The sequence below is a fragment of the Aegilops tauschii genome, chromosome 7, assembly GCF_002575655.3.
Source record: "Aegilops tauschii subsp. strangulata cultivar AL8/78 chromosome 7, Aet v6.0, whole genome shotgun sequence".
Classification (NCBI taxonomy): Eukaryota; Viridiplantae; Streptophyta; class Magnoliopsida; order Poales; family Poaceae; genus Aegilops; species Aegilops tauschii.
In genome coordinates, this window is record NC_053041.3 from 17,491,039 (window position 1) to 17,563,127 (window position 72,089).

The window sequence follows — 72,089 nt, forward strand, 5'->3', positions numbered from 1 at the left end:
GCTTGCGCACATTCATGTTGTCTCCAATTAGTTGCGTGTGCGCATTCATCACTTTGCTCCATTCTTTGATATTTAGCCTTCCATCATTTGAAGAAATCGAGTATGTAGTATGGTAAGCCTTCGAAGGAGTTGGTCGTAAGCTAACCATATGCATATAACCTTCGGTAAACAGCATGTAAGGCACAACCTCCTTCGGGAGCCTCTGTTAAAAAACGTAATAGTAACATATTGATACGTCTCCATCATATCTACTTTTCCAAACACTTTTGCCCTTGTTTTGGACTCTAACCTGCATGATTTGAATGAAACTAACCCGGACTGACGTTGTTTTCAGCAGAATTGCCATGGTGTTATTTTTTGTGCAGAAATAAAAGTTCTCGGAATGACCTGAAACTTCACGGAGAATATTTTTGGAATTAATAAAAAATACTGGCGAAAGAATCAAGGCCAGGGGGCCCACACCCTGTCCACGAGGGTGGGGGGCGCGCCTACCCCCCGGGCGCGCCCCCTGCCTCGTGGGCCCCCTGTTGCTCCACCGACCTCAACTCCAACTCTATATATTCACGTTCGGGGAGAAAAAAATCAGAGAGAAGGATTCATCGCGTTTTACGATACGGAGCCGCCGCCAAGCCCTAATCTCTCTCGGGAGGGCTGATCTGGAGTCCGTTCGGGGCTCCGGAGAGGGGAATCCGTCGCCATCGTCATCATCAACCTTCCTCCATCACCAATTTCATGATGCTCACCGCCGTGCATGAGTAATTCCATCGTAGGCTTGCTGGACGGTGATGGGTTGGATGAGATTTACCATGTAATCAAGTTAGTTTTGTTAGGGTTTGATCCTTAGTATCCACTACGTTCTGAGATTGATGTTGCTGTGACTTTGCTATGCTTAATGCTTGTCACTAGGGCCCGAGTGCCATGATTTCAGATCTGAACCTATTATGTTTTCATGAATATATGTGAGTTCTTGATCCTATCTTGCAAGTCAATAGTCACCTACTATGTGTTATGATCCGGCAACCCCGAAGTGACAATAATCGGGACCACTCCCGGTGATGACCGTAGTTTGAGGAGTTCATGTATTCATTAAGTGTTAATGCTTTGGTCCGGTACTCTATTAAAAGGAGACCTTAATATCCCTTAGTTTCCAATAGGACCCCGCTGCCACGAGAGGGTAGGACAAAATATGTCATGCAAGTTTTTTTCCATAAGCACATATGACTATATTCGGAATACATGCCTATATTACATTGATGAATTGGAGCTAGTTCTGTGTCACCCTATGTTATAACTATTGCATGAGAATTCGCATCCGACATAATTCTCCATCACCGATCCAATGCCTACGAGCTTTTCATATATTGTTCTTTGCTTAGTTACTTTTCCGTTGCCACTGTTACAATTACTACAAAACTACTACTGTTACTTTTGCTACCGTTACCGTTACTTTCATACTACTTTGCTACTAAATACTTTGCTGCAGATATTAAGTTATCCAGGTGTGGTTGAATTGACAACTCAACTGCTAATACTTGAGAATATTCTTTGGCTCCCCTTGTGTCGAATCAATAAATTTGGGTTGAATACTCTACCCTCGAAAACTGTTGCGATCCCCTATACTTGTGGGTTATCACATATATAGTTAGCAATGTAGTTTATATACTTAAGAAGAATGTATGCAATAAAGTTACCATCATTAACAAAATCTTACCAAGTTTTTGGCAATGAAGTTACCATCATGCAATTTATGGACTAGTGGCACATATCCAGTAAAATTGGGAGGATATAGTGGTTGGTTTTAAAGGCCTCAACATCATCTATGAATGAGACAAGATAACATTTCTCCTCACAATTAAGCTTGGAGTCATAGCTGTAGTATGTCCTGTCTACAACCTTTCAAGTATTTTTGGAAGATAAGAAATAAGCTAACAATTATAAATAAGATGTTTAGTACCGATGAACACCAAATATTTTTAAATTAACAATATAGATTACTTAACTTAACAAATTAGTTTGACAAACTCACATTTAGGCAAAACTGGAGGCATATCCACATCCACCAAGATGTCAATATTATCATCATCATCTTTGGGACGAATATCAAATGTTATTTGCATACCCTCTTCAAATCCATATGCCTTGCAGAGAGCTTCCCAATTAGAGCAACCGAAGTGGGAGTGATCAACCGCATTGTATAGCTTAACCCGAAACGCATAACCATGTTTAGTTCTTAAGTGAGCCCTCCTCGTCTCCATATTCTCAAAGTCTTTGAAACCGAGCTTCTGCAATACATATGGTCTTGCATGGCACGGGATGTACTAATCGAATTAAAAAAAATCAAGAAATTACACATTGAACAAAAGAAGAACAAGTGATGATATTAATTACGATGAAAATGCTTGTCATTGCATACCGTACAAACATCAAAGGTCTCGTCCAGCTTCACGGTGAAAACCTATCATTTTGCAGGTGAGGAAACCTGTTGCACAAACCCCGGTCATCGTAGCAGTAATGGCACTCCGGGATCCTATCGTCATCAACCATCTGTTGTGTTCATAATTCAAAGATTAAACTTCTGAATGTACATCACGGGTTGACTTTCGGTCTGTCGAATCTTCCTTGAAAACTCTCATATCATGTGGTGTATATGGTGGGCACTCCCTCTCTGATATATATGACCGTCGGTGATGGTCGTTCTTCTCTTCCTTCCCGTGCATTACCAAAAGGTCTATCACGAGAAAGAAGAGGAAGGACGACCCCCACGACAACAGTCGGCATTCTTCTTCTCTCATATATGGTGGACACTCCCTCACTATTTTTTGACTGTCATGTATGGAGTCCCAAGAGACTTAAAGTCAACCCAAAATGTCGTGTAATGCTCTTTCCGGCAAATCCAAGGCACTCGATATTTCCTACATTCTAGCACAAGCCATGCTAAAATTCACAGAAAAATCCAGCATGACCTTTGCTAAAAATGACATATATCAACACTCCGGCAAAATATAGGCCACTCAGAAGTGTTCCCTGCAAACATAGGCCACTTGGGCAAGCACATATCCTATTTGGCTACATCAACATCATCATCGACATCAATGACATGGGGATTTGGCTGCTCTCACCTCAAGGTCGAAGGGGGTCAGTGACGAGGACGACGACGGGGCGCTCCTTGATTTCCGCAAAAACAAAATATAAACCCTATAAGCTATCAACTAAACATTATTATGCTGATTCAAAAGACCTACATTTACTAAAAATTCAATATATCTTATAACCCGGATATTTCATTTGGTTAAGAATCATAACTAATGTTTCTTACTAAAAATTTCTATACCTAAATTTTCATACTAAAAATTTACGTTACTAAATTTCTCATATGGCATTCCGATACATTTATATATTGAAAATTTTGTATACCTAAACAATTTCTATTCAAAAGACATAAAATTTCTGTTACTAAATTTGTATACCTACATTAGTTAAGAGAAGGGATGGAGGGAGGGAGGGAGAGGAGGGGGGAGGAAGGAGGGAGGGAGGGACGAGGGGGAGGAATAAGTGCCTCACTGGTGGTGGTACGCCGGCGACGGGCGATGGCGGCGGGTGACGGTGGCGGCCGGGTGGTGCAGCGACGGCGGGGGGTGGTGGTGCGCGGGCGGCGGCGGCGCGCAATGGTGACGGTCGGGCGGCGACCAGAGAGTGTCTTGGAGTGAGAGTGAGAGTGTGGTGAGGGAGAGTGGAAACGGGCGAGATGGGGTATAGGATAAGGTGGTTTTAGCAGTAGCGCGGGAAGCCGAACAAGCGCTACAACTAAAATTTTAGTTGTAGCGCGTTTATGCAAACCGCGCTCCTACTAAAGCTAGACCCGGCGTGGCCGTGTGGCCCACTTAGCAGTAGCGCCTGACCAGTGAGAGCGCGCTACTGCTAAGTCTTACCTGTAGCATGCTCGCTTTACCCGCGCTGCTGCTAGTTAGCAAGAGCGCGTCGTTCTAACATGCGGTACTGATAATGCTCTGTGTATAAGGTTTTCCCTAGTAGTGGCATTGTTCTTCCTCTCATATTCCTCCATAGTTTTTGTTGATTTGGTGGGATTTGGGAGTGAAGGACTTGACCACTTCGTGTGTTCTTGCCATTGCATTAGTTGCATCGGTTTGAGTCCTCCACAGTGATACATGGAAGTGAAAGTTGAGAAGCTTATTACTCTTGGGTGTTTGGGCACCCTAGAGCTTGTTCCTCTTGCGTGCTTTGGTGCCCTAGACGGTTGGTCTGTTCGGAGCTCAATCATTGTGGTGTAAAGCTCCGGGCTTGCGTCGGGGTCTCCAATTAGGTTGTGGAGATTGCCTCAAGGAATTTGTACGGGTTCGGTAACCGCCCTCAAGGGTTGCCATTTGTACAGGTTCGGTGACTACCCTCAAGGGTCCCTTAGTGGAATCACGACATCTTGCATTGTGTGAGGGCGTGAGGAGATTACGGTGGCCCTAGTGGTTTCTTGGCTAGCATTGTGCCTCCACACTGCTCCAAACAGAGATTAGCATCCGCAAGGGTGTGAACTTCGGGATACATCGTCGTCTCCGCGTGCCTCGGTTATCTCTTACCTGAGCTCTTTTCTTACGCACTTTACATTGTGATAGCCTTAGTGATTCATGTTATATATCTTGCTATCATTTAGTTGTTTATCTTGCTTAGCATAAGTTATTGGTGCACATAGGTGAACCTAATTATTTTAGGTTTTGTGCTTGACAAATTAAACGCTAGTTTTATTCCGCATTTGTTCAATCCCAAACCGTAATTATTTTAAAGTGCCTATTCACCCCCCCCCCCTCTAGGCGACATCCACGATCTTTTAAGTGAGGAAAAACCTAGAGCCAAAGTGATTGAGCATCACTAAAGAGTTTGATCTATGTGATCTGACGTCTGTTACCATTGAAGACTGTCATTCTTCCAGATGGTTAGGCGTCATGTTCTAAGCATTTAAGAGTAATTGTGGCGTGCCGGTGAACAAGTCTATGAAGGTTTTGGAAGTCTACCTTGAAGACTTAGCACAAGTGATTCGGCGAGGTCTGTTGTGACCTTAGCTCAAGAGGAATACGGTGAACACTTATTGTCTTCAGAGTTCAATCTCAGCCGCCTCAACCAGATGTACAGTTGATACAACAACTGTAACTAGTCTACCAAATCATCGTGCCATAACCGTGGCAACCTGGTTTTAAATTCCTCAACCCCTTTACTTTTTGTTATTCCGCTGCTGAAGAACCTAAAATCTACTTTCTAAAGAATTTGAACTGAAGACTTTCATTATGATACTTTTCATTTCTTCAGTTCATCTTGAGTATGCCTGATTGCTTGTATGGTTGCACGTCCTTCACTTGCATCTATCTTGTATGCATGCTTTATGTTTCTGTGATGAACTAGTCTTGCTCTTGTCTCAATTTCTTCACCGTGATCTTCGCCAAAGTCTTCAGAGTTTGACGAATTCTCAAAATCTCCCATTCACCCCCCTCTAGGAGTAAACCTGTGATTTCAGCAACCACTACCAGAATTGCCGAGTTTGATGATTGTTTTTCGCCAAGCTCTCGTCAAAGATCCTCTTAAACCATGTGTAGGAAAAACACACTCTAAAAACCATAGTAGCCTTGCCTACGACGAGTGTAGACGAGAAAACACTTAGCAAACAGAATACTCTTGGCAAACGAGGTGTCGTGTGTCCTTGCTCACCGCAGTTGTCGGCGTGACCTCGTTTGCCGACTTTCTTTTTGAACACTTGATGTTGATATTCCATGTAGTATTTATGCTTGGTGTTTAAGAGCAAGAGCCTGAAGTAGAAATTATTTCCCTTAGCTAAGAAATTATATTACCAGTCCAGTAAGAACACACTAGTAGAAAACAGGGCTTAGGTCACAGGGCAGTTTTCACATTAGCCCCGGTTCAGTCACGAACCGGGACTAATGTGAGCATTGGTCCCGGTTCGTGAGCCCAGGGGGCCGGCCGGGGCCTCGTGGGCATTGGTCCCGGTTCGTATGGACCCTTTGGTCCCGGTTGGTGGTACAAACCGGGACCAATAGGCCACGCTCCTGGCCCACCATCCTTTAGTCCCGGTTCATACCACAAACCGGGACTAAAGGGCTGGTCCTAGTTGCGGCCAGTGTTTAGTCCCACCTCGCCAACCGAAGGGCGCTCACACCAGTTTATAAGCCCGTCCCTCTATGCCTTGTTGAGCTTCTATTAAAGTGAAAATAGATGCCCTTATACAGGAAATTTATAGTAAGGAAATTAATAGAACTAGTTTGTTTTTTTAGTTAAAGCAATTATTCCCGCATCGACGTCGACGATGCCTATCCCGCATCCTCGTCGTCGACTCGGCGGAGGAGGCCGGCTTGATCAGAGGGGCCATGTCCGGGACTGGGCTCCGCCGGGCTGGTTTTGGGAGGTGCTACCTTCCGGTGGGCGTAGGTTGGTGAGGAACCAGCCCGTCGTTGACCCGATCCTTGTTTGGTGGCGCTCGCGTGGGTCAGTGACGGTGCCGAGGCTTCCGGACACCGCGGAGGTGGTACGTCACCGTGTCAGCGAGGAGGACCAGCACGTCCGTCACTACATGGTTGCGTTGGAGGGCAGGTTCGACAATACCTGGCAGGTTCTTCAGGGATCTCACTGAAGCTATGATCCTGTGATGGTTCCGTCCCTTTGGGTGTCCACCGCCCGCGCCGATACCCGTCGGGCGCTACTGTTCTAGCTGTACTAGCGATGCTATATGTATGATAGTATTCGAGGTGTATTAGTGATAATATTCGGCGATGTACGGACGCATGGAGATGATATAGTTTTGCTTATAATTGAATGCATCCTAATTTGAATACTACTTTATTTTGTGATTTGATTTTGCTTATTGAATGCTCAAAGTGGAAAACTACTCCGATCGTACTTTGAATGCTGAAATTGGAGAGCACTATGATTAGTTGATAGCTTATAGGGTTTTTGTTTTCGCAGAAATCTAGGAGCCCCCCCGGCCCCTCCATCATCCCCGTCGTCGTCCCCGTCACCGCCCCTCCGACATCGAGGTGAGACCAGCCAAATCCTCTTTTAGAAAGATAATTAAACGATATTTCGGGTTGACTGTAAGTCTGTCGAGTCTCCACCATATATGAGAGGACGAAGAATCCCGACTGTTGTCGTGGGGGTAGCTTCTCCTTCGTTCCCGTGTGCTAGACAATTTGGTGTAATGCACTCGAGAACGAAAGGAGGAGCTACCATCACCGACGGTCGCAAATGTCAGAGAGGAATCAGTGAGGGAGAGTTCCACCATATATATATGAGAGGACGAAGAATCCCGACTGTTGTCGTGGGGGTCGCTTCTCCTTTGTTCCCGTGTGCTAGCTAGACATTTTGGTGTAATGCACACGGGGACAAAGGGAGGAGCGACCATCACCAACGGTCGAATGTATACACCACGTGAGCTGAGAGTTTTCAAGAAAAGACTCGACAAACCGATAGTCAACCCGTGATGAATAATAATGATCTAACTTAGGTTTTTTAGTACATATATTTAATTGTAGATGTTTAATATTTGAATTATATATGAACATAGGAAATGTCGTACTCGGACGACGAAAGTCTCCCGGGGGAGTGCGACTGGTGCCACGACGACCGAGGTCAGTGCGACAGGCCTCACCTGGACGAAGATCGGCGCTTCAGTATTAAGCTGGAGGAGACGTTCGATGTTGAAACGGTACGCAACGACGACAAGTGTTAATTTTTCGTAATTAAGCACGACTTCAACTATTTCAACGTGTACTTTTCATCTTTTACAATTCGGCTAGCTTATCCCATGCCATGCAAGACGCTACGTCTTGGAGAGGATGGGTTTTGAAGACCATGAAAGTATGGAAACAAAGAAAATTCACCTAAGGACCCATCATGATATAGATTTTGAAGTAAAGCTGTATAATTCTGAGAGCGTAACCCATTTTGGTTGCAAAAATTGGGAAGCATTTTGCAAGATGTATGGTTTTGATGAGGGTATGCTTGTCACCATGGATCTTGGTGATCCTGACATCGAGCAAGACAATATGGACATTTGGGTCCTTGTTGATACGCCTCCAATTCTACCGCTATGTGAGTTTCTCAAACATAGTTATTAGCTAATTTATATTGTTCATTTCAAAATAGTTGACAGCTTATTTTCATTGACAGCTTATTTTGATTGTTCAAACAATGTGCGGAACATGGTAGACAGAACCTACTACACTGATGGCTCTGAGTTAACTTATAAGGAGAAAACTCATCTGGTCGGATTTTGTACTGATATTGAGAATTACAATATCTACAATCAAACTCCTCATCATTATGGTCCTCCATACGTGCCACTAGTGCACGTGTTGAACTACGGTAACTACTATGGAGATACCCTGGTAAGATTTCTTACTATTACGACATCCGTGCATATTTTGCATAGTTCTAAAACTAGTGCATTATCATTGCTAACTATGAAGTTATTACTATGTTTTTCAACAGATAATCCCAGAGGATTGTGTGCCTCATTTGATGTATCAGAATGGTAGGCTTGATGTTTTGAATATACAACCAGGTCATCCTACAAATCTCAACTGTCCATACCGGATTTCTAAAAGAAGTGGAGACATGCAAATCAAAGAATGGAAAAAATGTATGGACAATCGCAAGGAGCTTCTTGGAAGCAAAAGAAAGCGAGGCGCAAGAATTGGAGACAGGATGATCTCCATTCTCCATAATGGAGAGTCAGGGTCTATATTGTTTTATGCTATTTTACCTTAAAGAGGGTATTTCGGTCCTACCTAATACTGATGATCATGTGCTAAGAACAATTAAGTAGGGTTGGTTCGATGACTGTGAGGATGATGATCGTATGACTTGTTATTAATAACGAGTAGAAGTTGTATGATGATGATTAGTAGGACTTGTTATTATATATGATGATGCATGATGCGTGCATGAAGAGTTATTATATATCAGCGGGTGAAATGAACATGGATTGGATTGAAGTGAAGGCAACATGCATGTGGTGCGTGTCGAAAGTAGTACAATCCAAACTTGATCAAGTCCGGATTAGTATTACTTTCGACATGCACCACATGTTGCCTTCACTTCAATCTAAGCCATGTTTAGGCATAGCAGTACGTAGCGTTGGTAAACCAAGCACGGAGATATAAGAGAGGACACTTCTCTCTAATAGCTACCTAATAACAACCTAAATTAACCCCCCCAAACCCCCAACCCCCCCCCTTTCAAAAAAAACAAAAACCTCAACTCCTGCCAGGTGCTGACGCGTGGATGCCTATTGGTCCCGGTTGGTGGCACCAACCGGGACCAAAGGCCCTCCTGCCTGGGCTCCCCGCACCGGCCACGTGGACGGCCTTTAGTCCCGGTTCGTGTAAGAACCGGGACTAAAGGGCTAGGGCATTAGTAACGACCCTTCAGTCCCGGTTTCAGAACCGGGACTAAAGGCCCTTATGAACCGGGGTAAAAGCCCCTTTTCCTACTAGTGACACTTGAGATGCATTTAACGATCACTACATGCATACAATTAGAAAAATTCTATTTGGTCCCCAAATTAGATAGTGAGATTGTCAGTCTCCCTAGACTTGCTAATAACAAGGATAAGCCTATCACATGGTAGGAATTGATAATTGCATGTAAATAAAGAAATGATTCAGAATGTAAAGACCAAAGAAAGAGTTCGAACAAGTAAATATAAATCCGATCATAAAGTGACAATTGATTACAGCAAAACAAAGACACAACACTATGGGGCTGGCGAGCTATGCACCTGTGGTCCATTTATCTTTGGGGAGGAGTATGTTGGCTTCTCTGGCTTCGGATCTGTGGCTTCGTGAGGTGGGCATGGTGGTCCCTTTGTGGCAGGTGCCACCATCCAGGTGTTCTTTGTCTTTTTTTTTCGATAAAACGGAAACTTTATTCATTGGAAATAATTAGTACATCGTTTGTGAGGATCATAACAATTTCATTAAGAGGCTGCTAAAACCAATCCGAAGTCAAAGAAAATCTAGCTAATCTAGCGAGTTCATGGGCTACTTTATTTACCCACCTCCAGGTTGTCCGAGTTAATAGTTGCGCGATTACATCCCACCCTCTACGCCAGTGTTAAGATAACCCACGTGGGAGGCACCTGTGAGTGGGAGTTGGCATGCAGGCAGCTCCTTGGGGAATTCGTCTTCATCACTAACCTTTTTCCTTGTAGAAGACTGTGGGTGGTAGGACAATCGTTCCCAAGCGAAAGCTTTGCACGACGTTGTCAGTGCCAGTGACGCTGACGCTCTTGAGTGCCGTCCCCTTCTTGGAGGCATCACCTTGGGTTGTCTCCTTCACCCTGGGCTTTGGGTAAAAACACTTGCTCCGACATGTTGGACCAGGCGGCGGAGGCACTATGGTGTCGTTCCTTCCTTGAAGGCTCTGTTGTGTGAGCTAGTTCCCTTCTTGCCCAAGGTTAGGGTGTGTTTGTGGGCAGTAGCTAATTCTCTTCGCATTGATGGTCTCGTGGCTGTGACGGTGCTCTTTAGGCGAGCTACCTCGGCGAGAAGTTGTGTTCGGAGTCCTTCTCCTTGGGTTCGACAGGCTCTAGGTGAGGTTCTGCATCATTCGACGATGCGGCGCCCTTTGATCCAGCGCGAGGGGCAGGGGTCTCGGCGATGGAGCTGGTTCGGGTGGTGGTGCTTGGCCTCCATGTGTTGGCGATGACATGGCTTCCTCTGTCTACTAGTCTCTCTCTCAAGTTGGCTCCGTTCTTCTCTCCATTTTCCTAATCGTCGATGATGGCTCTGAGGACTCCATGCAGTGCTCAAATCTTTCTTTTGTTGTTTGCTTGTTGTTTTCTCGGGCTTTGTTGTTATCCTTGGCACCTTGTATCTTGCCGTTTTCTTGTTTATCTTTAAAGTTGGCGAAAGCTTTTTTTGATGTACATAGCCTAGATGCTAAAAGAAAAAGTAGAAATAAGAGAAGATGGGAAGATCTTTAAATCAAGGTAATTGTGTTAATCATCCCCTCCGTATGGCTCTAACTTAAGCTAGTTGATCCTGGACAATTCCAACACTAACATTTAGATACGAATGTGTATGAATTTTTGGATTTTTACTAGCAGGTGCCGTGGCACCCGGGAGCCAAATGTATAGATCTGCATGGTACTCATATACTATTGGATACACTATAATACTTCCAAATTTTGAAACTGTTGGAGAAAAGTTCACAATGTATTCAAAAAGAGGTCCCACGAGACTAAATATATTTTGCCGCACAGTACCATGCATTGTCATTTGACTCATTTGGATATCCACTAGTACCATCGAGGAACACAAAGCCCCCGGCCTTCTTATGCAAGCTAGCTAGTACATAGGTAGAAACAGAGGAGTGGTAGTTTGAGGAATGCAGGCTTCTGGAGTTGTATATAACGATTACACCTTTATTGAATAAACAGATCTGGATTTTCAATCTGAAGTAGACACGCATAAAAAGTTAAATGGCCGATCAGAACGAATAAATAGCCAAAAGAACAACGCAAAAGAATTACTACAAGGATGCCGGCGCGGTGGTGCAATGAGTCGAGTGACAACTTTTCATTGGTTGGCTGCCTGGTTGATATCAGGGATGTCCTCCTGGTCTGGCCCCTCTTCGCCATGGATGGCGTTCCCACGAAAGCCGGCGTGGGAGACCAATGCCCACAGGTGTGTGATGAGCTCACTGTCGCCGGCAAGATGCCTCCCGTGGGTGGCTGCCCTCGTGTTCGCGGCCAAGTGGAGGAGGAACCCCGTCCAGAAGTTGGCCAGGTCGCTCCACAGGCCTTCTGCGTGGCCTTCATACACCTTTATCAGGTGCTTCCCTAGCATTGCACCCATCCTTGTTATGGAACACCCAATGTGGAGGCCTCCATCGTCTTCTTTTTCTCTCACTTGCTCTGGTGTTACTGGTTCCACGTCAGGGCCCCAGCCCCAGCTCTGATGGTGATCAGTGTTCTCGCAGGGCTTGTGGACTGTCTCCATAAGGCCATTGTACACAAATATGAAAGGTAGCTTGCCACGCCCCCACTGGCGATTGAATTTGGATGTAACGTGGTCAATTTCTTGGATTACCTCACCAAGGACCATTCCGGCAACAATGGGATTATCCGGCACCAGATCCTTGCTGACCAGATACGTACAATAGTTGGATAAGGTGGCTGCAGTTGCATACTGCTCAGACCACACAGATTCATAGTTTTTCCTTTTATTGCGAATTCCATTTGGACCGTCGACGAAAGGCCGCGGTCGCTGCACAGCCCTGAGCTTCTTGACCGTGTTGAAGAAGTTGATCTCACAGAGGCTGGTGGCGATATGCCAGACCAGTATGATGTGGGTGTCTACCTTGAGGTTTCTTGGCCACTCCACCACCTTCTCATTTGATCTGAAGGCGTTTGAGAAGTAGTTATCCAGCGCTAGCCCTTCCTTCTCCAACTTCTTGAGCGTATCCAATATCGCAATCTTGGTGTAATCTTTCAGGGCGGTTGTTCCAACAGTTTCCCCTCGACAGAGTACCATCCTCCATGTGAGCGGAGGCAGCACACCTGCTGGCTTTAGCACACGGAATGTAACCAGAAGGTTCTGCTGACTGACCGTCTGAATCCATTTGGCTTTGCTGCCGAAAAACAACATGAACCTCATTGCCATCTCCACCATCGGACGCCGCAAGCACTGATGCTGGACGTACTTGCACAACATCAGAACCTTTGCCCACCGTGACAGCACATAGAGAAAAATCTCCAAGAGCTCCTTGAGAACGATGATGCCGACCATGAGGCGTGTGATGAACACGCCGTGTGTGATCCTGTTCCGGTCTGCTGGATCCATCCTCTCGGGTATGTATCGGGCAGGATACGCAATGTATCCCGTCGCCGCCGCCAAGGACAGCGAGAGCAGCAGGCTCCGGAGTGGAACCATGGCTCCGCCGGCAAACACCGCGGCGTGCTTGCTATAGAAGAGGTCTTGGAGGAAGGACAGCTCGACCCCTGTGATGCGGAACGCCCTCTCGCAGTCCTTAAGGATGTAGTCGATGACGAGCTTGCGGATCTTGTTTTTCCCCTGCGGCCTAGTGAGTTCATGCACCGGGAGATCATAGAACCGACGGCGCAGCAGCTTGTACATCGCGAACGAGAGGCACAGGTCCTTGCGCTGGTTGCCAGGGTCTGCTGTGCTTGCGCCTCCCAACAATCTGCTCTTGCTGGTGTCACGCCATAGCTTCTCCACGGTGACCAGGTGATCCTTGTGGACACCATCTGGATCCAACTGAATCTTGTAGCTCCTGTTGGACTCGATTATTATTCTCTCCCTTCTGAAGCAAGAAGATAGTCTTCTTCTTCCCTCCCGCCGGCCCTCTTGTACTTCCTTGAGCACCCGGTGCTCCCCATGCACCAGGTACTTGCACCCTGCCATTTCTGACACCTCCTGCTCATCATCAGAACCACCAGCTGCAGCAGCAAGAGCAGGGAGATGGTCCTCATAGCTCATGTAGTCGCTCACCAGCCTCATGCTCTCTTGGTTTTCAGTCTCCCCTTTACTTGAGGTGACGAAGAGCACGATGATTCGAACTGCATTAAGCGCCCAGATCAACCAGAGGGGGATCCTGAGGAGCTCAAAGGTCTGCACCCGGAGGAGATTGGCTGACCAGAAGGAGGACATGAGGTCCAGCAAGGGGACCTGCTTGGACCTGGTGTAGGGGCGCCCGATCTTGACGCTGTACTGCAGGGTGACCAGCAGAACCGCCCACACCTGGAAGTAGTCGTTCACCCTCGCGCCCGATAGCTGCATCAGTCCCATGGTGTACATCACCAAGTTCTGGTTCAGTATCTCCATGGTGACGACAGTAAACATCCTGCTAGGCTTCCCAAACCATGGCCCCGAGAAGTCGAGGAGGAACCTCCACACCAATAGCACTGTCGTCACCAGCACCCACAGCTCCACACTCGCAATGTGAGTAGCGATGTCCAGCATAAAGAGCTTCTCCAAGGTGAGCAGGATTGTTGCAGCAGCCTTAGCCTTGGCGGAGCTCATCCTCCTCCCCCTCCTCTTTCTCTCTGTGTGTGTGTGTGTGTGTGTGTGTGTGTGAACGCCCTTACAGTGAGGAATGGAACTCTCCAATCATGGTGGATAGGGAGCTCAGTGAACGCATCTGATGAAGCGCTCAAACAGTGGCCCTCACTCAACGCATATGTTTGTGTTTGAGCCCGTGATGCGTGCTTTGCTTTACTCCGAGATGCCTCCGCTCCCTTGACTGTCAAACGGGGCCTGAGAGGTGGGGTCCGGTCAAAAGTGCGCATTCTGAGGGCGGGCCATGGGTCCTCCGCCTCGCGCTTTTCTTCTTTTTCTTTTCATTCCTTTTATGTGTCAGTTTGTGGTCGCTGGCTATGAACCTCTCTTTTGCCACCGCTGTTAGAGCATCTCCAGCCTCAAGGGGCTCCAAAAAATCAGGCGAACCGGTGTTAAAAATTGGCTTGGGGCGAGTGGGTTCTCAGCCGCCGCCACCCAGGGCCGCCCCCAGTCGCCGTTTTTAAATATTTTTGAAAATAAATTCAGCTAAAATTCGGCAAACATTACAAAGATTCAGCAAACAGGACATAAATTAAAATTCAGCTAAAATTCTACTTTTTTTTACATAGAAAATTAAAATTACTAAATAAAAAACTCGCTGAGCGCGGCGTAGTCACCGTCCGCCACCGTCGCCTCCGTCGTCCTTCTCCTTCTTCACGCTGCTGCTGGACCCCCTACCCGGGGTCGCCCAAACGGACAGGTTTGGCTGGTGGCGGCGCGTCGTCGTCGCTGTCTTCATACACGATGACGCCCCCTTCCTCGCGCCCGCGGGCAGGGCGCGGCGCTGGCGCTCCATCTCCAGCCGCGCCCAGTCTTCCCGCGCCCACTTCATGGCCGCCTCGTCGTCGAGCTCCGGCTTCGTCTTCACGGCGGCGAGACCCGGCTCCGTCTTCACGGCGGCGAGCCCCGGCTCCGTCTTCGGCTTGACGAAGCGGGGAGGAGCCGAGGAGGAGGCACGCCCGCCCTCGTTGATGACGATGCCAGCGTTGTGGGTGCGCCGGCCGAGCGGCATTTCCATGGGCTCGGTCTTGACGCTGAAGAGCGCCGGTGAGCCAGAGGAGTGGGAGGAGGAGGAAGAGGAGCCGGTACGTCAGCGGAGGCTCGTTGCCGTCCTTGAGGTGCTCGAGGATGACGTGTTGCGTGCGGCCGGGGGCGCCCCACCATAGGCGGCGGCCGTCGCTAGTTTTGGTCCCCTGCACCACCGGCGCGTTGTTAGTGGAGGCCACCCGCTCCGCCTGCCGGCGTTCAAAATATGCCGCCCACGCCGCATGGTTGCCGGCGTCGTACTCCGGGAGGGCCCGGTGCTCCTCCGTCAGAGACGCCCGCGCATGCTCGATCTCGGCGCGGAAGTAGTCGGGGCGCGTGACGTCGGGCAGCGGGGGACGGGGACGCCCCTGGCGTTGAGCCTCCACCGCCCCTTCGCGCGCATGTCGGGAGGCGTCGGGTAGTTGGCTTCGTGCAGGACATGGGCTTCCCACTCGTGCAGAGAGCAGCGGCCGAAGCCATTCGCCGCCGCCCCATCGCCGTGGAACCTTTCGCCCATCGTCTGCGGTGGCTGTGAATGGGGAGGGAGAGGAAAGAGAGGGCTCGTCGGCGGTGGCTGTGCATGGGGAGAGAGGGGCTGCGGACGGGTGTGTCCACCGGCGAGGGAGGCGCCGCTTTATATAGCGGCCGGGGGGTGGCGCCGTGTGTACGCGTGGCGGGGAGAGGGCGCGTCGCCGCACAGCGCCGCCCGTGAGGAATCAATGGAAGGCTGACCGGCGGCAGCCTTGGCATTGATTCCCGGCTGGAAACCAAGGCGATGTGTGGACGGCGAGGCGCGGGTCACTGACTCGGCGGGCCCGCCGTTCTTTCACGCCAAAACGATCACCCCGGCGCCCCGCAACGCGCCGGGTTCGGCCTGGGTCCGCCGACGCCAGTTTCGACCCTAACCGCCGAAAACTGTGCTCCTGGGGCGCGACTGGGCCGTTTTTTGGGCACCGGCGCAGAAAAGGGATCTGGGGACCTGTTGGGGACGCGGCGGGAGATGCTCTTATCTCTCAGGCATTGAGATTTTTAGTACTAAAATGACCCTTGGAGAAGCTTAATTCGGTCACTGACTCCTAAGAAACTTATTGCGGAATCAGGCACCCATTTGCGCCTAACCTTTAAGCGTCTAACTTAACCGCCTTAAAACATCTACAACCGGAGTCCTCAGACACTCTCAATACATTTGGGCGAACGGCTGAATCACCGCATGGTCACTTTTTCGCCAAGCATCCACCTGACCTCAAATCAGCCCGGCCTATACGTCCGGTTTAACTGGCAATCCCCGTACCAAACCCATATCTGTGCTGGTGCCCGAACGCGTCGGCCATGTCGAATCCAATAGGCCGGACCCATCCCAAACTCACTCCGAATTGATCAAGTCCACCAAACTGGCCGCCCTCCTCTAGCGTTCATCCTCCATTTCCCGCACCCGAGCCATCCCCCTCCTCCACCCTTGCTCCCTTTCTATGCCACCACACGCGCCCGCCGTCCAGGGCCGACCGCCATGCTCTGTCCGAAGGCTTCCTGTTGCGAGAAGAGACGCGAATATGAAGACCCACCGACCGTCGTCCGCCGCACAGAACTTTACCTGTCGGCTTCCTCCCGTGGGCTACAGGTGGTTAGAAGGGAGGAGAGGCGGCGACGGCGACTAGGGTTTCGGCGAGCCGCCCCCTTGAAGCAGAGCAAGCATGCCTTTGTGAAAGTTCTGCTCACCTACAGTCTCCATTGAATTTCCTATTTTACTATGCTTTCATGTACTCTCATTCAGCAACTTTATCAATCTATGATGGCTACTATACCATCCCAAATTCCCAGTGTACGTTCACTAAGACTTTTCAGACAAATCATTTGTCCAATCTCAAAGCTTACACACATTATCGTACGTGTTGGATGACGGAGGAGGTCGATCTGGTGGTCTAGTCGGGGATGGGCATGAATTCGCCAACCAAAGCTTGATTCAGCCTTGGCCAGAACTGCCAACGGCGGCGACCACGGGCGTGGTTAATTACCTTGTTGGAGGCCTTGTGGGGCGATTCACATTCCCTATGTGCCCCGTGGGAAACCCTAGATTCGGGCTTTCCAGATCGGTTGACGGCGAGGTTTCTGCGTCGTCAGCCTATGGGGCATCATCTTTGGGGTTGTACATCAGCTGGAAGGAGGCTTGGTGGCTCGGCCCAGGTCTTCGTATGCTTCTTGTGTGGTGACCAAGGTGGAGCGGTGTGCCATCTACAGTATCAACGACAACGAGTCTTGGCGGCAAGGTGTAGCGGGATCACGGCGCTGGATACTGTTTATTGGGCGCGCCCAGGAGGCTGGCGCTGTCCGGCTTCATGGCGGGGTCGAGTGGCAGAAGGGTCCTGCTTCGTGCATTGATTGCTCCTAAAGATGGGACTGTGAAAGAAGGCGACGATGAATTCTACAGTGTGAGCATGTGATGCACGCCGAGGGTTTGCAAGACTGGTTGATGCTCCCAGCTAGCCGGCAGGGCAGCTTTGTGAGGCCACCGGATTTCTTGGTGTGCGTGGCTTGAAGTCCGGGCACATCACTAATTTTGTAGGTAGGGCGACAATTTTCACAAGGAAGACGACTTTAGGTTGATCTATGTATTTATATTGTATGGCCTTGTTGAATAATAATTGGATAAAGATGGTTGTGTGCTTCGCTCGATGCAGAGACCGGGGTAATCCTCTTTTTTGGAAAAACAAATTGATGATGTACCGACGTGCAACGGTGGATGCCTTGTCAGACACGCATGCTCAGATCTTCTTCAGTCCACAAGGCCACAAAGTATATATTGCCTATCGAGGTCGAGGATATGCTCTGGCTAGTGGTCCTGATGATCTTAATGATGAAGCCTCGTGTGCAGAAGCAGATGCTGCCGTGTCCAGAGCCGTTACTCCATGGGTACCCAGTTATCATAGATCTCACCTTTCGGGTGTCGTCTCTCCAATTGAAGAAGCGAGGCTGGTCTGGATCGCCCTTGAGCAGCTACTGCGCCCAGGTACCGACAATGCAAGCTGCTTACTCTTTCATACATAGTTATAAACAAACAAGTTCTTGAGCATCAACTTTGCGTTACAACACCATTTGCAAACTTCAGTTTATTTCCTCAAATATAAGAGATAGAATCATCAGCTTCTACCTAAAAAAAGCGCAGGTACGGTTCCGATGTACAGGATGCACAAATTGGCTTAGCTGAAATATTGTGCATATATGTCTTTATAGAATTATTATTAAGCTTGCAATAGAAGCACACAAGACATAGTAAACCTCTGCTGAACTAGGAATTTTTTTCCGTTTTATCACATTGCAAGGAAACAACCAGAGGAATTATATTAAAATCCACAATTCCTCGGCTATTATAATCAATTATATGAAATCAGCAGCAACATAGAAACAGCATGCCTCCAATTTTGTTCTTAATTTAGAGTTCACAAAAAGTTCAGGTGGAGGGTTAAGACTTAAGCGCCTCATTGATCTGTTCAAGTTTTTGTGAACTGTGACTATTAGCTAGTTGTGATGATTTTCTTGAGAAAGGGGTGTTTTCTTTAATTAATTTGATTTAGAAACAACCATGGACATGCAGGCGCCGTTAGCCAAGAGAATGGTGAGCTACGATGATGTCCGTGATCATGTGGCATCTCTGTTCATCATGCTGAACAAGAAAACTGTTATCTTGTTTCGCATCGAGTTCCTGGTGGTCCTCGCCACACTGCTCTTCTTCGCCATGTTCCTCATGGATTTCTTTCGCCGCATGATCCACAACTCGTTCATGAGGGCCGTCTTCAGCGTCTTCGATGCCGTCTCCGACTCCATTGTCCTGTACCTCCTGGGGGCCATGCAAACGGCGCCTTTCAAGAATCAGCTCTTCCCGGTGTGGGCTCTTATGCTTGTCAATTTCCGTTACAGTGCAGATTACATCTCCGGGTATGGTGTTCCTGACCGCAGGGGGCGAAGGTTCACTGAGTGGAGGAACGTGTTCAAGCTCTTGGGATCGGCGTTCCTGAATTGGACGCGTGGATCCAGATTCACGGGTCCACTATGGTCCGTCTGGTGTCTGCAGATAGTGAGGAGTGCCTACAGATTCTTCTCACATAAACTGGCAGTCGGCTCCTTCTGGCATGGCGGGAGTTCGCAGCTTGTTGCAGAACACATGCGTGCCAGATATGATGATAGCACGAGCAACTCGCGAGTAGTGCCTGACCCAGTGACGATGGAAGGCTACAACTACTTGGTGTATGGAGAAGAAAGTCATGGTTTCCAACTAAAGAAGCCTATGTATGCATTTTCTGCCGACACTAGTGCCCGTCTGCCCGGATGGTTCAGCCTAGCTAGATGTCGTTGCTGTGCTGCAAGAGAAGATACTTACAGCAGCACCAGGTCGTCAACACTGGTCACGCTGGACAAGGTCTGGCTATATTTTGGCGATACACCTACCCAGAATACCGACCTAAAGGATCTCCCTCTGGCCTTCGCCTTGTCCAGGCTGCTGCGGTGCCGGCTTGAGGATGTGACACTGCATCCATGTATCTTTAAAGTAAACCGAGAGCTGGTCAAGAGCATAATTGGTGGGAAGGTGGGTGCCAGCAATGCCCTCAGGATCATGGAGCTGCAGCTTGCCTTCGTCCACGACTATTTCAACACCCGCCACCCCATGGTGTTCTGGTCTGGGCTGCTATCTCTCTTCGTCACCCTGGTTCTGTCCATGCTGACCATTGCTGCTGTCTGCTGGCTCGCTATGGATATCCGTAGGGTCTATAAGCCCCCAAACGGCGAGCTTGCTAATATGGTGAAGGGTTTTAATATCGACATGATCATCACATGGGCATTCATTTTATTGATGATTGCCAAGGAGGTTTGGGAGATGGTGACATACTTACTCTCGGACTGGACACGCTTAATCCTGGCATGTGAGTATGTGCAGATGAGGTGGCAGGGGAACAAGTTTACATGTCTGTATCAGATGCTATTTTCGATTTCCAGACGTAAAATTACTGATAAGAGGTGGCATGGTTTCATTGACCAGTATTTCTTCATGCAGTCGTATGATGACAGACCAAGACTTTGGAATTTTGTTCACAACCTAACTACAGGAATAATTCCAAAGAAAGATGATGGGGCAAAGCTCAACTGTGCCATCAAAGTTCCAGAGTTTGTCAAGAAGGCAGTTCTAGAGAAGCTCAGCACAATGGTAGAGGAAGAACAAGGTTGTAGTCTGCCTAGGGACATCAAGACATTGTCCAACAGTAACCTTAGGAAGCAGTTGCAGAACTACAAGGCTTACAGTGCACCACCGACGAGCACTCAGATCCTCCTTCCAACAAGCTCTCACATCATTCTCATGTGGCACATTGCCACCAGCCTCTGCGAGATGGAGCTTGTGACAAAACACGGCGTCAACTTGAGCAACCCTGGGTTTCCGTGTTCCCTCTTGTCTTGGTTGACTTCTTGCTGCTCATCCAAACCGTATCTTATGGATTTGGGTGAGAAGGAAGATGACATCTTGTCATGGTTAACAAACTGCTGCTCATCCAAGTCAAGTGAGAATTTGCCCGATGAGCTTCGGGAATCATACACCGTTGCGAATAGCTTATCGCGGTACTGTGCATATCTGGTGGTTGCAAAGCCAGACCTGATCCCTGACAGCTTTCTTGTTCCCAAGATAGTCTTCCAAAAAACTGTCCAGAGTGCTCGTGATGGCATTCTGAAAAACTGTGATTCATTAGAGAGCAGGTACAAAAAGCTGAAAAACAAAGCAGAGAAACCTATCAAAGACTCTGAAAAAGAAGATGTATTGAAACAAGGTGCGGTGCTGGGCAAGGAACTGCTCAATCTTCCAACCGACGAAGCTCGCTGGAAGATCCTGGCAGAGGTATGGACTGAGTTACTTATACACATTGCGCCCACATGGAATGCACAGGCACACAGGAAGTGTCTTTCTGGAGGGGAGTTCATAACTCACATCTGGGCATTGCTTTGGCACTATGGCATCCAGAATAGTAGCCTGTGGCCAAATGAAGTTGCTCCTGCAGCTCCTCAGAATAATGGTGTCGGAAGTGAAAACAATATGGACGAGACAGGGCAAGCTTGTGCAGGCATAAGCAACAACCAGATTGAAATTAATGTTCATGGACGGGATGAGATCAAGGGTGCACAAGAGCATGAGACACGAAACTCAAGGAGAGGACCAAGAAGAATGGAGGAAACAGAGAGTAGAGAAATCGAGGAGGGGAATCAGGATGCGATAGTGGAGGACACAAAATTTCAGAGAGGAATGGCTGGCTGGCCAAACACAAAACAAGAGTGAAGCGAAGAAGGTTGAAGACATAGTTCCAGAGCAGCACAACATGACCTGAAGGGCGTATATGAATTATGCGACCATAAGTTCTGCAACAAGATCGCAAGCCTGCACAGAGGATCTGTTGATCTTCTATCTGGGGACCTGATTTGTTCATATGGATGTTATTGTTTATTTCTTTTATTTTCACTATTTTTGATTTGTTTGTGATATCCTTTATTGGACTCTCACCTCATATTTACTATTTGGGGACTTGATTTGTTTATATGATATGGAGTCTGCAGTGTAGTCGTTTTACTTTATTATCCCTCCAGCTAAGGGTTAAAGTGGTTAGGATGATTTCCGCCCGTAACCGTTTTCTATTTGGGTACGGTTAGAGAATTTTGAGATCCAGATCCGAGTTTGATTGATAGGATATGGTATTACTAATGTACAACGCAATAGGATAATCTGTTTTTTCTAGTCGGATAATCCGGCATTTTAATTATGGATATCTGATTAATGGGTGAAATTTGAAGTACTAAGTAGCAATCCATGAATGCTATTTTTGCTTATGAGATGAAACATATGCTTGTTATAGATTTATTTGGCTTAGTTTAATACCTTCTAATGCTTTACGTGTTCTTAAAATATATAAGCATAATATTTGCTCATTGTGTATGTCTAATTTTAGTTTAAAGCATTTGTATATTTCTCATTCCTCGTCCAGTTTCCAATGTTAGTCTGTTCTAAGGATTTGTGGTCGGAGGTGGAGTGCTTGCAGTGGGCGACACCTCCCTTTGGGCGCTTAATTAGCTGTCGTTTGTTTCAGTTTATTGCACGTGTCTCACTCTGTTCTTCGGTTCAGGTGGTGCTCTGTCAAATCTGAGTTATTCTATTGATATTGCCATCTTGACTTGGAATGCACGGGGGTTAAATGACCAAACAAGAGGAGGGTCGTTGCTAGCTTTCTGTGTGACTCTGACAAGGGTTGCAACATAATTTGCTTACAAGAAACCAAGCTTGCTGCCATCACTAAGCAGATTGTGGTCGAGATCTTGGGTCCTAAGTTTGGGGACAACTACATTCAGGCCTACCGCAACCCCTACGGCGGCATCCATATGGCCAGATGTAGCGGTGGATGAAATGGAAATAACAACTAACATCTGTTCCTGAATTAACAAAACATTTCCCTGAAACCTGATGCCGAAATTAGCCGGTGCCATCGGCGGCCGCGCTCTTCGATGCCAGATCCGCGGCTTCCTCCGGCCACGGACGCATGGCCAGCACCGGTGGTCCTGACCAGAATCGTCGGCGAGGAGGCGGAGGCGGCGGCGCTCGGGCGCCCGAGCCGAGGAACTGGGCTGAAGTCCGCGCTTTGGAGACGTTAATGAGGTTGGGCCCAAGCAAAGAAGCCCAGCCACAAGGAGTAGGCCGGTACGGTAGGCCCAAGTTAAGTAAGGCGAAGAAAACCAAGTAAGGCGAAGGAAGAAGCCAGCACAGACCAGACTAACCACCCCTCAAAAAAAAAAATATAGAGACCAGACCAGATTAGTCCGCGAGCTCGGAGGCGAAGGCGGCGCGAGGGACGCCGGGGGCGTCGCCGCCGGCGTTTGACAGCCGGCGCATGACTGTCGGCGCCAATCTCCACCCCCGATCTTTCTGCAAGGCCTGTGCTCTCCCCCCTCCACTCTCGCCCAAACCCTAGATAGCTCCAATATATATTTTTTCACCTGCAAAAAAAAAAAACAGCGGTCCGTGCATTTTTCTCGTTTTTTGGCAGGGTTAGAATTCACGCAAGTGCAAGATATCTAGATGGATGTCATGCCAGGGTCTCTGTTTTCCTTAGCAGAAAATAGATTGTTTCGTGTACAATGTGCCCCGCGAAACAAATGGAGCATGCATAAATATTTCCGTGCACTGAGCGTTCTCGTATCTATGGGACATCCACCGTACCCAAGCGACTGCCTGTTTTCTGCTAATTTTTGGCTCTGTGCTGCATAAGAATGGTGACGGTGCAGCCCATCATGGTTCCTTGGTGCTTTGTGTGCGTTCTTGTTTTTTGCTTCCTAGTTGTATTCCCAACTTTTGCCCATTTGCCCCCAAAGAAATTTGAGGCTTCCCCCCTGAATCCTGTAACAATAATCACCAAAAAAAAAACCAAACAGGGTTATGCATTTGACAAGTTCATCTCTTGTGAATCTCTACTTAGTTGCACGTTTCACTACAATGGTAACGAACCACCAAAACTGTCGCATGTCGGTGCTATTTGGAATGGAAAATCAGAATTTCTTGCACATCAATTTTACTTTGGTCAGGAATCTAAACTATACCCCTAATAGCATCAGGTTCGCTTGGATTCTTATGTTGCCGCGTTGCTGAATGACACTTTGATGAGAACCCTCTGGACAGTATGACACTTTGATGAGAACACCGCAGAGGGAAAGTGTCATTTCACTTCCTTTTATCTGGTGTATCTTTCGCGGAAAATCTTTTCTTCTCTTCTTTATAGTATGAATGAAACATAGGCAGAGCTCCTACCAAAATTGCTTTTGGCTCCGGAGCTCTAGTGATCCCGGCACGACAAAATCCATCTTGTGTATCGGATGGTTCCTACAGTTTATTTTTGGAGGATTCAAAATACATTTTGGAGAGACGGGGGTGAGCCAAAGTTCAAAATGTTTTGAGAGAAAAATCCAATCGTAATTTTTTAGAAAATAAAATTCAGGTATAATTTTTTAGAATCAAAATCCAAGCCTAAAATCCTATGAGGGAAAAAAAATCCAAGTCTTCTTCCTAATCTTAAAAATCCCGACCTAATTTTTTAGTACACCCTCTGTTCCCTAATACAGGACATTTTGCCAGTTTAAATTGAACTGCCAAAACGTCCTACATTACTGAATAGATAGAAGATTATGCTGTGAATACATAAAAAATAGATAAAAGTTCACCAGATAAAAGAAAGTGAAATAAATCTGGACTGTATAGATCCTAGGTAAAACTGAAAACTACATCCACGTCATTCGAAGTCGTAGTCTCAATCTTCGTTCTTTCTTGTTTGCATGTCAGCATTCGATGATGGTTCTAGGGAAGAAAGTAGAAAAACCAGAAGCTTTCAACCCAGAAGAAAATAAAAATCACTTGTCACCCTTTAATTTTTGGGACACAGCCCATTTTCGTGTGGACCGCAACACCCCATGAGGCCACGACCCTCTTTGGCGAGGGAGAGAGGGGTTCCCATCTCAAGAAAAGAATGTCTAAAAAAAAATCTCAAGAAAAAAAAAACCACTCAAAAAAATATCTCAAGAAAAAAAAAACACTCAAAAAAATATCTCAAGAGAAAATGTCTCTCTCCCTCCCCCCTCTTACCCTGGTTCTCATGTATACTTTGGCCATCTCCATCTTGCAAATCGTTGCTATTTCGGTAGTCTTGATTGATAGATTCGAAACACGTTGTTGCTACGGTAATCTTGATTGATAGATTAGATTCCCACTTGCTTTTTTGTTGTAAGAGATTTGGATGCACTACCAAGTCATAGAACCCTAGACTGTGAAATTAAACTGAGCCCACGATCTGCAAATGGGAAAGGGGATTCAGGTTACCCACCTCAAAGAACCCTAGCATTTCTATGTAGTACTGTATCTGTTTGTTGGGCATTTCACATTTGTTACTAACAGAGGCTCCTGTTTCCTTTGGGGCTTTTGGTTTCATCTGCTTTATTTACGTCTGATTGGAGTAATTACTGATGTTTTCAAAGCAGGAGACTGGTTTACACTGTCCCTAGGGATCCAACCCCTTGCTGTATACTGTGTCACTACTGTCTTCTATGTTTTTATCCTAGCGCATATTTGTTATCTGTGCACATGACAAGAATCTCAGGAAACACACATTCCCTAGCCATTGTATGTTGGCACTTTGTGTTGCTTCTTTGTTCGGAACTTTTTTAAATATCCAGACATCCAGTTCATACTTCTAATATTTTTTCCTTTGATTCATAATTTGTTTCAGAGAAGCTGCGATCACCTGTAACACCGAGGCCTGCTGTGTTTGCTTCTACCGTCTCAGCTATGTCCGGGCTTCAAGGTTGGGCAGACCTCCCAGATGGCCTGCTTCACTCCATTGTTTGTCGGTTGGGATCCTTCCCTGATCTTCTTGCTTTCGCTGCCACCTGCCCCTCTTGGCGTGTTTCCTTATTCTCCTATCCCTCCAAATCGACATTGTTGCCACCTCTCCTCCTCCAACCTGATATCCCTGTTTGCTCTTCTCGTCCTTGCCCATTGAGCAACAGCCTCGTACCCAAACACTCATGCTATGTTACTGATCTTGCCAACAAAGACACCTATATGTGCTATCAGGTTCCCCAATTTGCTTGTTTTGTTGACAGAAAATCCCCACCGGGTTTACTGGATAATTTTTCTTTGGGAAGTGTTTCCTATGGCCATCTCATATTGGCCAACCAACAACAATCATGTCTTCTTGTTGATGTCTTCACAGGTGTTAGTGTCTCAGCTCCGCAGCTACCGGTTGGTGGATATATTCTCCTATACTATGCTGCCCTCACGGCTCCTCTTTCGTCACGCAACTCACATCTACCGGTTGTGACCATAGCAGCTTCTGTGGCAGTGAGCATGTATGAGTTTGTAAGGTATCCCGACTTTATGTAGCTTTGATGTGGTCTATCAAGTTTTGAACCTTTGCTTTGTAGGTCATGTTGGAGTGTAAGGATGTCGTGGTCGATTTCTACCCTTTTCGTATGGCTTGCATGAAATTGTTGTTTATGTTCAAGCTAACTCTACTAGCTTATTCTGAAAAATTGCTGTTCCAGCAGAGAACAGAACAGTCACTCCTTTGCAGTTAGATTAGGAGATGTTTACGGTGGCAAGAGCCTGAAGTTTTTGCAGTTAGTTCCATCCTTGGGTGTTTAACTACTTATTGACAGATATTCAGATCTTAGTAAGAGATGTGTCTCTGTTATCAGTTTTATGTGCTGTTTAACTGCTTACTGAATCTTCTTCTTCTGTTGCTGAAACTGACAATTTTCATGTGTAGTTTTGCCTTAGGCTGCATGGTGTGGCCTTGTGAATTTATCATGTGTGAGCAAGGGATTCTTCTTCAGGTGCATGGTTTTGTTTCAGGTTGCATGCCCTGAAATGACTAAATGAATACATGAACTGAAAAATGCACCTGGGTTGGTTTGTTGTATGGTTGCTGGCCTAGAAACATGAAGAAGACATGTGTTGCATGAACCGTATTCTTATGTTGATTAGCATGCGTGCACTTTCTCTTGAGTTGAGTAGTACTTGCACTCCCATTTGTACTCCCCACCTTGCCTAGCTTGGAAACCACCCACATCGCATATTGTAGTGAGCTCAGGCAGATCTTCCTGGAGGGCGGCACATACGAAAGAGAACTTGCTACCAACATAGAATTCCGAAGCATCATCAGGAAGATTCAAGATGTCGGCGCTGATACTGGAGAGCATCAAGCTCAGGGGCTGCTGGAGTCTTGAGACAGTTACTGGCCAGCAAAGCTAGTCGTGCACACGATAAGCCACCAGTAGTTGTCGACTGCTAGAAAGATTGGTGGGACATGCTTCAGTGGGATGGGCTGGAGGAAAGATGCCGCCTCTTAGCCCGAGGCATTCTCATTACTACAAGAAGACAATTCCGAGAGGATCGCTTCTAAGGTATACACATGCCTCTAATGCTGAATATTTGTCAGTTGCATAATGTATGATCTCACTTTATATCTATATAAGGGTTAGTGTCAAAAGTTGTCTTATTTTATGATACAGATGAGTATATATTGAGCTACTTATTTTGCTTGTTTGATTTTTTCTCTTTCGATGGCTATGTAATCTAGAGGATGCAAGGTTACTAGTGTGTTGCTACCAACCCGAAGTGTTGTGAATCTTTCAGTATTATGTTTGCAATACTATTATAAGTTGGTGTGTTTGTGCATTAATGATTGTGTGGTTTTCTTATCATAGCTCAATGCCACTCTTGACTTGTGCTCTTTCAGTATATAAGTTTAGAATATTTACAATATATTTTCTTAAAGATCATATATAATTAGGCCTTCTACTTACACATTATTTACTGCTTTACAGGCTAGAGGAGTACTGACCAAATTGTACCATCTTTTATTGATCATCTCCAGGTGACTCTAAAATGCATGGATATTACATCGATCTGTGGATGCTACCCGCTAGCTTGGGCATTGTGGAGATGTTCAATTATTTACTTATAGTGGCATAGATGTCTCCAATAAATTGGTAGTGCTGCTTGTGCGAGTGCCCATGCACCGGATTACAGCTCGACTAATTGTCGTGATTGTGCGTTTGCCTGAGCTGATTGTGTATGTTTGACTTGGCTTGAGATTGCTATTTTTTTAAAAAAATAATGTGGTCTGAGTGTATTGTATACACGAGAAGAACCTACTAGTGTTGTCTGGTGTGAGAACAAGGACCTGTTATGTTTATGTACGGATATCTTTGAACAATTTAATGTACTGTTTTCTGTGATTCTCATGATGTTTTGTTAAGAATTATATCTGGGGAAGTGTTTCTTGTGCTCACTCTTGTAAACAGAATGGTGTGATACTGCCGAAAAGTGCAAGCAGAAACCGAGCTCCATAGAGCTCTTTATTTTTCTTTCATCGGAAATACTTCTTCACTTTTCAAAAAAATCTGAAAAAAAGTATAAACATAGACATATGTTTGTAGTATACATGTGAGAAATTTCATAAACATGTATGTTAATATGTGATGTATACAAAAAAGACAAAAACATGGAGTAAAATAGGCATTTTTCCTTTTGTTTTTTAGACTGATATTTGTCTTTTTTGTGTAGCATGCAAATTGTCAAATTAGTTGATGAAATTTTATACATATTTGAAGAATATGCATATGTATTTATAGAAAAGATTTGATATTTTCTTGAAACTTTTAAATATATTTCATTTTTTTTTACAAAACGGGCTTCATGGAGGCCGGCCTCTGCAATGCCATGCTCGTGATATTGCTTACAAGTATCATTTCGTTTGTTCTAAAGATACTCCCTTCATCCAGAAACATAGGGCCTAATGCATCTTTTGAGATTTACTTTGACCATCATTTAGAGCAATAATATATGATGTCTATGTTAAAAAAAGTATATTGCTAAGTTCCTAATTGAAAGGAGTTTCTAATGTTACAACGTTTACATCATACATCTCCTACATTATTGATTTTATTGATGATCAGTGTAAATCTCAAAAGTGATGGTATTCATCACCCAGGGTGCAGAATAAGTTATTCTTCACCCGAGGTAATCTTACGATCACTTCATAATTAAATTACATTTGGAATTCAAATAGTTACATTCTTATTGATTCACTACGTAAAATTTGGTATAAGAAAATAAAAATATAGGACACTAGACAAGAAAATTTGAAGTTTATGTATATTTTACACTATGTTTTTACGTTTGTAATTTTACATAACATAAAATATTTTTTACGGCGATTATATATTTTGTTACGGCCTCTTTTTACGTCAGAAGTAAGAAAAAACTTACTGAATGTAAAATTACAGTGCAGTCGTGGTAAAATAGAGGGGGTGAAGAATAACTATTCCTCACCCAGGGTGACGAATAGTCAATCCCTATAATATATCTAAATTAACATGGTAGGAAACCAAAATATTTGACTTATTCTTTTTAATAAAAATAAGTCTGATCATATATTATTTAAATGGATTTAGAAACACATTCATAGCCTAAATAACATCATTATCATTTTTTGTTTGAACTCTGAAATCTTTACTGTGAGCAATATCATTTTTGTTTCTTCCTTTTTTTTGCTTCCATGTTTTTAATAAATGAAAATTTTATAATATGTGATGAAAATTTTAAAATACATGATTAATATTTTTTAGAATATGTGATGAGTTTATTTCCAAATGTATTATTATTCGCTATCGTGGTCACTCTAATAGCCTCACTCCGCGGATGATTTATGAACAATTACGGTGAACAATAAAATCCATGAAAAAACATTTATGGTGATCGCAACAAGGACGGTGCAGAATAACTTATGAACAATCACGATGATCCCGAAAAGCACAGTGCATAATCATTTATGAAAAAAAATCGAATATGCCATGGGTATTTTTAGTCGAAAACTTGAATAAGCAAGAACATGTTTACAGTACATGATGGCTATTTTTCAAATACATGAAAATTATTGGTAAATATGGAGATTTTTTACTTCCTTAATATTTTTTTTTCGAAACCAACATGTTGCTTGCATTTTCCTGAATTTATTTTAGGTCTTCCGCGATGTGCATTAGTGGGAGGAGACAAGTTGCAACAAGTGGCGCAAATGCAGTGTCCCACTTGTCAACTCCTGAAAATGTGGGAGTGAACTTTGTTAGGAAGAGTGAAGATGAAACTTGGGACCCAATATAAACTAAGATCGGCCTGGCCCAAAAAGTTGTACAGCCCAGTTACCTTTCTATATTGGCGACTCAGTCCTGAGTTCTAGTGCGATTACTTTTTTTCCCAAAAAACTTCTGATATATTCATCTTCAATCATGTCAGTATAACGAACACCAGAAATAATAATACCAGATCCGTAGACCAAGTAGAGGTGACTACAAGCACTGAAGTGAGTCGTAGGTGCGCCACCGTCATTGCCCCTCCCTTGCCGGAGCCGGGCAAAACTTGTTGTATTAGATAGTCTGGGAGTCATCGTGTTAAGGCCTCATAGGACCAGCGCAGCAGAACAATAACCATCGACGATGAAGAGTACAGTAGATGAACAACAGCTAGATCCGAGCAAATCCATCAAAGATAAATATCCGGGGACACACCTCCACACGCCCACCAATGATGCTAGAAGCATCACCGGGACGGGGGCTAGGCAGGGAGAACATTACTTTATCTTCATGGAGCTGCCGCCGTTTCACCTTCCTAAACAGGACACAAACCCTAACATAACTCAAGGGAATATCTAAAAATGAAGCCCTCCCACCGACAAGAATCAGGATCCATCGCGCCTCCATGGCCCTAATGCCACCGGAGGCGAGGTGGAGCGCCGGCGGCGCCGGCGGAATTTCTATATGAAGGAGGCGACTGTGTAGCTACAATGGAAAGCTTTTCAATCCTAGTACGATTACTTGTCGTAGTCAAGTTTCTATTCCGTGTATTTTACGCGAGTTCTCGCCGGCAAGGCTGCTTTGTACAACATCGAAAAAGATTGAGACTTAACAGGAAAGACTCGACAGAGAGCCGAGTTGAGACGCTCTTCGCGAGCAGAGGCCATCAAAAAGTCTTTCATCGCCAAAATTTCACGTGAGTTGTCGATGCTAAGCTAGCGCCCAAGCAATTAGTAGTACATACCAATCAATCAAGCTGCCAGCTTGTGTGCTTCAACACCGTACGTGCACAGCTTCTGCTGGATTTGTTCTAGCACGATAGAACCGACATGGTGAGCCAAGGCGGCAGCAGCAGCGCCCGAGGAGATCGCCGTTACTGCGGCTGCCTCAACACCCCCCCCCCCCCCCCCCCCCCCTTTCCCAGGTAGTGCTGTATGTGCATGTTCTCACGCAAAAACCCTAGACCTAGGAATCCAATGGCGTCGTTGATCCGAGTGGTTCCAGATAGAAAATCTCAACTCCTCAGGTGACTGCTCCAGAATTATTATTATTTTTTGATCAAAAGAGAGGCCTCCCTCTCTGATGTCATTAAGAGAAATCAAAGTTCACAGAAACGACTGCTCCTGATTCACACCCCATGAGAAAAACCATGACAAGTGCTACACACACTTCAATTCAATGTGATGCGATGAAAAACACATATATTTTGGGTTCTTTTATTTTGATCTGATGAGATTACCATCTTTTTCTAGCAATAATTAATATGCTCAGCACGGAAGAGTAGTTCAACACTCTAGCATGCTGAGGCGCGCATCTCTTTGGATGCAATTTTAGACACATACTGTCACCATCAGATTACCAACCGTCACCAGCACCACCACCAGCAATCCATAAAATTCTATACTTATCAACTTCTTTTTGATTCATTGTAATTTGTAATACTAGTACTTTTGCACCCTACGTTTTGGTATGTTTTAGTGTGTTTCAGCAAGTATCTCTGGAACCATATTTGCACTAGGCCATTCTTTTCATCAGTTTATGTCAGCCACTCTATTGAAAATTTGAATATCCATTTCATTCTTCTAATTTTTTGTATTCACAATTTTCAGCAGAGAGGCTGCAGCATGTACACGACCCCCACAATGTCCGGGCCTCAAGGTTGGGCCGACCTCATATGGATGATCTTCTTCACTCCGTTGTTGCTATGTTGGGATCATTTCGTGACCTCCTTGCCCTTGCAGCCACCTGCACCTCTTGGCGTGCTGCCTTCTCCTCATATTCATCCAAATCCACGCTCTTGCCACCTCTGCTCCTTCAACCTGGTGTCCCTATCAGCTCTCCTTGTCCCCACCCATTGAGTAACAGCCTCATACCTAAGCAACCATGCCATTGCACTGATCTAGCCAACCAAGACATGTACATGTCTTGTCAGGTTCCCCTTGTTAATGATGCTGAGAGTTTTTGTTTCATCGGTGCTTCATGTGGCCATATTTTCTTGGCCCGCAAACAAACATGCCTTGTTGTTGATATCTTCACACGTGTTAGTGTCCCACCTCCGCAAGTACCAAACGAGGGATACACTCAGCCCTACTATGCTGCCCTCACTGCTCCTCTAGCATCACCTGACTCACATCTCCTTGTCATCACAGTGCGGCAGAGCTTCTTTTGGCGTGTTGGTAGCCAGTCTTGGTTGAGGTGTTCTAACATTGGAACACCCAAGCAGGTAGTGGTCTTCAAAGGTCAGGTCTTTGTCATGAATAGTGATCGTACGGTCCTTCTCGTGCACTTTGTACCAGAAATTTACTTACAAGAAATAGCAATTGATTGGGTGGGGGAAGGCATGACTGGTACCTACGAGTGGCTTGTGGCGTGCGATGATATGCTTCTCATGGTCAGTCTTCAATGTTCATTATCATTAGGGGATACCTTTAAAGCCTTTCGTCTTGACTTATCAACCAAACCTGCAAAATGGGTGGAAGTGGAGAGGCTCGAGAATTGGGCAATCTTCATCAGCATTGATGTGAGAATCCGTCCATTGTGTTGCATTAACCCAGATAGATGGGGAGGGAGGAGCAACTGTGTATATTATTGTTCACATAATTCTGAAGGTTGGGTCGCAGTTGAGTTGGGAAAGCCATTGCAGAGAGATGCCTCCAACCGGAGCATCTGTATATGGAGTAGCATGCGGATAGAACCTATGTGGCTTGTGCCGAGTATTTTTCACTTATAGTGACTAATGGTTTAAGAGACTGGTACCAGCTTCTCTAGTCGGAATTAGTGAGACATTTTCACTTTTCGTAGGTTCAACAAGTTTTTGTACTTTCGAATTATGTCGATAACACTGAAATTTAGTTGGAGTATGACTACTTTGTGCTCGATTTCTTGTCTCTTGGTTCAACATGCATGAAGGTGGTGTTTTATCTTCAATCCAGTGTTTTGTTTGTTGCTTGTGCATTGTGTGCCCTAACTAAGTACTAATGTAATAGTTATTTCAGCAGAGCTGCACAATTTTCATTTTGAAGGTTGATTTTGGGCGATGCATCAGGTTTAATTGGTTTTTGATTGAAGTATTCTCCTGTTGCACTTCTGACTTGCTGTAATTTTTGTTTTGCTTATGCACGAAAGAAGGGCTGCGGGGGACTCCAAAATCCTAGGCATGTTTCGATTTGGACTATACATGAAAATAGAAGTACTAAATGTAGTGTCATGTTTTGAACAAAGGAACTTCATGCAGCATTTGGAAGGCTTTCGACGGTACAAAGTTGTGCACCATGCATGGCAGATCTTATTCAGGAATAATATTAACCTGCTGCAGTCTATTACATTTTGAAGAATGACTAGAGTGCTATCAATCTACTATTGCTATGCTGGTTCTTTTTTTCTTCAGACAAGTCGTTGATTTACGTTGCTGCCAACTGATCTTAAGCATAATCAATTTGGCAGTCATTCAGCTTGTTTTCTCCAAATTGTGAAGATTCCAAATGAGAGCGGTTTTTTGTAGGACGAGCTACACGATACCCTCTATCAATGCCGTTCACTGGACTTGCTGTTCCTAGAGATTCACGCAGTGGCTGACAAGTTTTGCAGGGCTTCAGTATACTTCACATGGATGCAGCATCGATGCATCATGTGCTACAGTTCAACACAAATGAAAAACTCTCTCCCATGGATTCTCTTTCCTCACATGCAGACGGAATCTACATCCACATGCCGACATGCGCAAGCTCTCAGGCCTATTACATATACTGCTAGATACTGTTCCTCTGCGTAAAAAAGCCAGGATTAAAGAGATCTAGATATCCTATATGTGTGAGCTTAGTTGCATAATTCTGCTGTCATGCGCCGTCAGGCAATAAAAAAAGTGGAGCTACTACTGTTTATGGCACAATGTTTGCATATGCCTCTGACGCACTCTCCTAGTGTCAACCGGTGCATGCAACTCTTCTCTCTTCCTTTTTCTCTCTCTATCGACCCGTGCATGCAACTCTCTCTCTTAATTTTCTGAAAAAAGTTTGCACAACGGCTCTCTCTAAGTCTTGCATGCGACAGACTCATGCAGTCACATGACTACAGTCCTGCATGCAGATGGCAGCGATAGGGCAGGTCAGTTGCATGCAGTCACTGTCGAACAGATGCGTGGCGTGTACTGCTCCTTTTCTGCACAAATCCCGAAGCAAACCAACGGGCCAGATAAGAAGCACCACGGAGCTCGAGCTAGGAAGAAACTTTACGATTCCAAATAGCTTGTGACATCAAAATTGCATATTTCTTTTCAACACCGAATCTGGTCAGATTTTTAGTGCACGAGTTTGTCGACAGAATAAATGAGGAAACATGGTGACAAATTACATAAATAGAAATCAATGAGAACAACAGAACTAGTGGCATCTTTGTATATATGATATTCCATATGAAAGGTAGAGCACAAAACATCCATATACCTCTTGTGGTGTATTTCTTATTTCCAAATTCCCAACAAGAAAAATCAGACGTAACAAGTGCTTGTTGTTGGCTGGAGCCTGGAAGCCATTTATCTCAACTGAAGGAGAGTGATAGGTGGCTCCTGATTGGCTGATGTCACTGTGCTTTGAATATTCCGTGGAATTTTTATGGACTGGAGGATGGTGATTTGGTAATTGGATCCATACGTTCATTCATTAACTGGTAACGAAAATTCAATTGCCCAAGATGCAGGGTACAGAAGTGCAAGAGCAAACCTCGTGGACGGCTTTGCTGCCAGCCATTTGTTACCATTACTGTGTATATAAATGGGAGTGAGACAGGGTAGAACTCTAATCGATCACTTCTCAATCAATCTTGAGCCACCAAACCAAACAAAGTTGCCGTTACACGATGCCACATCCTGTGCCACTAGTACTGCTGTTGTTTCTCCTACAAATTCAGCTCGTGGTAGTAAGCTCACACCTCCCCTGGGCTACTGGTACATTCTCCAACCGCACTGTCATAATACCTGTTCCATGCTTGCCGAGCCAGGCGTCGGTGTTGCTTCGGCTGCAACACTCCTTTGCCACCACCGACGAGTCCATTGCGGCCTTCCGGTCATGGAGAGACGACAGAGACTGCTACCGCTGGGAAGGCATTCGGTGGAGTCCTACCAGCGGCCGTGTCACTTCCATTGATCTGGGTGATCATGGAGTGACCACCTCCATCATGTGCTCTTTGAGCTGAGCTCCCTCAGGTATCTCAACCTCTGTGGAAGTGACTTCAATCGTTCAGAAATCCCATCCACCGGGTTTGAGCAGCTCACCACGCTCACCCATCACAACCTCTCCAACTCCAACTTTCCAGGCCAAGTGCCCGTCTATAGTATTGGTCGCCTCCCAAATTTGGTTTCTCACGACCTCTCCTACTCTGAAATTAGTGAGCTGTACGATCATACCTACATGATTCTAGTCTATTCCGATCTGCTCATACTGCCTAACTTAATAGCCTTAGTTGCAAACCTTACCAGTTTGAGGGAGCTCCATCTTGGTTGGGTGGATATGTCCGAGCAAGGAGACGAGTGGTGCAGTGGTCTAGCCAAGTGCACTCCAAATCTCAGTGTTCTTAGCTTGCCCTTTTGCTTGCTCTCTAGCCCCATTTGCGGATCACTCGCCAGTTTGCAATCACTCTTCGATCGTGGTCAGTCTGCAGTACAACAGGTTGACCGGTTCAATTCCAGTGTTCTTCGCCAACTTCTCCTCCTTGAGTGTTATCCAGCTTAGTTATAATAACCTTGAAGGACGAGTCCCTCCCGCGATCTTTCAACACAAGAAACTAGTGACTATTGATCTTCACCACAATTCTAACATATTAGGTAATCTACCGAATTTCTCAACTGATAGTAATCAGCTGGAGAACTTGTTTGTCGGCGACACCAATTTCTCTGGTACAGTACCAAGTTCTATTAGTGATCTCAAACATTTGAAGAAGCTAGGCCTTGATGCACTCGTTTTTTTGGAGAGCTACCCTCATCAATCGGTAGGCTCACATCCTTGAATTCATTGCAGATCTCTAGGTTGGGATTAGTAGGATCGATAGCATCATGGATCACAAACCTAACATGCCTAGAGGTCCTAGAAGTTTCTTATGGTGGCTTCAATGGACCAATACCTTCTTCCATTGGTGATTTGAACAAATTGAGGAAATTAGCACTTTATAAGTGCAATTTTTCTTGGAAAACACCTTCAAGTATCTTGAACTTAACTCTGGTAGATACCCTCGTACTTGATTCAAATAATCTCGTAGGCACCGTGCAGCTGAACTCGTTATGGAAACTACAAAACCTAATTGATTTGAATCTCTCACACAATAAATTAAGTGTAATAGAAGGAGAACATAATTATTCATTGATGTCCTTCCCCAACATTGCATATCTAGGTTTGGCATCATGTAACATAAACAATTTCCCTAACATTCTGGGACATATAGATAATATAAAAGTAGTTGATCTTTCGAGTAACCAAATTCATGGTTCCATACCCCCAGTGGGCATGGGAGAAATGAACAGACCATGGCCCTTTGAATCTGAACTTATCACACAATGAATTTACAAGTGTTGGGTACGAAACCTTCATTCTTTTTCATATAGAATTGTTGGACCTCAGTTTTAACATGTTTGAGGGGATAATACATTTACCCCCATACTCCGGGGAGATGCTTGATTACTCAAGCAACTGTTTCTCTTCCATGCCTATTAATATTTCTACTCAACTTGAAGATACTTTCTATTTCAAGGCATCAATAAACCACCTATCAGGGAATATTCCACCATCTTTTTCTAGCATAAAACTGGAAATTCTTGATCTGTCTTACAACAACCTCAATGGTTCAATTCCTTCATGCCTAATGGAGGATAACAATGCACTGCAAGTTCTTAATCTTAAAGAAAACCAACTTTATGGACAACTGCCACATAATGTCAATGAAAGTTGCATGTTTGAGGCACTAGACTTGAGTGGCAACCGGATTGAAGGACAGTTGCCAAAATCTCTAGCTTCTTGCAAGTACCTGGAGGTCCTTGATATCAGACACAATCAAATTAGTGACTCTCTTCCATGTTGGATGGCTGCACTTCCCAGATTTGAAGTCCTCGTCCTAAAGTCTAATAAGATACTTGGACAGCTGTCACCTTCTGTTGATGATGAGAAAAACACTTGTGAGTTTCCAAGGCTGCGGATCCTGGATCTGGCCTCCAACAACTTATCAGGACAAAGTAGGAATTTAATGAAAAATAGAATAAGGATATACAAACAAGAACTAATCCTAGTGAAAAGGCGGAATAAATGGGGTTGGTAAGTAATACTACTCCTAGACCCGCTGTCGGTGTCAAAACCGGCGGATCTCGGGTAGGGGGTCCCGAACTGTGCATCTAAGGCGGATGGTAACAGGAGGCGGGGGACACGATGTTTACCCAGGTTCGGGCCCTCTCGATGGAGGTAATACCCTACTTCCTGCTTGATTGATCTTGATGATATGAGTATTACAAGAGTTGATCTACCACGAGATCGTAGAGGCTAAACCCTAGAAGCTAGCCTATGGTATCATTGTTGTTGTCCTACGGACTAAACCCTCCGGTTTATATAGACACCGGAGGGGGCTAGGGTTACACAGAGTCGGTTACAAGGGAGGATATCTACATATCCGTATTGCCAAGCTTGCCTTCCACGCCAAGGAGAGTCCCATCCGGACACGGGTCGAAATCTTGAGTCTTGTATCTTCATAGTCCAACAGTCCGGCCAAAGGATATAGTCCGGCTGTCCGAGGACCCCCTAATCCAGGACTCCCTCAGTAGCCCCTGAACCAGGCTTCAATGACGATGAGTCCGGCGCGCATATTGTCTTCGGCATTGCAAGGCGGGTTCCTCCTCCGAATACTCCATAGAAGATTTTGAACACAAGGATAGTGTCCGGCTCTGCAAAACAAATTCCACATACCACCGTAGAGAGAATAATATTTCCACAAATCTAATCTGCTGACACATTCTATAGCATGACATCATACTATGGCCCGGTCATTATTCGAACCGTTTTTCTCAACCAGCCACTGCACATATTGTGAGGCGGTTTTCTTGGCACGTCTTGTCGAAGCAGAGATCGTGTCCCCTTATCACGGGATTCTCATCAATGCGGGTGTGGGTAACCCAACCGCGCCATCAATTACGGCGCTTGGGGAATAAGCGGTTTTACCAGGCAAGTGGGGAGGCGCAGAATCCCTGCTGCCTTTATAAGGGGATAAGGACTCCCTTTTGCACCCACGCTTCCTACTTCCCGATTCATTCCCCTCCGCCCAAGCGTTCATCTTCTCTGCCCACAAAAGGCCTTCCGAAGATGTCCGGATCCGGAGCAGGAGGCAAATGGATGGCCTCTACGGTCCGAGAGAAGGATATCAAGAAGCTTCGGGAGGCCGGGTACCTGGCCAAGAAAATCAGCCATCGTCTCCCGACGGCGGGACAGATCGTCCCTACTCCGGAACCCCACGAGAGGGTTGTATTCCTCCCTCACTTTGTTCGCGGGCTAGGGTTTCCCCTCCACCCGTTCGTTCGCGGCATCATGTATTACTATGGGATCGATCTTCACGATATGTCCCCTAATTCCTTCCTCAACATCTCGACATTCATTGTCATGTGCGAGGCTTTTCTCCGCATCTCGCCGCACTTCGGTTTATAGCTGAAGATTTTTAATGTGAAGCCCAAGGTGGTGGGCGGCGAGCACGCCGAGTGCGGGGGCGCTATGGTGAGCAAGATGCCCAACGTCATATGGCCAACGGGAACCTTTAATGATTCTGTCAAGGAGTGGCAACAGTAGTGGTTTTATATCACTGAGCCGCGCGGCACGGAATGGGCCGCCTCTCCCGAGTTTTGATCCGGTGCCCCCCTGCGGCTTACATCCTGGGTCAAGAAAGGCCTGGACTGGTCCTCGTCCGACGAACTGCCGGTGCTCCAGACGCGCGTTAAAGATATGGTAGACAAGAACATTGAACTTGTCAATGTAATCTAGGTGATGTTAGTTCGCTGGATCCTGCCCTGTCAACACCGGACTTGCAATCTATGGGAATTTGATCCGGCCAGGCACCAAACCTTGCGAGAGCTTTTCGGCTCCTTGCACAAGGACATCTGGAAGGTGCTTTTCAAGTCCAGCAAATCATGGCCGGACTCCGCCGAGGACCGCGGGTACCAACTGTCCCGCCCTGCAAGTTCGGTAAGCCATCAAACTTTTCATCCGCGTAACCAAAAGGAAGCGCTTAACGTGTTTTATACAACTCTCCCAGGGCTGGACGAAGAAGGCGGAGCGGATCCATTGTCCGGCCCCGCTGCCCGAAGCACCGGCCGACCCACTTCTGACGAAGATGCTGGTCCCGGCGCCTTACAAGGTGCTGAAGAAGACGGCCGAGAAGGAGGCCAAAAAGACCCGGGGCGGCCTTCGTCGCCGCGGCACTTCAGACACAATATCCGAAGGCTCTGATGCCCGTTCCGCCTCCGAAGAGGACGAGGAGGAGGAGGAAGATGAATCCCCTGCGGGGGGAAGAAAGAAGAGGACGGCTTCCGTACACTTGGAGGCCGAGCTTCCCAAAAGGGGAAAGGCTCCTCTTCCGGAGGAGTCCACTGCCACCGCCGACAGCGGCCCGGCATGGGATCCCAGGGCCCAGCCCCTAGTGAACTCGTAAGTATATAAAATCCGAGTATGTTTTAGGAGTCCAGACTCATCATGGCATAGTATTTTAACTTAAGCCATATTTTTTGTAGTCCGGCGAGGTCCCGTCCCAAACAATCCTCATCAGAGGATTCGCTGAGCTCAGATGCTATGGAGAGCGGGACGCCCCCAAAGGTCCCTTCCTCCAAACAGGTGCATAACACCGAGGCTTCGTCCTAGAAGGACCCCGGCCAAGGAGGAGAGGAAAAGACCGTGAAGGCGGCGCCTGGAGGTCAAACCTCAGGGGCCAGACACATGGGGGAAAAGATTCCCAGGAGCTGACGGCGGGGGCCATCTTGAGTTCGGCTCCCAGCCGGATGCGATTCCGGAGGTCTATACGGCTCCAGAATCAAGCAGGCAGCCTCCCTCAGCTGGAGGGGGCGTGCCTGTTCCATCGGCAACTTCTGTCCAACCAGAGGTGTCGGATGCTTTGTTGGTGGCGCTGAAGAGCGCCTCCATCGTTGACGAACATCGTGCCCTTATGGGTGCGGTGATTGAGAAGGTTCGGTCCGCTGAGAGTGGACTGAACGAAGCCTGCATCAGCCTTATAAGAGGCTTTGAGGTATGTTTTATGAGTTTTCGAAGAGTGTCATAGTATAGATAGTAGCCCCTGATACACTGTTCGGTGAAAGAAAGAACCGGACAGAGGATCGAATTTATGTTTGCAGGAAGACTCATTGGATGACATCTATTTCTCTTCTGTTATAAGCAGGCGTCTATAGCGGCTGCTGCCTCTCATACTGCGGAGATCTCCGGACTGAATCAAAGTCTGGAGCGGGCCAAAGAAGAACTTGGCCAATTGAAAATGCAGTTGAGAGATAAACAAGGTATGCACAAGTCTTGTTCGCGTTTATTGCGAATGAATTTTCAATATGAAATAAGCTTCATGATTTGCGCTAGGGATTGTGACCGAAGTCGAGGCCCTTAAGAAGGTTGTGGCCGAGGCCGAGAAAAAGGCAGCCACAGAGCAGGCTCTTCGTGAGAAGCACGAGGCCAGGGTTATTAAAGCTGAGCAGGAGCTGCAAGAGGCCGTGAGGAAATGCGAGACCTTGAAGCAGAGTTAATGGAGAAAGAATCCGAACTCACCAAGGCGCATCAGGCCACGAGCGATGCCCGGGGGGAAACCCAAAGCGCCCTGCAGGGGATCCAAGAGGTGAGAAAGATCGTGGCGGGTAAGGCTTTTTCCATGTAAAGCAAGTATTTGAGGGGAAAACTATGTTTCTAATTTTGAATCCGGATTTCTCAGGGGTATTTGCCGAGCTACCCCGCAGCATATCAGATGCCGCCCAATTCTACCGAGCCGAAGAAAGGAACACTGCAGATAAGCTCTTCTGGTCGCAGTATTTGGCACCGAATTATCCGGTGCCTTTTGCCGATCAACTGAAACAGCTGATCGAACTGCATAAGGCGGCGGAACTAGCCATGAAAGATTTGGTTATCCGGCTATGGCCTGCCGAGCCGATTCCAAGCAGCTACTTCGGGCTCGTGAAGCGGCTTGTAAGGGCTTGCCCTCGACTTGACGTCATCAAGCGGTCGGTCTGTATAGAAGGTGCGTGAATGGCCTTCGCCCGCACAAAGGTGCACTAGGGGAAGATGGATGCTGAAAAGCTGATGACCGAAGGACCGCCAGAGGGGAAGGAGCACCGCAAGCCCGAATTATATTATGAGAGTGTCCTAAAAGGACCCTACCTTGCAGCGGAGCTATGCGCTAAGGACATTATATTTCCATGAATGCCAATCATGTTGTCCTTTGTAATGTTTGAACAAGGTCATTTATTTATTGCCTGTTATATAAAAGTTTACCCTCCTGTGTGGCCGTTTTATATGTAAAACCTGAGAGTTGGCCAGTCGTCGGCTTCTGCCCCCACGTAAGAAGTACGGGGGTGTTCGGGATAAACATGAGCACTCTTTATCCCAGTTTTGGGTCCTTCGAAGGAGGTGCTCAGCACAACGAACTAGGCAATCGGACTATAGGGCTTTATCACTCTCACTTAGCCGTAGGAGCTTTAGTAAGGTCGGCGCAGCCCCTCGTGTTCGGAAGACCCACTAGTAGAAAAAGGGTCAAATGTGAAGCACATTAGTGCCGGTTTGATTTTGTGCCGGCACTAATGTGTCCATTAGTGCCGGTTCCAACGGCTAGGCGGGTGGAGATCATTAGTACCGGTTCGTGAGCAACCTTTTGTACCGGTTCGTGTCACGAACCGGTACTAATGATGCTGCTTCAGGCTGTGGCCCCACGGGCACCTTTAGTACCGGTTCGTGCCATGAACCGGTACTATAGTTTCTCAGTAAGCTGTTTTTCAGTCCCACCTCATGAAGAGAGAGGCACTAGGAGCGGTTTATAAGCCCTGAGTGCAGAGACGATGAAGGAGAGGCGCAATGCTCATCTGCATGTTGCTTAGCTTTAAGCCTTGAGGAATAGTGTAGACTGCACGGAGCTATGTGCAGTGCAGTTTGCACTATTCCGAAAGGCTTGAAGCTAATTAATGAGCATTGTGCCTCTTTTTTTATCTTTAATAACTTATTACAACTCTGGACTTCTTGTGTTACGGCAAAAACTGGACGCACTTCGTGTACAAACTGGACAATCTCTTTCGAAGTATCAGGGTTTCTGACGAGAACTCATCTGTTACATGGGCACTTCATTTTTTTAAACTTATTATAACTCCAGACTTTTTTGCGTTCCGTACACACCATTCAAAGCGACGTCATCAATTTCCAACACGTTCTGACATCATTTGCTATTTTTCAGTCATTTGAACTCCAGCCTATTTTTGCATTTAGTATGCATCATTCAAAGCGACGTCATCAATTTCCAACACGGTCTGACATCATTTGCTGTTTTTCAGTCATTTACCAATTTGTTTAGGGAGCTAAATGACGGTGAAATTGAAAACCACTACAAAATGAACTCTGAAAATGTTAGAACTTGGCATGGTATCATCATTTCGCCCGCATAGCATGTGCAAAAGAGTAGAGAGGGTCATGGCGAAAACTGGACGCACCTCGTGTACAAACTGGACAATATCTTTCGGAGTATCAGGGTTTCGGACGAGAACTCATCTGTTACACGGGCACTTCAATGTTTTTTAAACTTATTTGAACTCCAGCCTATTTTTTGCGTTCAGTATGCATCATTCAAAGCGACGTCATCAATTTCCAACACGTTCTGACATCATTTGTTGTTTTTCAGTCATTTACCGATTTGTTTAGGGAGCTAAATGACGGTGAAATTGAAAATCACTACAAAATGAACTCTGAAAATGTTGGAACTTGGCATGGTATCATCATTTCGCCCGCATAGCATGTGCAAAAGAGTAGAGAGGGTCACGGCGAAAACTGGACGCACCTCGTGTACAAACTGGACAATCTTTTTCGGAGTATCAGGGTTTCGGACGAGAACTCATCTGTTACACGGGCACTTCAATGTTTTTTAAACTTATTTGAACTCCAGCCTATTTTTGCATTCAGTATGCATCATTCAAAGCGATGTCATCAATTTCCAACACGTTCTGACATCATTTGCTGTTTTTCAGTCATTTACCGATTTGTTTAGGGAGCTAAATGACGGTGAAATTGAAAATCACTACAAAATAAACTCTGAAAATGTTGGAACTTGGCATGGTATCATCATGTCGCCCGCATAGCATGTGCAAAAGAGTAGAGAGGGTCACGGCGAAAACTGGACGCACCTCGTGTACAAACTGGACAATCTCTTTCGGAGTATCAGGGTTTCGGACGAGAACTCATCTGTTACACGGGCACTTCAATGTTTTTTAAACTTATTTGAACTCCATCCTATTTTTGCGTTCAGTATGCATCATTCAAAGCGACGTCATCAATTTCCAACACGTTCTGACATCATTTGCTGTTTTTCAGTCATTTACCGATTTGTTTAAGGAGCTAAATGACGGTGAAATTGAAAATCACTACAAAATGAACTCTGAAAATGTTGGAACTTGGCATGGTATCATCATTTCGCCCGCATAGCATGTGCAAAAGAGTAGAGAGGGTCACGGCAAAAACTGGACGCACCTCGTGTACAAACTGGACAATCTCTTTCGGAGTATCAGGGTTTCGGACGAGAACTCATCTGTTACACGGGCACTTCTATGTTTTTTAAACTTATTTGAACTCCAGCCTATTTTTGCGTTCAGTATGCATCATTCAAAGCGACGTCATCAATTTCCAACATGTTCTGACATCATTTGCTGTTTTTCAGTCATTTACCGATTTGTTTAGAGAGCTAAATGACAGTGAAATTGAAAATCACTACAAAATAAATAGCAGAAAATAAATAATGCAGAAAAGAAAAAACTATATAATTTTTTTTATATTCACAAAGAAACTAAATGCAGCAAAAAAATTTACTCGGAAATAAATATAAGAAAATTATATAAAAAATTGTTGGGGCACTGCCCGCTGGGCCTGCCAACCCTAGGGTTTGCAAATACAGGCCCAGAAGGGCTAGGAGGCTCAACGGGCAGCGCGCCAAAGTTTGGCCCAGAAGCCTGCTATAGAGAGGAGTTCGAGACAGCAGCCGCGCCGGGGCTTTTAAACTGGTGTGGGCGCCCCTCGGCTAGCGAGGTGGGACTAAACTTGCCCGCACCGCTCCTGCGCCAGCGCACACCTTTAGTACCGGTTCGTGGCTCCAACCGGTACTAAAGGGGGGCCTTTAGTACCGGTTGGAGCCATGAACCGGTACTAAAGGGGCAGTTTCCCGCCGCTTGACCTGGCCAAAATTGGCCTTTAGTACCGGTTGGTGGCTCCAACCGGTACTAAAGGCCCCTCCTATATATATGGCACTTACGAAAAATTCAGTTTCATCGACCACCATTTCTTCTCCAACTACTTCGCGCGCCCTCGCCGCCGCCCCCGCCGCGCGCCGTCGCCCCCGTCGCCCGTCGTCGCCGTCACCGCCGTCGCCCTCACCACCCGTCGTCGCCGTCACCGCCGTCGCCCCCGCCGCCCGTCGCCGCCGCCCCGTACCACGTCGCCGTCTCGATCGTGCCGTCGCCCCCGGCCTGCCGCTCGTCGTCGCGCCGTCCCCGTCGCATCGCCGTCTCGCGCCGCCGCCCCCCGCTCGTACACACACACACATATACACACACACAGACAGACACACACACACATATTGTTTTTAATTATTTTCTATTTTCTGTTGTTTAGATTAATGTTAGATAAATTATGTAGATAAGAATGTTAGAATGTTAATGTTAGATGAATTATATGGAAAAGATGTTAAATATTAATGTCAATTTTAGATGAATTAGCTAGATATTAATTTAGGTATATATATGAGATTTGAACTAGTTGAATTAATATAACTAGTTTATTTTTAGTATGAAAATTAATAGAACAAGTTTATTTTTAGTAAGAAAATTTAGGTATATGAGATTATTTAAACTAGTTGAATTAATATAACTAGTTTATTTTTAGTAAATGCTTAGTTGAACTAGTTGAATTAGTAGAACTAGTTTATTTTTAGTAAGAAAATTTAGGTATATGAGATTTGATGATCTAATTAAAATATTACTATATATATAGCTACTTTATATATTTTAGTAAGAAAATTAATAGAACTAGTTTATTTTTAGTAAATTCTTAGTTGAATTAGTTGAATTAATAGAACTAGTTTATTTTTAGTAAGAAAATTTAGATATCTGAGATTTGATGATCTAATTAAAATATTACTATATGGAACTAGCTACTTTATTTTAGTAAGAAAATTAATAGAACATGTTTATTGTTATTAAATGCTTAGTTGAATTAGTTGAATTAATAGAACTAGTTGAACTAATAGAAGTAGTTGAATTAGTTGAATTAATAGAACTAGTAAGTGTTTAATGTTTCACCTATATGAACATAGGAAATGTCGTCTGACGATGAAAAAGATTTCATTAAGTGTGAATTCTGTGAAGACCAGCGCGGCCTGTGCGACAAAAATTTCCTTGTTGATGATAAGCGCTTCAGCATCAAGCTAGATGAGACCTTCGAAGTGGATACAGTAAGTCACACAACGACAAGTCTTTTTTCGTAATTAAGCATGACTTATATATGCTTCATTTGCTTCAACTTATAATTTTCAATTTTCACTATTCTACTAGCGCATCCCCTGCCATGCAAGAATTTTTGTCTTGGATAAGATAGGTTTCAGTGCTATGGAAACTATGGAGGTAAAGAGAGTTTACCTGAAGACCGAGCATGCTGGTTATACTTTCAACGTCAAATTATACAATGCAGACACGTACACCTATTTTGAATGCAAAACTTGGCAAGCACTATGCAAGGCTTTTGCATTTGAGCCTGATATGGTTATCACCTTTGATATTCGTCCGGAAGATGATATTGAAGGTAATAGGGACATCTGGGTCGATGTGCAGACGCCTCCAGTTCTACCATTATGTGAGTTTCTCAACCATATTTATGTCTTTGATATTGTTTATTCAAAAATAGTTGACAACTAATTTCTATTGACAACTTATTTCCATTCAAGCAAACAATGCCGGCGCTTGGTAGACAGGACCTACTACTGTCCCGGAGCTGAACTAAACCGCGAGGAGATAAGTCATTATGTTTCATGGCTTGAGGATCTTGATGCTGTTAAGAGAAATCATTTTCCTGAATTTGAAAATCTTAGTACTCAAAACGTGCGACCAATAGTGATCGTATTGAACTACGGTCACATGTATTTAGGAAAGATGGTAAGATTTTTACTATTAGTCCTCAGTGCATCTTTTGCATACATTATTTTTCAAGCTAAACTTTCATTGCTAAGTATATTAATTACTATACGATGTTCTTCAACAGGGACTCCCGATGACAGTTGTGCCTCAGTGGATCGAGACTAAAGGTTGCATGTCAATTGTTAGCTTATGGCCAAGATATCCTACAGTGCACATGAGTGCATTCAGGATTTCTGAAAGCGATGAATGCTTAATAGTGAAAGATTGGAGCAAAATTGTTAACGATCGCAGAGAAGTATTAGGGGGCAGCAATCAGAAGCGCAGCCCACGATTAGGAGACAGGTTCATCTGCATGCTCCAATATGATGAATCAGGAGAGCTATACATGTTCTATGCTATTTTACCCGAGAGAGAGCAGCAGGAGTGATTTAGCTAGTTATCATGCTCTTAGTACTTGTTGTCCTCTCATGCGTGTCCGTGTTCTTCGTCCTGAACTTAATCTCAAAGAGTGATTTGCTTTTGTGGTGTTATGAACGCTTATAATATCATGACCATGTTGAACTCGATGATATCTTTGCTAGCTAGTATATACTGTTGTTGGTGATGATATGATGCAAGAGTTTTTATATTAATATGATGATGATGATGATGATGATGATGAGTTATTATATCATTTATGAAAGAAACCGCATATTAGTTTCAACTGGATGGATCCTAGCTAAGTGATCAAGTATATGCCATATCCATATTACTTAGATCACTAGGATCCACATGCATCCAGTCGAAACTAATCTGCGGTACTTTCACCTAATGATTTAACAACTCATTATAATGTAAAACAATCACTAAATTAAATTGAAAACACAAAACAAAAGGAAAAATAAAAATTAAAACCAAAACACACCCAAACATTTAGTACCGGTTGGTGTTACCAACCGGTACTAATGTCCTACACGCACCCGGGCCTGGCTCGTGCCACGTGGTGGCACGTTAGCGCCGGTTCGTGCCAAACCGGTACTAAAGGGGGGGGGCTTTAGTCTCCACTCCATAGTGCCGGTTGCAGAACCGGCACTAAAGGCCCTTACGAACCGGTGATAAAGGCCTGTTCTGGACTAGTGACCGTACTAGGGGCTCTATAAGCACCTGATCGGAGGAGAAACCGATCCATCGCACGCTGCATTGGTTATGGCATTATGCGGGAGAAATCCTTAAAGATTGTGTGACCTCTCGAACAGCTGACCAGCTCTCGCCGTATCATGACAGTCAGTTTTCGGCTTTCTCTACTGAGGTGCTCGTCCGGAAGAACCGGGACACAATCGCAGTAGTTCTTCCAAGTGCTACCTTAGCCGATATAGCGGAACGTAAGGTACCAAAACATGGGAGCCGGGCAAACCCAACTATTGACCCAAGACATGATTTGGAGCTAATGCATATAATGCTATAGGTTCGGGGTGCCGAACTTCCATGAAGGTGTTCGGACTTTATTGCCGTGTTATGGGTAAAATGAAGCCCCTGGCATATTTTAAGGCATATCGTTGTGTACGGATGCCACTTGGCAAAATAATTTCAATAAGAAATAACAGCAGGTAAGCGTCATATAAATCCACACGTTGTATTTGAATAGTACGTCTATGCGTATGAGTACAGGTAATGTGATAAAAAAAGGAATATGATTGCGGAACCTGCTGAGACCAGGGGGGAAGAAGCTGAGTGCGGATCCGTAGTATAGCCGGATGGTCATTGCGGGGAATGTCTAAGGATTCCCTTGCGCGTTCAATCTGCCTCCGTATAGCCCGTCCTGGTCGGCGCAAAGGTGAACCTGCGAAGAAAATGAAAGAAATGTTCGCGTGCCGGAGAGCGGTTGAGCCGCTGAGTGCGGCCTGTCCTGGCCTTCGCCGGAGTGTTTAATTGAGCTCTGGACGAGCTGGGCTATCCTTCCGCGAAGTAGTTCGGAGTCCCTTGACGGTATCCGGGAGCCTGGACGTCGGCTGGAGGTTCGGCTGCAAGGTGCTGCTCGTTGCATCTGCTGCGAAGGCAGGGGTGTACTTGTTGGTGCCGATGGAAGGTTCGGCCTTGCCATTAACCGTGATGACGCCGCGTGGACCGGGCATCTTGAGCTTACGGTAGGCATAATGTGGCACCGCGTTGAATCGAGCGAACGCGGTTCGTCCGAGCAGTGCCTGATAATCACTGCGGAAAGGGACGATTTCGAAGATTAACTCTTCGGTACGGTAATTTTTTGGTGATCCGAAGACTACCTCAAGGGCAATGGAGCCTGTACAACTGACTTCCACACCTGGTATAATGCCTCTGAAAGTGGCTTTAGGGGGTTTGATCACCAAATGATCGATGCCCATCTTGCGCACTGTGTCCTGGTAGAGCAGATTTAGACTGCTGCCTCCGTCCGTAAGGACTCAAGTGAGGTGGAATCCGTCAATTATTGGGTCGAGGACTAGTGCGGCTAGATTGCCCTGATTGGCGTTAACCGGACGATCCGTGCGGTTGAAGGTGACCGGCCCTAGTTTATATTGTGGGACGACTAATTCCGTTAAGTCGGCATCCCTAAGGGTGCATATCCGGTCCGAGTTGGTAATTTGGGTGGTATTTACCACATTCACCGATTGAATATGCGGGGGAAATTTCTTTTGCCCTCTTGTGTTCGTTGATCTGGGCTCTTCGTCGCCATCATCGCTTTGAGACCTCCCTTCTCTGTCTTTGGCGCCTGCCCTGCCGGCTTGTTTGAAGACCCAGCATTCTCTGTTGGTATGGGTGGCTGGCGTTCCTGGGGTGCCATGAATTTGGCATTGGCGGTCGAGTATGCGATACAGACTGGATGGACCCGGATTGTTATTTTTGGGTGGCCCTTTCCGCTGACCGGACTTTGAGCCCCTGAACCCGGCATTAACTGCCATATTTTCGGCGTTTTCACCATATTTGCGACGATTGTGTTTGTTGCGTCGTGGTTTGCCGTTGCTATCCCTGGCTTATGATATGCCAGGTTTGCTTGTTGTATTGTTACTACGAACCAACCAGCTATCTTCGCCCATGCAAAAGCGGGTCATAAGTGTCGTGAGGGCTGCCATGGATTTTGGCTTCTCTTGGCCGAGGTGCCGGGCGAGCCATTCGTCGCGGATGTTATGCTTAAATGCCGCTAAGGCCTCTGCATCCGGACAGTCGACAATTTGGTTCTTCTTAGTTAGGAACCGGGTCCAGAATTTCCTGGCCGATTCCCCTGGCTGCTGAGTTATATGACTTAAATCGTCAGCATCCGGCGGTCGCACATAAGTGCCTTGGAAATTGTCCAGGAATGCATCTGCCAGGCTCTCCCAGCTTCCGATGGAGTTTGCCGGCAAGCTATTGAGCCAATGCCGAGCTGGCCCTTTGAGTTTTAGCGGGAGATACTTGATGGCATGTAAATCATCCCCGCGGGCCATGTGAATGTGGAGGAAGAAGTCTTCTATCCATAATGCGGGTCTGTGGTACCATCATATGATTCAATGTTTATGGGTTTAAACCCTTCTGGGAATTCGTGGTCCATTACTTCATCAGTGAAGCATAGGGGGTGTGCGGCGCCTCTGTACCGGGCTATATCACGACGCAGTTCATACGAGTCTTGTCTGCTGTATTCGGCCCGGCCGGATTTGCTTTTAGCATATCCGGCGTGACGGTCATCGTCCCGCGTTGGGGCGCGCCCCCGTGATCCGTAGATCGATCTTGCATGTTTTGCTTTGTTTTCCAATACGTCTTGCAGGTTCCGTGTGTTACCTCGGGCCTTGGTATTTTTGTTTGAATGGCGGCGGGGTGCGGGCTGGACTTTGGGCTGATGAGCCTCTCTGTCTCGGCCACGAGGTGGCCGATCAGCCACATCATACGCTGGTGATGTAGGTTTCAATGCTTCCTCCTCGAGTTGGGGTAGCAACCTGCGCTTTGGGTAACTCTTGGTTGGGCGCTCGAGTTTGTATTCCTCGGCCGCCAGGACTTCAGTCCATCTATCCGCTAGCAGATCTTGATCAGCTCGAAGCTGTTGTTGCTTTTCTTCAGGCTGTTTGCTGTGGCTATAAGCCGGCGCTTGAAGCGCTCCTGCTCGACGGGATCCTCAGGCACGATAAATTCTTCGTCGCCGAGGCTCACCTCGTCTTCGGAGAGAGGCATGTAATTGTCATCCTCTGATTCTCCGTCTGCTGCCTGTTCCACAGGGCTAGCTTGTTCATCCTCCCGCTCGAGGTCTGCATGGAGGGGATTATCGTCGTCTTTGGCACTATCCAGAGCATTATTGTCTCTTGTGCCGGTATCGCTGCTTTTGCTATGGCGAGACTTAGAGCGGCGCCGCTGACGTCGGTGCTTGGATTGCTTCTTGGAGGGATTATCCTCCGTTGTCTTATCGCCATCCCCTTCTTTGGCGGTGTCCACCATGTATATGTGATATGATGAGGTGGCGGTCCGGCGCCCTGTGGGCGGTGGTTCTTGTTCGTCTCCTGCATCGTCGTCCATACCGTCGATGTCTTCGGAGCCGAAGTCGAGCATGTCAGTTAAATCGTCGACAGTGGCTACTAAGTGGGTGGTGGGTGGGGAGCGAATTTCTTCGTCGTCCGCATCCCATTCTAGCCGGACATAGTTCGGCCAAGGGTCTCCTGACAGGGAGAGAGACCTCAACGAGTTTAGCACGTCGCCAAAGGGCGAGTGCTGAAAGATATCCGCGGAGGTAAACTCCATGATCAGTGCCCAATCGGATTCGATAGGCACGGACGCAGGCGGCTCGGAGCCCATGGCCAGGGACGAATCCAATGGTCCGGCAACACGGGTCTCGGAGGAGGTGAAGTCAGTATTCGGCTCTATTGCCGCTGAGTGTGCGGCCTCCGTGGCGGGGTCCATCCACCCGTACTCAGATGGCGCAATTTGTTCCGGATTGAGGGCCGGAGTAGTTGCAGGTGTGATCTCCCGAACACTGTCCGACGGCAGAGCTAAATCATGCTCGTCGTGATTGTGCGGCGCACCTGACATGGGCTCGAATCCGTCGAAGATCAAGTCTCCGCGGATGTCGGCAGTATAGTTCAAGTTTCCAAACCTGACCTGATGGCCAGGGGCGTAGCTCTCGATCTGCTCCAGATGGCCAAGCGAGTTAGCCCGCAGTACGAAGCCGCCGAATACGAAGATCTGTCCGGGGAGGAAAACCTCACCCTGGATCGCATCGTTGCCGATGATCAAAGGAGCCATCAAGCCTTATGGTGACGACACAGTGGAAGTCTCAATGAAAGCACCAATGTCGGTGTCAAAACCGGCGGATCTCGGGTAGGGGGTCCCAAACTGTGCGTCTAAGGCGGATGGTAACAGGAGGCGAGGGACACGATGTTTACCCAGGTTCGGGCCCTCTCGATGGAGGTAATACCCTACTTCCTGCTTGATTGATCTTGATGATATGAGTATTACAAGAGTTGATCTACCATGAGATCGTAGAGGCTAAACCCTAGAAGCTAGCCTATGGTATCATTGTTGTTGTCCTACGGACTAAACCCTCCGGTTTATATAGACACCGGAGGGGGCTAGGGTTACACAGAGTCGGTTACAAGGGAGGAGATCTACATATCCGTATTGCCAAGCTTGCCTTCCACGCCAAGGAGAGTCCCATCCGGACACGTGTCGAAATCTTGAGTCTTGTATCTTCATAGTCCAACAGTCCGGCCAAAGGATATAGTCCGGCTGTCCGAGGACCCCCTAATCCAGGACTCCCTCACCCGCTAGTAGAAGAACAAATCCCCCAAATAGCATAACAATCTCATGTATTGGTCCAGGGACATTGATAGAAGGGTGGTTTATTAGAATGAAGTCCATGATGGCTGAAGTTGTGAATGAAACATCAGTCTGGATTATAACAACTATCAAAACCAAGTATATCAGGCCAACACTGTGCTCACATACAAAGGGCATGACGTCTCCTTTACCAAAATACTAAGAACCCTTGTATTCAGTGATGTCTCAAACAATGCAACCCATGATAGCATCCCTGGAGCTATTGAGAACTTGTTTTGCTGCAAGTGCTCAAAATGTCGCACAACTCCTTCACTGTTGGGGAACGTAGCAATAATTCAAAATTTTCCTACGTGTCACCAAGATCAATCTAGGAGATGCTAGCAACGAGAGAGAGGGAGTGCATCTTCATACCCTTGAAGATCGCTAAGCGGAAGCGTTACAAAAACGCGGTTCATGGAGTCGTACTCGCGGCGATTCAAATCGCGAAAGATCCGATCTAGCGCCGAACGGACGGCGCCTCCGCGTTCAACACACGTACAGCCCGGGGACGTCTCCTCCTTCTTGATCCAGCAAGGGGAGAGGAGAAGTTGAGGGAGAAGTCCGGCAGCACGACGGCGTGGTGGCGATGGAGCTCGTGGTTCTCCGGCAGAGCTTCGCTAAGCACTATGGAGGAGGAGGAGATGTATGAGGAGGAAGGGGCTGCGCCAAGGGAAGGGTATGGCTGCCCTCCCACCCCCTCACTATATATAGGGGGAAGGGGAGAGGGGGCCGACCCCTCTAAATGGATCTAGAGGAGGAGGCGGCGGCCAGGGGAGACCCTAGATGGGTTTGGGCGCCCCCACCCCCTAGGAAACTTGCCCCCCAAGCCGGGAGGGGCGGCTGCCCTAGGGGTGGCGCCCCCACCTCTCCTGGTTACGTGAGAGGGGTTGGGAGGGGCGCACAGCCCCTTAGTGGGCTGGTTTGCCCCTTCCCCTTGGCCCATAAGGCCCCCAACGCTTGTCAGGGCCTCCGAAACCCCTTTCGGACATGCTGGCCATAGCCTGGTACCCCCGGAACAATTCCGGACTCCAATACCCTTCGTCCAATATACCGATCTTCACCTCCGGGCCATTACGGAGCTCCTCGTCATGTCCGGGATCTCATCCGGGACTCCGAACAACCTTCGGTAACCACATACTATTTCCCATAACAACTCCAGCGTCACCGAACCTTAAGTGTGTAGACCCTACGGGTTCGGGAACCATGCAGACATGACCGAGACACCTCTCCGGCCAATAACCAATAGCGGGATCTGGATAACCATATTGGCTCCCACATGTTCCACGATGATCTCATCGGATGAACCACGATGACGGGGATTCAATCAATCCCGTATACAATTCCCTTTGTCTATCGGTATGTTACTTGCCCGAGATTCGATCGTCGGCATCCCAATACCTCGTTCAATCTCGTTACCGGCAAGTCTCTTTACTCGTTCCGTAACGCATGATCCCGTGGCTAACTCATTAGTCACATTGAGCTCATTATGATGATGCATTACCGAGTGGGCCCAGAGATACCTCTCCGTCATACGGAGTGACAAATTCCAGTCTTGATTCGTGCCAACCCAACAGACACTTTCGGGGATACCTGTAGTGCACCTTTATAGCCACCCAATTACGTTATGACGTTTGGTACACCCAAAGCACTCCTACGGTATCCGGGAGTTGCACAATCTCATGGTCTAAGGAAAAGATACTTGACATTAGAAAAGCTCTAGCAAAACGAACTACATGATCTTGTGCTACGCTTAGGATTGGGTCTTGTCCATCACATCATTCTCCTAATGATGTGATCCCGTTATCAATGACATCCAAATTCCATGGTCAGGAAACCATAACCATCTATTGATCAACGAGCTAGTCAACTAGAGGCTTACTAGGGACATGTTGTGGTCTATGTATTCACACATGTATTACGGTTTCCAGTTAATACAATTATAGCATGAACAATAGACAATTATCATGAACAAGGAAATACAATAATAACCATTTTATTATTGCCTCTAGGGCATATTTCCAACAGTCTCCCACTTGCACTAGAGTCAATAATCTAGTTCACATCACTATGTGATTGTAATGAATCCAACACCCATGGGATTTGTTCATATCTCGCTTGTGAGAGAGGTTATTAGTCAACGGGTCTGAACCTTTCAGATCCGTGTGTGCTTTACAAATCTCTATGTCATCTTGTAGATGCAGCTACCACGCGCTACTTGGAGCTATTCCAAATAACTGCTCTACTATACGAATCCGGTTTACTACTCAGAGTCATCCGGATTAGTGTCAAAGTTTGCATCGACGTAACCCTTTACGACGAACTCTTTTACCACCTCCATAATCAAGAAAATTCCTTAGTTCACTAGATACTAAGGATAAGTTCGACCGCTGTCATGTGATGCATTCCTGGATCACTCTTGTACCCCTTGACTGACTCATGGCAAGGCACACTTCAAGGGCGGTACACAGCATAGCATACTGTAGAGCCTACGTCGTCTAAAGCATAGGGGACAACCTTCGTCCTTTCTCTCTCTTCTGCCATGGTCATGTCTTGAGTTTTACTCAATACTCACACCTTGTAACACAACCAAGAACTCCTTCTTTGCTGATCTATTTTGAACTCCTTCAAAATCTTGTCACGGTATGTATTCATTTGAAAGTACTATTAAGCGTTTTTGATCTATCCTTATAGATCTTGATGCTCAATGTTCAAGTAGCTTAATCCAGGTTTTCCATTGAAAAACACTTTTCAAATAACCCTGTAAGCTTTCCAGAAATTCTACATCATTTCTGATCAACAATATGTTAACAACATATACTCATCAAAAATTCTATAGTGCTCCCACTCACTTCTTTGGAAATACAAGTTTCTCATAAACTTTGTATAAACCCAAAATCTTTGATCATCTCATCAAAGCGTACATTCCAACTCCGAGATGCTTACTCCAGTCCTTAGAAGGATTGCTGGAGCTTTGCATACTTGTTAGGATCTTTCAGGATTGACAAAACCTTCTGGTTGTATCACATACAACCTTTCCTCAAGAAAATCGTCGAGGAAACAATGTTTTGACATCCTATTTGCAAGATTTCATAAATAATGCAGTAACTGCTAATATAATTCCAACAGACTCTTAGCATCTCTACGAGTGAGAATATCTCATCGTAGTCAACTCCTTGAACTTGTCGGAAAACATCTTGACGACAAGTCGAGCTTTTTTAATGGTGACACTTACCATCATTGTCCGTCTTCCTTTTAAAATCCATCTGCACCCAACAGCCTTACGACCATCAAGTAGTTCTTCCAAAGTCTATACTTTGTTTTTATACATGGATCCTCTCTCGGATTTTATGGCCTCGAGCCATTCGTCGGAATCTAGGCCCACCATCGCTTCTCCATAGCTCGTAGGTTCATTGTTGTCTAGCAACATGACTTCCAAGACAGGATTACGTACCACTCTGAAGTAGTACGCATCCTTGTCGTCCTACGAGGTTTGGTAGTGACTTGATCCGAAGTTTCATGATCACTATCATAAGCTTCCACTTCAATTGGTGTAGGTGCCACAGGAACAACTTCTTGTGCCCTGCTACACACTAGTTGAAGTGACGGTTCAATAACCTCATCAAGTCTTCACCATCCTCCCACTCAATTCTTTCGAGAGAAACTTTTCCTCGAGAAAGGACCCGTTTCTAGAAACAATCACTTTTGCTTCCAGATCTGAAATAGGAGGTATACCCAAATGTTTTGGGTATTCTATGAAGATGCATTTATCCGCTTTGGGTTCGAGCTTATCAGCCTGAAACTTTTTCACATAAGCGTCACAACCCCAAACTTTTAATAAACGACAGCTTAGGTTTCTCTAAACCATATTTCATACGGTGTCATCTCAACGGAATTACGTGGTGCCCTATTAAAGTGAATGCGGTTGTCTCTAATGCCTAGCCCATAAACGATAGTGGTAATTCGATAAGAGACATCATGGTATGCACCATATCCAATAGGGTGCATTTATGATGTTCAGACACACCATCACACTATGGTGTTCCAGGCGGTATTAGTTGTGAAACAATTTCCACAATGTCTTAATTGTGTACCAAACTCGTAACTCAGATATTCATCTCTATGATCATATCATAGACATCTTATCCTCTTGTCACGACGATCTTCTACTTCACTCTGAAATTACTTCAGACTTGTATTTCATCAAGTAAATATACTTAGAATCTACTCAAATCATCTGTGAAGTAAGAACATAATGATATTCACTACGTGCCTCAGCACTCATTGGATTGCACACATCAAATGTATTACTTCCAACAAGTTGCTCTTTTGTTCCATCTCACTGAAAATGAGGCCTTTCAGTCATCTTGCCCATGTGGTATGATTTGCATGTCTCAAGTGATTCAAAATCAAGTGAGTCCAAACGATCCATCTGCATGGAGTTTCTTCATGCATATATACTAATAGACATGGTTCGCATGTCTCAATCTTTTAAAAAACGAGTGAGTCCAAAGATCCATCTACATGGAGCTTCTTCATGTGTTTTATACCAATATGACTCAAATGGCAGTGCCACAAGTATGTGGTACTATCATTACTATCTTATATCTTTTGGCATGATCATGTGTATCACTACGATCGAGATTCAATAAACCATTCATTTTAGGTGCAAGACCATTGAAGGTATTATTCAAATAAACAGAGTAACCATTATTCTCCTTAAATGAATAACCATATTACGATAAACATAATCCAATCATGTCTATGCTCAATGCAAGCACCAAATAATAATTATTTAGGTTTAACACCAATCTCGATGGTAGAGGGAGCATGCGATGCTTGATCACATCAACCTTGGAAACACTTCCAACACATATCGTCATCTCACCTTTAGTTAGTCTCCATTTATTCCGTAGCTTTTTATTTCGAGTTACCAACACTTAGCAACCGAACCGGTATCTAATACCCTGGTGCTACTAGGAGTACTAGTAAAGTACACATTAATATAATGTATATCCAATATACTTCTGTCGACCTTGCCAACCTTCTCATCTACCAAATATCTAGGGTAGTTCTGCTTCAGTGACCGTTCCCCTCATTACAGAAGCACTTAGTCTCGGGTTTGGGTTCTACCTTGGGTTTCTTCACTAGAGCAGCAACTGATTTGCCGTTTCATGAAGTATCCCTTCTTGCCCTTGCCCTTCTTGCAACTAGTGGTTTTACTAACCATTAACAATTGATGCTCCTACTTGATTTCTACTTTCGCGGTGTCAAACATCGCGAATAGGTCAAGGATCATCATATCTATCCCTGATATGTTATAGTTCATCACGAAGCTCTAGTAGCTTGGTGGCAGTGACTTTGGAGAACCATCACTATCTCATATGGAAGACAACTCCCACTCGATTCAAGCGATTGTAGTACTCAGACAATCCGAGCACATGCTCAACGATTGAGCTTTTCTCCCTTAGTTTGCAGGCTTAAGAAACTTGTCAGAGGTCTCACACCTCTTAACGTGGGCACGAGCCTAAAATCCCAATTTCAGCTCTTGGAACATCTCATATGTTCCGCGATGTTTCAAAATGTCTTCGGTGCCTCAATTCTAAACCGTTTAACATTACGCACTGAACTATCACGTAGTCATCCAAACGTGTATGTCAGATGTTCGCAACATCCACAAACGACGCTCGAGGTTCAGCACACCGAGCGGTGCATTAAGGACATAAGCCTTCTGTGCAGCAATGAGGACAATCCTCAGTTTATGGACCTAGTCCGCATAATTGCTACTATCAACTTTCAACTAAATTTTCTCTAGGAACATATCTTAGTAGAACTAAAGCGTAAGCTACGACATAATTTGCAAAGACCTTTTGACTATGTTCATGATAATTAAGTTCATCTAATCAAATTATTTAATGAACTCCCACTCAGATAGACATCCCTCTAGTCATCTAAGTGATACATGATCCGAGTCAACTAGGCCGTGTCCGATCATCACGTGAGACGGACTAGTCATCATCGGTGAACATCTCCATGTTGATCGTATCTACTATACGATTCATGTTCGACCTTTCGGTCTCTTGTGTTCCGAGGCCATGTCTGTACATGCTAGGCTCGTCAAGTCAACCTAAGTGTTTCGCATGTGCAAATCTGGCTTACACCCGTTGTATGCGAACGTTAGAATCTATCACACCCGATCATCACGTGGTGCTTAGAAACAACGAACCTTCGCAACGGTGCACAGTTAGGGGGAACACATCTCTTAAAATTTTTGTGAGGGATCATCTTATTTATGCTACCGTCGTTCTAAGCAAATAAGATGTAAACATGACAAACATCACATGCAAATCATAAAGTGACATGATATGGCCAATATCATCTTGCGCCTTTTGCTCTCCATCTTCGAGGCGCGGCATGATCACCTTCGTCACCGGCATGACACCACGATCTCCATCATCATGATCTCCATCATCGTGTCTTCATGAAGTTGTCTCGCCAACTATTACTTCTACTACTATGGCTAACGATTAGCAATAAAGTAAAGTAATTACATGGCGTTTTCATTGACACGCAGGTCATACAATAAATTAAGACAACTCCTATGGCTCCTACCAGTTATCATAATCATCGACATGCAAGTCGTGATTCCTATTACAAGAACATGATCAATCTCATACATCACATATATATATAATTCATCACATCCTTTTGGCCATATCACATCACATAGCATACCCTGCAAAAACAAGTTAGACGTCCTCTAATTGTTGTTGCATGTTTTACGTGGCTGCTATGGGTTTCTAGCAAGAACGTTTCTTACCTACGCAAAAGCCACAACGGTGATATGCCAATTGCTATTTACCCTTCATAAGGACCCTCTTCATCGAATCCGATCCGACTAAAGTGGGAGAGACAGACACCCGCTAGCCACCTTATGCATCAAGTGCATGTCAGTCGGTGGAACCTGTCTCACGTAAGAGTACGTGTAAGGTCGGTCCGGGCCGCTTCATCCCACAATGCCGCCGAATCAAGATAATACTAGTAACGGTAAGCAAATTGAACAAATCATCGCCCACAACTACTTTGTGTTCTACTCGTGCATAGAATCTACGCACAGACCTAGCTCATGATGCCACTATTGGGGAACGTAGCAATAATTCAAAATTTTCCTACGTGTCACCAAGATCAGTCAAGGAGATGCTAGCAACGAGAGAGAGGGAGTGCATCTTCATACCCTTGAAGATCGCTAAGCGGAAGCGTTACAAAAACGCAGTTGATGGAGTCGTACTCGCGGCGATTCAAATCGCGAAAGATCCGATCTAGCGCCGAACGGACGGCGCCTCCGCGTTCAACACACGTACAGCCCGGGGACGTCTCCTCCTTCTTGATCCAGCAAGGGGAGAGGAGAAGTTGAGGGAGAAGTCCGGCAGCACGACGGCGTGGTGGCGATGGAGCTCGTGGTTCTCCGGCAGAGCTTCGCTAAGCACTACGGAGGAGGAGGAGATGTATGAGGAGGAAGGGGCTGCGCCAAGGGAAGGGTATGGCTGCCCTCCCACCCCCTCACTATATATAGGGGGAAGGGGAGAGGGGGCCGACCCCTCTAAATGGATCTAGAGGAGGAGGCGGCGGCCAGGGGAGACCCTAGATGGGTTTGGGCGCCCCCACCCCCTAGGAAACTTGCCCCCCAAGCCGGGAGGGGCGGCTGCCCTAGGGGTGGCGCCCCCACCTCTCCTGGTTACGTGAGAGGGGTTGGGAGGGGCGCACAGCCCCTTAGTGGGCTGGTTTGCCCCTTCCCCTTGGCCCATAAGGCCCCCAACGCTTGTCAGGGCCTCCGAAACCCCTTTCGGACATGCTGGCCATAGCCTGGTACCCCCGGAACAATTCCGGACTCCAATACCCTTCGTCCAATATACCGATCTTCACCTCCGGGCCATTACGGAGCTCCTCGTCATGTCCGGGATCTCATCCGGGACTCCGAACAACCTTCGGTAACCACATACTATTTCCCATAACAACTCTAGCGTCACCGAACCTTAAGTGTGTAGACCCTACGGGTTCGGGAACCATGCAGACATGACCGAGACACCTCTCCGGCCAATAACCAATAGCGGGATCTGGATAACCATATTGGCTCCCACATGTTCCACGATGATCTCATCGTATGAACCACGATGACGGGGATTCAATCAATCCCGTATACAATTCCCTTTGTCTATCGGTATGTTACTTGCCCGAGATTCGATCGTCGGCATCCCAATACCTCATTCAATCTCGTTACCGGCAAGTCTCTTTACTCGTTCCGTAACGCATGATCCCGTGGCTAACTCATTAGTCACATTGAGCTCATTATGATGATGCATTACCGAGTGGGCCCAGAGATACCTCTCCGTCATACGGAGTGACAAATTCCAGTCTCGATTCGTGCCAACCCAACAGACACTTTCGGGGATACCTGTAGTGCACCTTTATAGCCACCCAATTACGTTATGACGTTTGGTACACCCAAAGCACTCCTACGGTATCCGGGAGTTGCACAATCTCATGGTCTAAGGAAAAGATACTCGACATTAGAAAAGCTCTAGCAAAACGAAGTACACGATCTTGTGCTACGCTTAGGATTGGGTCTTGTCCATCACATTATTCTCCTAATGATGTGATCCCGTTATCAATGACATCCAATGTCCATGGTCAGGAAACCATAACTATTCTGAATAGTCACTCAAATCAGGAAAACGCATGTACACCATGAGACATATGGACATCATTTTTAAATGTTCTAGCTTTATTATTTGTATCTTGCGGATGATCTATTGTAATGGTATAGCTTGAGTTCACAGGCATGCCGTCTTGTACTATTGTGTATGTATGGCTTTGGTCCAACCATCCGTAGTAGCATAAAAATAGTAAAATAATTGAGAGGTACTTGTATGTTGTATGTTTTCTTATTTCCCAACATGATTGTATGTAAATACGTAATTAACTGAAGTGTATGATTATGTTGATTGGTTTCTATGCTTGCGCTTTGCGCTGGATAGATATACTTATTTGCACAAAAGGGGTATTTTCTTCGGTCCCAACATTAGAAGCATGTAAGAATCTTCAATGGTCTGATTGTGGTCGTATTTTCTTTGTTGTTGTACATTTGTCTTGTACTTGATGACTAAAACTTGATATTCCTCCGATGTATATTACTTGTCGCTCAAAAGGATGTATTTAGATGTATTTTAGCACTAGATAAAACCGTTTGAGCGACAACTAATATGGACCGGAGGAGTACATGTTTTTCTTCTCGCAATCGAATACTCAAGAAAGTAGAGGTCTTCAAAGGTCAGGTCTTCGGCATGGATTATGATCCCATGCTCTTTGTCATGCACTTACCAAAAAAGGCATTATCCCCGCTTTATATATAAAACAATGACCGATATACAACCCAACCGATACAAACACAACGCCACACACACCCAAGGCCGGATACAAAGGTGTTGAAGAACAGCTACATCACTTCAAACGACTCCAAGCAAACGACATAGACAATAAAGCATTGCTAGAGGTCGAAAGAGCCCTCCACCGTGAAGGAGTTACCGTGAGAGGATAAAGTCGAACGTCGATGAGACAGGGCCTCCCAAGCGGTGCCTTCAAGAAGGACATGACATCGGAGCGCCACCATAGCCCAATCCACAGGATCATGGTTTCCGATCGGACCGTCTCGGAGGGCAAGGAGCAGCCGCGGCGGTGCCTTCAAGAAGGAGACATTCGCGGGTGCCGCCACTATCGGCCTGGCCAAAGCTCGACAAAGTTTTCGCCCTAGCTAGCCCTTACCGCTCCTGAAACGTGTTATGGACAGATTGTCGCACCAACATCACCACCCGTCGAACACTAGCCATCATGGCGCCCTCACGGCCATGGTAGTTAGCCAACACACGAGCCACGTGCCCCACCCACCGGCATCCCTGCTCCCACCACCAAGGTCGCCACCCCGACATCCATGACCACCCCACCAGCCATGCCATGGGCCACAGACGCCGCCAACCGGTAAAGGGGCAGAATCCCCTCCTTCCACCCCTAAACGATCCCTTTGGCAAGAACGAGGCCCAGCCATCCAAAACTGGGCAGGGTGAAGGCCGTCGATGGCTACAAGCCACACTGCAACCATTCCATCATGCAAACCAGGGACTAGGGCCACTGTCACCATCAGCTCATGGCTACGGCAATGCCGGGAGACGCCCTTGTCTCCCTCTCCAGAGCTCCCCTGCCACCTCGGCCAACTCGGACGTGCGGCGTGTCGAGCAACCGTTCCCTACATGCAGGGCTCGCCACCAGCCGCAGATCTGAGAGCCACATAAGTAGAGGAGGAGGAGCCGACCACCGTACTGCGCTGCCAGGCCCGTTCCTGAGATTTTGGGGACCCAGGGTGTGAATAGAATACAGGGTTACCTTAGATACGAAGTCAATGGTGATGGTGTCAATAGAAAGAGAACACGCTTCTTTGAAATTGTCTCTTCGCGTTGGGCGACGTTGTGTGAGACCAACTTTTTTGTAGAAGCCACAAATAATAAAGAAAAAAATGTGACTTCAACTAAAAATCGATCTATGTTTTAGTTCTCTCCCAACCTACTATGGTCATTTAAATTTCTCTGACGCTGGATGCCTCTCACCATATTTTTGCTATTTTTTCTAATCGTAAATCACACAACGGACATAATGGACACTAATGATATTTCCCCACCTCTAAGCCAATGGTTCCATGGCAACGCACATGCATTGTGCTAGTATTTAAAAAAAAACTACTTTGTGATGTGCAAACCATAGAGTTTTATTTCACGCAAGTGACAATGAAGAGATGGAAATATATATATTTTCAGGTGAAAAATTGACCAATTATAAGTTTCTCTTACGGAATATTGTAAGTTGAACTTTTCTCTAAATGATGTAGAGGCCTTTTTTTTAATGGAGAAAGGAAAAAATGGAAGGGATGTCTTCTTATTAACTTTTTTTTAGATGAATGTCTTCTTATTAACTTTGTGTTACGAATACGTCCCGACACGGCCCACACATCCTAATCTGCTCGGTCCAGCCCATATGGTGCCTCTCTTCGACGCTGGAGGCTGAAGCTGAGACCGCCGCCGCCGCGGACCTCATCGGCGATCGGCGTCTCCCGTTCCATTGGCCTATAGGTATATGTGCGTAACTCTCTCGCTCATGCAAATCCTTCAGTTTACTCCCACCCCCTCCGTGCATGAACCCTAGGACTCCGATTGAGAACCTCAAATCCGTAGCTTGGTGTTTTTTGTGGAATCCGTAGGAAAAGACTGGGATTAAATCCCCTACAAGCCAAAATCCCTCCAAACCCCCTCCAATCCCCTGGGGATTTGTTGGTTTCATTTCATCTGTCGATATTGCCCCTTGAAGTAATTATGGATTTTCGGTTTCGCCTCTTGGTAGTAGTCTAAACTGCACGGATTGTTGGTGATTTTCTGTTTCACTTTCCAGAAATATTTACTACATTTTCTTTTACCAGATCTGATTGTAATCCATGCAAATTCATGCATCTTTATGTGTTTATTACAGTCATGTGTCACTAGCACACCCGTAAAAATATGTGTCACTAGCTGGATTGTTGCGTCACTATTGTTTTGCATCTTTCCATCTACTACATTTATGTGCTTACAGTTAGCATCTCAAGAACCATACCTGCGCTACCACTTCATATTGATTCTCTGTTTGTTTCTTCAGTTTTCAGTTTGTTCTTCTAATATTTGTCTTTTGATTCATGATTTGTCTCAGAGAAGTTGTGATTGCCTGCGATACCAAAGCCTACAGCATTTCTGTCTAAAACGTCTCTGCTATGTCGGGGCTCCAGTATTGGGCAGACCTCCCCAATGATCTGCTTCACTCCATTGTTTCTCTGTTGGGCACCTTCCCTGACCTTCTTGCCTTTGCTGCCACTTGCCGCTCATGGTGTGCCGCCTTCTCCTCACATCCATCCAAATCTAACTTCTCGATACTTCTCCCACCTCTCCTCCTCCAACCTGATGTCCCTGTGTGCTCTCATCGTCCTCGCCCATTTAACAACAACATCATACCTAAACGTCCATGCTATGTTACTGATCTAGCCAACCAAGACACCTATATGTGCTGTCAGATTCCCCTATTCGCTTGTTTTGGTAACATCACTGCCCCACCGAGTCCTCTGGATAGTTATGATTTCTGGGGTGCTTCCTATGGACATCTCATCTTGTCCAACAAGAAATCTTGTCTTGTTGTTGATGTCTTCACAGGTGTTAGTGTCTCAACTCCACAGCTACCATTCGATGAACACAGTCGGCCCTACTATACTTATGCTGCCCTCACTGCTCCTCCAGCATCACCCAACTCACATCTCCTTGTCACCACTGGAAGTCAGAATTTCTTTTGGCGTGTTGGTAGCCATGCTTGGTTGAGTTGTTCTGTGCACATTGGAATACTCAAGCAAGTAGTGATCTTCAAGGGTCAGGTCTTCGGTATGGATTATGATTGCAGGCTCTTTATCATACACTTGGTACCTCAAATTCGCATAGAGAAAATAGCAGTTGATTGGGAGGGAAGCATGACCAGCAAACAACATCTTTCTCACCCATGGCTTGTGGCGTGCGGTGATATGCTTCTCCTTGTCGGTTGGCATCGATCTCTTCCATCAACCGGGGATAACTTTGAAGCCTTCCGCCTCGACTTATCGAGAAAACCTGCAAAGTGGTTGAAGGTGGAGAAGCTAGAGAATTGGGCGATATTCTTCAGCATTGACGAAAGAAGCCAGCCGTTGTGTTGCAAGAACCCAGAGAGATGGCGAGGGACGAGCAACTGCATATACTGCTATTTCCATGATTCCAAAAATTGGATCACATTTGAGTTGGGTAAGCCACTCCAGGGAGAGGCCTCCAATCCAAGCGTCATTATTTTCATAAGCCGTGACAATGTGATGCAACCTATGTGGGTCATGCCTAGTATGTTCTGTGATGGTTGATGATCTTGCTGCGTGTTTATTAGTGCACTTTCTGAACCAGTAAGTTTTGGAACTCCAATGTGGGGTCATGTTGGCGTTTGGCAATACTCATGTTTCAGTTAGCTGTGCTGTTTAATTTTGTACCGCTTGGACGCGTGCTTTGCTGCTTACTCTTTCTGTGTTGGACCTAACAAGGTTGAAGTATATATTATATTTCAATTATTAGAGAAGAATGTTCCGCGTTCTGTCGGACCTTTCATTTCCAGCCTATCTATTTATTTTGGCAAAAAATATCACCGAACATCATCATCCAGACTTTTATTATGAATTTTGCTTTCATTTACATGATATGGCCTTCTGGATTTATCATGTGTGGTTAAAGGATTGTACTTCAGTTGTTGTAGCAAGAGTTTGCTTGAGATGCAACGTTTGTTTCCATGTGGCATCAAAATGACTAAACTGAATTGCTTGTACTGAAAAAAGGACATGGTTTCTGTGTGTTTGACCTTGTGGTTGAGAAAATCTTGTTTGCTTTGAATAGTTTCTGTGTTCTTGCTCTTTGACTTGAGAAATAGGTGGCACAGAGTATTATTCACTTTGGTCTGAAAACCATGTACTGTTCAGTTCAGCAGACTGGATGCCTGTGTTGATTAGTTAGTACAGTACATGTGCCGCTCATGGTTGAGGAATATTTTTACAGATGTTTGATATTTTGGCACAGGAAAAAAATGTAACCTGGGTTGATAATACATATTTTTGTCATTTTTTTACTGGTGATGCTACCTATTTCAGGCTAAAAAAATTAAATTAAAGCTGGATTGTATCTCAAGATTTTCTTGTAGCCAAATGCTCACTTCTACTTCTTGGTGCTTAATTTCTTAAATTTTCACGTTTTTTTTTGCTGGGAAATCTTCACGCGTTTGTAACAGAAAAATTATGCTAGACCTGTAATTTTATAATCTCAAAATTACAGAACTACCATACGAGGTTATTCTGTAGTTTGAAATTAAAACATGATTATTATTCTGTAATTTGACCACTGCCACTACTACAGTATACGATATGAGACAGTAATAAAAGGAAAAGGAGATCGGCCCACCCAGCCCAGTAATTTGTCCAGCCCATACAAAGCCTCGGTATGTATATTGGTCACTCCCATGGTCTCACTCCACTGCAGTCACGCAACCTAAGTTGAAAAGGAAAAAAGAAACGGAAAGCTGTGGTGGCACCAGAGCAGATCGCCGCTGTCGCGTCGAGCAGTCGACACCGGAGCAGATCCTGCTAAGTTCTCTCCCCTACTAGCAGCCAGATTGGATGCTCGCATGAAAGAAACCCTAGCTAGAACCATAAGACCAAACCTAGCACAGCTAGGACTACACTTGTTCTATATCCGCGGCATCATTTTAGTATCATCTTCTTAAGATACAGAGATGGTCTCACTGTCATGAACGAGTTTTAACTTCAGGGGAGCATTATGGAAGTTCATTTTCTATTTCCTGATATAACTCTGCTGAGAATAAAATTCCTCATCTGTCCAAGTGTTTTAACAATGTTTTTACATGTAACTATGTAAGTCATATACCCGATATAGTCTGAGTCGTCCATGCAGAAATTAGTTTGAGTCTGCAAGTGGTCAGGGGGATTAGAACTGCCTAAGTCGTTCAACTACACTAGAATTTCAGTATACCCGTGTTGTTGCCCGTCTTGGTTATAGACAGAGCTAGAACGGCAGTTTTTCTATTCGGTGTATGCATCAGGCAAAAAAAAGGTAGTAGCATGCAGCATTGTTATTATCATCTTGTAAATATTGACGAGTCTCATTGTCATCTAGAAATCAGTTCATCTTGTCCTCATATAACCCTGCAAGATCAATTGAATCAAATTTCTTTGTCTTTATAAGTGTTTAGCAAAATTTTCTTACATGTTACTATGTGAGTCATACATAAGATATGGAGAATATTTAAATGTGCTTATCCATGCTACTAGAATGCTACCTACATTTTCCATTTAGTCAACTCGTTTTTTTTATAGCCTGTCATTTCTTTATCAACTCATATTATCTCTAACCTTTCATATATTGTGTTTTGTAGAGAATTCGCCATGATGCAAAGCCCGAGCAAATTGTCTGGCCCCTTTGTCTCTACTCCCTCTTATGTGTCGCGGCTCCAAGGTTGGACTGACCTTCCGGTTGACCTCTTGCATTCCATCGTTCCTCTGTTGGGATCATATGTCAACCTATTTGTGTTTGTTAGCACATGTAGTTCTTGGCGTGTTGCTTTCTTGTCATACCCATCCAAATCAACCTTATGCATGGTACTCCCGCCTCTCCTTGTCCAGCCCAATGTCCTTGACCTATCTCCCCATCTCCCTTCTAGCAATGGTCGCCATGAGCTACGCAATTGTAAGCTCATCCATCTAGCCAACCAGAACATATCCCTTTCACTACCAGAATAACTGCTTGCGCTGACAGCCTCATCTATGCCGACGGCCCCCGTCGGCATAGATGGACCTATGCCGACGGCCAAGGACAGGCCGTAGGCGTAGAAAAGCCGTCGGCATACATCCATCTATGCCGACGGGGCCGTCGGCATAGACGAGGCCGTCGGGACCGCTCGAGATACGCCTACGGGGCCGTCGGCATAGGCGCGGCTGTCGGCATAGCCCGGGCCCACCTACCCGGTCAGCGCTGACCGTTTGACGGCGTTGAAACTACGCCGACGGGAGGTAACGGCGGCCGTCGGCATATCTATGGCAGAGGTATGCCTACGGCATAGCCGTCGGCTTAGACCTGGCCCATGCCCCTCTGCCACGTCATCGATCCGTGTGCGCAAGGCCGTCGGCATATGTTTATTTAGTTTTATTTTTAATTTTGCTTTATACTATCTATGGCAAAGGTATGCCTACGGCATAGCCATCGGCATAGGCCCCTCTGCCATGTCATCGATTCGTGTGCCATGCCACGTCATCGATCCATGGGACTGCACCTCCGTGTGTGCACAGATATGCTGACGGCCTTGCCGTCGGCATACATTTATTTTACTTTATTTTTTTATTTTTACATTATTTTAGTTTTTGTTTTTGCATAAGATAATTATGCCTTATCTAAAAAAAACATACCCCGATGGTATATCGATTGCCCCCCGTTACGAACGTCGCTATCGCCATGTCACGGAGGGGGGAAACGGTCGACACGGAGGGAATTCTGGTTGGTGGGGGGATTCGGGGTGTAGCTATGTCACCGAAACATCGCACGGGTCCCGATGCATATGTGGAAGTGTTCAGGCATGCGTAGACGCCCGTCTTGGGGCTCCGCGGTGTGCCCCCCTGCACGCAAGGCAGTGCCGCCGTCACTTGGAGGGGGCCAAACCCCGGAGACGCGTTCCGCCTCTTCGGACATGCCACCACACCGTACGGCATGTATGAGGTCCCGGTGCGACGCTCGGGTGGCATTGCTACCCCCGTAGGCCCCCCGTCCCGCCTAACCCTATAGCGTTTGACCACGGGATCTAGCCCTTTGACTTTGCACGGACGGGCTTTGAGAAGTGGACCTATCCACCCCGTTGTGTTAGGTCAGCCCATAGGAACACTTTGGACCAACATCCGGGCCAGGCCCACAGTAAGATCCCCTCCGTGTAGACCCGACTCGTCCGTTTCCCCCCTCCAGGTGCCGGCGGCGGCGCCGTCCGTGAGGGGGGCACACCCCGGAGACGCGTGCCGCCTCTTCGGACATGCCACCACACCACCCCGCATGTATGAGGGCCCGGTGCGACGCTCGGGTGCCATTGCTACCCCTCCCCCCGGGCCCCCGTCCCGCCTAACCCTGTAGCGTTTGACCACGGGATCTAGCCCTTTGACTTTGCACGGACAGGCTTTGAGCAGTGGACCTATCCACCCGGTTGTGTTAGGTCAGCCCATAGGAACACTTTGGAGCAACATCCGGGCCAGACCCACAGCAAGATCCCCTCCGTGTAGACCCGACACGTCCGTTTCCCCCCTCGAGGTGCCGGCGGCGGCGCCGTCCGTGAGGGGGGGCGCACACACACGCGTGCCGGGCGTTTGCACCCGCCACAACACTTCCAAACTTGTGAGAGGCCGCCTACGCAAGATTTGGCGGCATGCGAGCCCCCGGAGGCCGCCGGCCACAGTCGTAGACACGCGAAGAGCAATCCGCGTAGAGGGAATTGTTCAGATACTACTCCATCACGAACAATTATGAAAAGTTACCATCAGTCCTACAGCACATGTGCCCACGTCGTGTAAAAAACATCGCGCTCCAAGTATTTAATAATATTCACGCCGCATCGTTACCGCAGAACGTCTACTACCGTGTCATCGCCGTTCGTGAGGGGGGGCACACCCGGAGACGTGTGCCGCCTCTTCGGACATGCCACCACACCACCCCGCATGTATGAGGGCCCGGTGCAACGCTCGGGTGGCATTGCTACCCCCCAGGGCCCCCGTCCCGCCTAACCCTGTAGCGTTTGACCACGGGATCTAGCCCTTTGACTTTGCACGGACGGGCTTTGAGCAGTGGACCTATCCACCCGGTTGTGTTAGGTCAGCTCATAGGAACACTTTGGAGCAACATCCGGGCCAGAACCACAACAAGATCCCCTCCGTGTAGACCCGACGCGTCCGTTTCCCCCCTCCAGGTGCCGGCGGCGGTGCCGTCCGTGAGGGGGGCACACCCCGGAGACGCGTGCCCGGCGTTTGCACCCGCCACAACACTTCCAAACTTGTGAGAGGCCGCCTACGCAAGATTTGGCGGCATGCTAGCCCCCAGAGGCCGCCGGCCACAGTCGCAGACACGTGAAGAGCAATACGCGTAGAGGGAATTGTTCAGATACTACTCCATCACGAACAATTATGAAAAATTACCATCAGTCCTACAACACATGTGCCGACGTCGTGTAAAAACTCATGATTTTATCGCGTTCTGAGTATTTAATAATATTCATGCCGCATCGTTACCGCAGAACGTCTACTACCGTGTCATCGCCGTCCGTGAGGGGTGGCACACCCTGGAGACGCGTGCCGCCTCTTCGGACATGCCACCACACCACCCCGCATGTATGAGGGCCCGGTGCGACGCTCGGGTGGCATTGCTACCCCCCCCCCCCCCCCCCCAGGGCCCCCGTCCCGCCTAACCCTAAAGCGTTTGACCACGGGATCTAGCCCTTTGACTTTGCACGGACGGGCTTTGAGCAGTGGACCTATCCACCCGGTTGTGTTAGGTCAGCCCATAGGAACACTTTGGAGCAACATCCGGGCTAGACCCACAACAAGATCCCCTCCGTGTAGACCCGACGCGTCCGTTTCCCCCCTCCAGATGCCGGCGGCGGCGCCGTCCATGGGGGGGGCACACCCCGGAGACGCATGCCGGGCGTTTGCACCCGCCACAACACTTCCAGACTTGTGAGAGGCCGCCTACGCAAGATTTGGCGGCATGCTAGCCCCCGGAGGCCGCCGGCCACAGTCGTAGACACGCGAAGAGCAATCCGCGTAGAGGGAATTGTTCAGATACTACTCCATCACGAACAATTATGAAAAGTTACCATCAGTCCTATAGCACATGTGCCCACGTCATGTAAAAAACTCATGATTTTATCGCGCTCCGAGTATTTAATAATATTCACGCCGCATCGTTACCGCAGAACGTCTACAACCGTGTCATCGCCGTTCGTGAGGGGGGCACACCCCGGAGACGTGTGCCGCCTGTTCGGACATGCCACCACACCACCCCGCATGTATGAGGGACCGGTGCGACGCTCGGGTGGCATTGCTACCCCCCAGGGCCCCCGTCCCGCCTAACCCTGTAGTGTTTGACCACGGGATCTAGCCCTTTGACTTTGCACGGACGGGCTTTGAGCAGTGGACCTATCCACCCGGTTGTGTTAGGTCAGCTCATAGGAACACTTTGGAGCAACATCCGGGCTAGACCCACAGTAAGATCCCCTCCGTGTAGACCCGACGCGTCCGTTTCCCCCCTCCAGGTGCCGGCGGCGGCGCCGTCCGTGAGGGGGGGGGCACACCCCGGAGACGCGTGCCGGGCGTTTGCACCCGCCACAACACTTCCAGACTTGTGAGAGGCCGCCTACGCTAGATTTGGCGGCATGCTAACCCCCGGAGGCCGCCGACCACAGTCGTAGACACGCGAAGAGCAATCCGCGTAGATGGAATTGTTCAGATACTACTCCATCACGAACAATTATGAAAAATTACCATTAGTCCTACAGCACACGTGCCCACGTCGTGTAAAACTCATGATTTTATCGCGCTCCGAGTATTTAATAATATTCACGCCGCATCGTTACTGCAGAACGTCTACTACAGTGTCATCGCCGTTCGTGAGGGGGGGCACATCCCGGAGAGGCGTGCCGCCTCTTCGGACATGCCACCACCCCACCCCGCATGTATGAGGGCCCGGTGCGACGCTCGGGTGGCATTGCTACCCATTCCCCCCAGGCCCGCCTAACCCTGTAGCGTTTGACCACGGGATCAAGCACTTTGACTTTGCACGGACGGGCTTTGAGCAGTGGACCTATCCACCCGGTTGTGGTAGGTCAGCCCATAGGAACACTTTGGAGAAACATCCGGGCCAGACCCACAGCAAGAACCCCTCCGTGTAGACGCGACGCGTCCGTTTCCCCCCTCCAGGTGCCGGCGGCGGTGCCGTCCGTGAGGGGGGGGGGCACACCCCGGAGACGCGTGTCGGGCGTTGCACCCGCCACAACACTTCCAGACTTGTGAGAGGCCGCCTACGCAAGATATGGCGGCATGCTAGCCCCCGGAGGCCGCCGACCACAGTCGTAGACACACGAAGAGCAATCCGCGTAGAGGGAATTGTTCAGATACTACTCCATCACGAACAATATGAAAAATTACCATTAGTCCTACAGCACACGTGCCC

General features: G+C 46.6%; 2 protein-coding genes, 1 long non-coding RNA gene and 2 pseudogenes across 3 annotated transcripts; 4 read left to right on the forward strand and 1 right to left on the reverse strand.

Moving 5' to 3' along the window:
- Nucleotides 1–11,594: 11,594 nt before the first annotated feature.
- On the reverse strand, nt 11,595–14,060 carry LOC109757628 (uncharacterized). Its single transcript, XM_020316449.1, has one exon. The coding sequence runs from the start codon at nt 14,058–14,060 to the stop codon at nt 11,595–11,597; it is 2,466 nt and encodes an 821-aa protein (XP_020172038.1).
- A 4,657-nt stretch (nt 14,061–18,717) lies between these two features.
- Nucleotides 18,718–22,632, forward strand: LOC109757638 (uncharacterized). The gene has a single exon (XM_045231212.1). The coding sequence runs from the start codon at nt 18,730–18,732 to the stop codon at nt 21,430–21,432; it is 2,703 nt and encodes a 900-aa protein (XP_045087147.1). The 5' UTR covers nt 18,718–18,729; the 3' UTR covers nt 21,433–22,632.
- Nucleotides 22,633–25,099: 2,467 nt separating this feature from the next.
- On the forward strand, nt 25,100–27,891 carry LOC120968276 (uncharacterized). Its single transcript, XR_005762631.3, has 2 exons — nt 25,100–27,089; nt 27,563–27,891. It is a non-coding gene; the product is annotated as an uncharacterized lncRNA (long non-coding RNA).
- Nucleotides 27,892–34,102: 6,211 nt separating this feature from the next.
- On the forward strand, nt 34,103–52,535 carry LOC109757627 (uncharacterized; annotated as a pseudogene).
- A 14,747-nt stretch (nt 52,536–67,282) lies between these two features.
- LOC109757641 (uncharacterized) overlaps nt 67,283–72,089 on the forward strand; it is a 17,899-nt pseudogene continuing 13,092 nt past the window's right edge.

Coding starts and splice junctions, on each gene's coding strand:
- LOC109757628 (XM_020316449.1), bottom strand. CDS start 14,060: ATGAGCTCCGCCAAGGCTAAGGCTGCTGCAACAATCCTGCTCACCTTG.
- LOC109757638 (XM_045231212.1), top strand. CDS start 18,730: ATGGTGAGCTACGATGATGTCCGTGATCATGTGGCATCTCTGTTCATC.